The 72,089-nt window shown below is 39.9% G+C and overlaps 1 protein-coding gene across 1 annotated transcript; it reads left to right on the forward strand.

Annotated features, from left to right (window-relative positions):
• The first annotated feature begins 31,773 nt into the window (after window positions 1-31,773).
• LOC145634838 (RNA polymerase II C-terminal domain phosphatase-like 2) lies at window positions 31,774-46,293 on the forward strand. The gene is made up of 13 exons (XM_081686193.1): window positions 31,774-31,900; window positions 31,985-32,055; window positions 32,182-32,287; window positions 32,369-32,458; window positions 32,690-32,825; window positions 32,927-33,180; window positions 33,324-33,378; window positions 34,098-34,240; window positions 34,543-34,596; window positions 38,373-38,469; window positions 43,512-43,666; window positions 44,881-44,957; window positions 45,763-46,293. Exons 1-13 carry the CDS (start codon window positions 31,796-31,798, stop codon window positions 45,866-45,868), a joined length of 1,449 nt encoding a protein of 482 aa, XP_081542319.1. The 5' UTR covers window positions 31,774-31,795; the 3' UTR covers window positions 45,869-46,293.
• Window positions 46,294-72,089: the final 25,796 nt, after the last annotated feature.

A 72,089-nucleotide genomic window follows, 5' to 3' on the forward strand; every position in this document is an offset into this window, starting at 1 on the left:
AGAAATCTACACTCAATGGGCGCATATCAAAATGGATAGTCAACTTAGCCCAGTTGGATGTAAGATTCATGCCTCAAAAAGCTATTAAAGGATCTGTGGTTTAAGATTTTCTAGAGGCCTTTCCAATAGAAGATCCAATGCCAATACACGACAATGAATTTCCAAACGAAGACTTGATGGTCACAGAAGATGATACTTGGACCTTATACTTTGATGGAGCCTCAAACCAAAAGAGATGTGGTGTTGGAGTATTACTAGTATCACCTAAAGAAGAGCATATTCCAATCTCCATAAAGCTAGATTTCGACGTTACCAACAACGCTGCTGAGTACGAAGCATGCCTCTAACTATAGAAAAAAGGCATAAACCGGCTTATATTCAAGCCATAGAAGATGATGAAGCGATCCAAGATGAAGAAGAAGAAGAACCGTGGTATACATATATACTTAATTATGTCACCAAAGGAGAATACCCTCCTCATGCTGACAAAATGGCAAAACGAGCATTAAGACTCTTGGCTTCCAATACGTACTCATAGACAACGAGTTGCATAAAAGGGTACCTAAGGGTCGAGCTCTCTTATGTGTAGGAAAAAAGGATGCTCAAAGAGCAATTAGAATAGTCCACGAAGGCATTTGTGGAACTCACGTAAATGGCAAAATGCTAGTCCAAAAGATAATGTGAGAAGTATACTATTGGACTACCAAGAATAGGGATTGTCATCAATATGTAACAAGATGTCCTAAGTGCCAAATTTATGCAATTTACAACATGTTCCTCCGTCTCTACTCTAAACCTACACTTCACCATTGCCATTCTCTACATGGGGAATTGACATTATTGGCAAAATCACTCCCCCAGGAACAAGAGGTCATGAATACATCCTAGTAGCAATTGATTACTTCACAAAGTGGGTCGAAGCACAATCATATGCTAAACTCACTACAAAACATGTAGCACTCTTTATCGAAAGAAATATTATTTGTCGATATGGAGTCCCACATGAAATGATAAGTGACAATGGAACTCACTTTCAAGATGAGTGTGAAGAATTGTTACAAAAATATGGCATTTAACACCATCATTCTTCTCCTTATAGACCTCAAGCAAACGGAGCAGTTGAAGCGAAAAATAAAAATCTAAAGACTATCATCGAGAAAATGACATAAAATTACAAGGATTGGCCTGACAAACTCCATTTCGCACTATAGGGTTATCGCACGTCACTTCGCACATCAACAGGAAATACGCCATTCTCCTTAGTTTATGGAATGGATGTCGTACAACCTGTAGAGTTAGAGATACCATCTCTACGCATTGCATTAGAAAGTAAACTCGATGAAGTTGAATGCACTAGGGCGAGATATGAGGAGTTAATTCGACTTGATGAAAAACGACTAGAAGCTCTACATCATACTCAATGCTATTAAACTCGTATAGCTAGGCATTTTAATAAGAAGCTCAAGATAAAAAACATCAAAGTAGGAGACCTGGTGTTAAAAGCATTAAGGAAGAATGTTTTAGATCCAAGGGGCAAATTTAGGCCTAATTGGTTTGGACCCTATATTGTTAAAACAATCCTATCAGGATGTGCAGCAAAATTAACTGATATGGATGCCAATGAGTTCTCGAACATGACAAATCTTGACCAACTTAAAAAGTACTACCCATAATTACTTAAGTAGGATACTCTAGAGAGCTACGTTTTGCCTGATTCCTTAAGAAAGGATACGTAGGCAACCCTTTACGGGTGCGGCCACTTTACTTTTTACAAACCTCGCATCCCAGATTTAAAAATAAATTTGACAGAAATTCGACGAAGCATCAGCGTCACAGAAAAAGTTCCTACGCCAAACGATTAACCTTAGCGCCAAACGACAGTGTCAGTCGTCTGACGCCAGACTGCCGCAGCTGGCGCCAGTCGTAAAGAAGCGGCGCTATTTTTGTGGGAGTACCTGGGAATATTTTGGTGATTTTTGGAAAATTTTCAACTTTCGTACTCGAAAAATTTCTGGAAAATTAAATTTTCAGTTTTCATTGCTTTAATAAATTAAATTTAAAGGAGATATTAAAAAGCTGAAATTTCATTAATAAAATAAACTAACAAATTACATTATTGATGGAATTTAAAAAAAGCTTACTAAAATAAATTAACTTTAAAACTAAGTCTAATAATTGAAAGTTAAGCAATGCTTCAATCTTCTTTTCTTTCTTTGCTCTCTTCCAATTTTTGTATGCATCCTCTTCATCATCCATGACTTTAGCTAGTAGGCATCCTTTAGAGGACCTACATTCAATTTTGGAGTAAATAGTTTCTCCCTTAGCTAGGACTCCATGTTTCTTTTCTACCTAAGCCTTCTTCTCTGAAATGTCAGCTTTTCTTTTCCCTTTATCTTTTGTAGAACTCTTCTTCTTAGGCATTGTAGGTGTTTTGAATTCAACCTTTTCACCCAAGCGTTCCTTAACAGGAATCACTTTGTCATCAAGACGATTCTTTACATCAGTTTTACTCTGATTTTTCTTCATATCCTTCGAAGGTTTCTTGAGAAGCCATCTTTTCACATCATTGGGCAAGGAAGGAGGAACCTTTTGGGTAATCACTTCCCATAAAGGTCTAGCACTCCAATAAACATCAAATTTGTCTACGTCTTGGGAAACAGGAAATTCATAGGGACGACGAAGATCCCTAGAAGGAATTGTTTGAAGTAGGCCGTAGTGTCTTTTTATCCTGCAGGGATAATAAAAAGGCATCTTGGTTAAGCTTGGAAGACGACAGAACGGTTGCTTGTTGACACCAACCATCTTCTCTATTTTCCACTTGATGGCAAAGTTGCAAGAGGCAAAAACTTTATTCCATTCATGGCGCCCCATCTTAGAGAAGCGTTTCTTTCTTCTCACAAAGCAATTTGGAGTGTATTTTTCAACATTGTCGGGAGGACTAATTAATTCTAGTCTCTCCATTAGCCAAATCTGCAAAAAAATTCAATGCAAATATATTAATATTACTATACAAAAATATGTTTTTGATTTCTGTAATTAAAAATATTATTTTTCTACCTGTAATAAAATTGGAGAGCCCCGAAAAGGTGCTTTTGGATTTCTCTTTAATTCATGAAGACTAAGCATAGTCTCTCCAACAATTAATGGCATTGGATTTCTCCCATATTCAATCTGCTCCAAAACAGTCGCTATTATTGCTTGACCCTCATTAGTTCTACCACTAGTGAGAAGAAATTGGTTAAGCATGCAAAAGAGAAAAGTCCTTCTTCTATAAACATGAAAAGACTCAGAATAAGGTCTATCAAAATAATGGCGTGCAAATTCTTTCCAATTAACTATGCTACCGTCTACTATATTTGTTAGATCTTTGTCTTTTAAATTAAAGAAGCGCTCAAAATCCTTATAATAATATTCATTTATTCTAGGGATTACTGCAAGATCTAATGCGAGTAAGCCTAAGATAGCACCGAATTTCTCCGGTAAAGGGCTAATTTCATCACACCCTAATCTAAAACAATGAGTATCCACATCCCAATATTCTAAGGCGGTATAAATAAAGTCTATATCAAGATCTACCCCCTTGACACCATAAATACCCCCCATATAAAAAAAGTCTAATTCTTTTCTCTCCTTGGCAGTTAGAGACCGACACCATTCATGAGTGAAGTTGGTAAAACTCTTAGTAATTAAAGACATGATTATTTATTTTTTTTCAAAAGCTAAGACTATATTTAATCTGCTGAAATTATGAAGAAAATTGGCTGATCAGGGGGCTATTTATACACAACATCGGCACAGTTTCAATCCGCCAAGGATTCGGAGTCAGCGCTCATCAGAGCCGGACGACAGAGTCTGGCGCCTAAGGCCAGAACCTGGCGCCAAGCGCTAAGCAGTAGCGTCTGGCGCCAACACAAAACGCGTGGCGCCAGGTGGCGCTGACGTGTCTTATCGAGCGAGCTTTTCAAAAACCGCGTTTTTCTGGCTGATACGAGTCTGGACAATGGCTTAACGATTTTATATCCTTTTTATACCCTTTTTCTTAATTAAATATATTGATTATATTAATTATATTTTTTGGATTTTATTTATACTCAATTTTAAGTTTTTATAATTCCAATATTTTTATTTTTTCATTTTCTTTTTTGGGGGAGAAAGTCGGATAACCTCCATCAATAATAAAAATGACGGAAGTTTTGCGCAAAATTATTAATTATCACAATTCTTTGCACACACAAATATGCACATAAAAATGAAAAATAAATGCTAAATAAATAAACTCATAATGGTATGTATATACAATATGTCTAATAAATGAGTCTAACAAAGGCAAAGTTCTATACAAGTCAAAATAAAAATAAACACAGGCATGAACTACGGCGCCGGAGGACGCAGATGATGAGAGACGACCATCATATCATAAAACTGCGCAGTACGAGTAGTCTCCTCGGGAGGTGGAAAGCTCAGCTCGGGACACGTCCACCTAAGATCGCCCCGAGGCTGAGGCTGAGGCTGCGGAGGCTGCTGCGATGACGAGCCGACCTCGTATATCCCACCACCACTAGGAGCCGAGGTAGCCTCTCCCTGGCCTACCGGCTCAACACGTGCACCCTCAGATGAAGAGCCTGAGTCCTCCACCGCCTCGGCCCGAGCAGCCTCAGAGCGACCACCCCGACCGCCAGAACTAGTACGGCGACGTCTCGAGCGGGACCTCCCCGGGTCTCTCCGGACCTCAGGTCTCGTCCGGGTACGAGAAGGAATGGGCTGACCCTGCAAGAAAAAAACTAAGTCAAAAACAATCAAAATAGACATAACAATGCAGAAACAAGAAAGAAGGCTACCTCCTGAACGACGTCGTCGCGACGACACGTAGCCACATTCCTCATCTGAACAAGCTGGCTCCAGAAGGCATCAATACATCGTGCCATCGCCGTGACCACCTCACGCGAGAACTGTCAAAGAAATAAAGTCAATAACAACGCCTGATGTATATGAACAAAATTGGAAATAAATAAAGCTTACCCGAGTCTTGTGACGAGGAATCGACCGCTCCACGAAGCGCTCGTCCTCGAGAGCTAGAGGAATCATCTCCTCGATCGGCCCATATGTCCCCTGATAATGGATGGACATAAGAGGAGGCACAAACTCAGTAGGTCCAGCCTGACGAAAGCAAATCAAAATCAGTAAAATATCACTTGAGGGCTACTTAACAAAAGGTAAAAGATGAAAATCATACCGCCACCTCTTCAGCCAGAACAGGGGCTGGAGTTAACAGCGGCAGCAACTCCTCCTCATATCACCGCCCTGGGATCGTATAAGACCGTCAAGGGGTCTCAACCGTCTCTCACAAGCTCACCAGCCTCGCGCCATTGAACATATGACGCGGCGGAGGAACATGAACGATTAAGGTGTCTGAGGAATTATGAATAGCAATCCTCTCTCCAAGATATGCAATCGCTCCATACGTCCCTAGGAAGTAGCGACGCTCAGCGGTGTACAGCGCAGCTAATCCAGGGACAACCAAGCCGATCCACGGCCAGTACTGCACGTCAGGCTCCTACGAAGAACGCCTATGAGATAAGAATGTACTAAAGGTAATACGAAAGTGTCCAACTATGCAAAGAACCATACTGAGATGATCTGATCTCGGACATAAGCAGTAGACATCCCAGCGCGGCAGCCTCCCCAACACGCGCTCACTGGAAACCCGCGTGGCAACGGTCTCGCCGGCGCAACTGAAGGAAAGTACTCGTAGAACCAGATCTACAAAAGGCAAAAAGTATCAGCAAGTGTTAACTAAAGCTTAGAGCGAGCTAAACTTTATGGGAGATAAAGTACACCTCTACTACTCTCCAGAAGCCGGACAGAGCGACGTTTCCCGTGAAGGACCGGTGTCGACACGAGCCTCGCAATGCTCAGACAAATTCAGCATACGCCAAGCTGGCCCAGTCATGGGTCCCGATCAAGTGAAGATCACGGGCCGCAGGTAGGTAGTAAAGCAGCACTTTACTACCCTTGTCAGGGGAAAACGTCCCTGATAGCAAGATAAGCACAAAGATGCGCATCATCCTCGAAAACCGCCGCAAGAGTCGATCGATGAATGCCCTTAGCACTAAACTGAGTCGACTCTACCTCAGCACGAGCCCGAACAGCAATCGGACCAAACAACTCCTCAACCTCAGGAGAGTAAACACTGATCTCGCTGTCGAACGGCAGCGTATTAGAACTAAACTCCAGTCCCGTAATGAGACTAAAGTCGGTCGGGGTGATCATCATCTCACCCTAGGGGAAGTGGAAAGTGTTGGTGGTGTCCCAAAAGAACTCCACCAGGGCGCGAGCCACATGGTGACCCCCTTTAGAGGCAATCATAGCCTCCGAGGTCTCGAACAATGCAGTCAACCCGCAAGACTCCCAAAGAAGTCTCACCTCTCCATCGACGCCGATGTGCAACTTGTACAAGTCGCTCAGGGTATCGCAGCCTAAGTCGTGGTAGCGCGTCCTACCAACCGTGATCCCACGTTGCACCCTCTTAGAGATGTGGTGGACGGGGGAAAAGTACAAAGTCCGTCTGACGGTGGGGTTCCCCGTGACACGGGAAACCTGCTGTGACACGGGAATTTCCGTGTCCTTTCCGCGTAAACCCTTAACGCGTTTTCTCCCCCGTTCACTAAATATTTCCCGCGTCACACAAAATGTGCACCGTGTCACGGGAATGTTTCCCGTCTGACGGTGGGATTTCTCGTGTCACAATACACTTTGCCGTGTCACGGGATACGTTTTTAGGGGTTTTATCATTTTAGGGTTCCGTGTGTTCCCTCGGCACATTTTTTCTATAAGTACCCCTCATTTCTGATGTACGGGGCATCAATGAATTCTCTAGTTTTTTCTCTCTTCTATGCTCTAGCCTAAACACTAGCCTACCCTTCTTCTTTCAAAATTCCTTCTTCAAGTACTCCAAGGAGTTCATACTTTACTCGTGGTTCTGTCCTTAAGCTAAGGCGTGAAAGGTAGAACTGTTTGAGGGTTTGGCTCCAAATCAACTCTACTTTATTTAATTTAATTTAATTATTGTTTTATTATTATTTCCTTGAAGTTACTAACTCGTTTATTATTTTGTAGTTGCAAGCAAACAGAATCAAAGTAAGAATTATGTTCCTTTTATTTCTATTATTTTTCTAACACTTTATATTGTTAGAATTATTGTTAAATTTCTTCCAATATAAATGTTTCTTCTATTATTATTTATGATCATCGTATTCCATGTTTAAAGGGAATATGTAATTGAAAATCACGCCTAATAAGATAATTTGGACAACCGGTTTAGGTTCCTTTTTAATCTTGTTATCAAATCAAGTGATCACGATATTTTAGAATTATGTGTTGCATTAATATTAAACCAATTTAGCTTAATAATAGTTTGGAGCAAATTGAATATTTTGTTTGTATGCCTTTGAGATCGCATGAATCACTTTTCACTTTAAGAATCGAGTAGAGGCCAATACGGGTGAATGTGACTCCATGACTCACTTCGTACCATCATCCCCGATCCTCCTTTCGTGGTTTCGAACCATATGGAGTTAGTAATCCCATGGATTATGAATGGAGTGTAACCTTCACGGGTTAATCGTTGTTGCCTATCGTTGTCCCTTAATCGTGGTTGCCTTTTATGATCCGTGAACAGTTTACAAGTTCCTTAAAAACTTGTTGGCGGCTCCCTACTTTCTTTGTCCCTAATCGTATATGTCAATTCCCACTTCCTAATAGTGCCAAACATATTCACCACATGCTTTAACGTAGGCGCAATTTGAACGACGCCTACAATTTGGCGACTCCAATGGGGAGGATTCTTGGTTATTTATCGATTTGAGTGATCGGTATTTAATTAAGATGAGTGGATGAGACTTGAAAGATTCTTGAAAAATAATCCTGTGATTAATTTGGCATTTTTGCATATGCATAGACGTTTTAACGTCGCATTTAGGTCTGTCCCTGTAGGAGAAATTGAATAACTTGATTGCGTACGAAGGAAAACAGGGAACCAGTCAGATTTTCTGACTGCCGTGCCACGGCAGAATCTGTCGTGTCATCGTACAGTGCATTGTCTGACGGTGTGCAGTACCGTGGCACAGGAATCTCTGTCGTGTCACGGCAGTCCTAAAATCAGTCCGGTGGCTTGTTTTATCTTCTCACATTCAACTTCCTTCGATTTTTCTTAAAAAACGTGTGTGTTCTACATGCGTCTTATCCCCGGGAGATTTAATCTCTATCAACCCAAAAACGCTCATGGCAATAAGGGTTCATCCGAGTTATTAAATCCACCCGAACCATGGAGTCGAGTTCGATATCATCACGAACTCGCGGAGCCGCCGGTTGGCATACACCCTCAAGGCAGGCTGCCTTGCTAACGCGTCCAAACTCTTAACCATGGTACCCTATTGACACCAAATAAATCTGACCATAGTCAAACATAGAACTTGACCTTAGGCTGTGAACTATTCTTTGCATCATTGTGCCTACGTGTTTTATGCTTGGTCGTTTTGATCCTAACCTTAACGATCTTTCTTTGTCTATGGTGGATTATTTTATGACTGATGATTGCCAATGGACCGTACTCATTTAGTAATTAGTGCAAAAAAAAAAAAAAAAAAGGTTGCCGCGCCACGGGAAGGTCTACCGTGTCATGGCAAATTTCCATCGTGGCACGGTGGACCTGCGAAAAAAAAAAACGTTTGCCGCGCCACGGGAAGGTCTACCGTGTCACGGCAAATTACCACCGTGGCACGGTGGACCTCTAAAAAAAAAGGAGTTTGCCGCGCCACAGGAAAATCTACCGTGTCACGGCAAATTTCCACCGTGCCACGGTGGATTTCCAGCACCAAAAAATAAATAAATAAAAAATTCCCGTGTCACGGGAATTTCCACCGTGGCATGGGAAAGTTCACCGTGTTACGGCAATTTCCACCGTGGCACAGTGGATTTCCCAAAAAAAAATAATAAAATAAAAAACCACCGCGTCAGTTTTCCGTGCCACGGTGCCCTTGAAATAAGTCCAATCAACTTTTTTTAAGTCTTCCATGTTAATTTGGTCCTCGTGTCAGTCATTTTTGTTATTGCTCACATGTCTTGCCATACGATCATACCACGAGTCTTATAACATCACTTCGTCACTCACGAGTCAAGTATAGTCCACACACTTTCTTTATGTTCCGACTCGAGTCCTGCACCAGGTCATTTATGATCGTATATTAGGTTCATGCACCCTTTTTCGTCATAATAAAAAATGAGTGGAGTTTTCTCACCTGTTTTCAAATGTCTATTTTTTCCCTCCTTTCCTATCTTGAGCAATGAGTCAAACAATTAAGTGAATTAATTTATTTCACAGTACTTGGTCAAGGAGTAGGGATAGATTAATACGGTTTGAGCCATTACCGCAACAATCTCTCAGATCTAATAGGCGTTCAAAGAGAATTTTGCCATCTCCATTACTCATCACCTTTCAATGGCCACTAAAAAAAATATTGAGAACATCAACAAATCCATCGAGGAACTGTCTTCCATGATGCAAAACCCTTACCACTAGGGTCACTACAATGGAACAAAACAAGGTCACTGTTTCCACCCTTGACAAACTGAAGGAACAAATGAGTAAGATTTATGAGGATTTCACTTATGTGGAACGACCTCCCACTACTTTGGATGTGAAGGACAGACTCCCTGAAAAGTTCTCCACTGCTGGTATTCCAAAGTTCAAGCCTACTTACAATCCAATATTCCATTTGAAGGCGTTCTCTGCAATCATGGCTCTTAAGGGATTGGACGTAACACTCTTCCCTACGGTGTTCCCTCTCTCCTTAGAACATGCTTGCCAACAATGGTTTTATTCCTTAGATGCGAAGCATACTGCGACTTGGCAAGATGTCACCGACAGTTTCATGAATCGTTACAAGTGTAACATTCAAACCAAAACTTCTGAACGTGAATTCTCCATTCTCAAACAGAAAGAGAATGAAGGCTTCACCGCTTACCTGAACAGGTGGAGGGAAACAGCTTCACTCTTGGTAGATCCTCCCAAAGAAAGAGAGATGGTTCGCCTCTTTATTCAAAATCTGACTCATAAATATAGGGAACATCTCAAATTTCTTCCACTGAACACTTTCGAAGCTGTATACGACATCGGCATCAATATCGAGGATGAGCTAATAAAGACTACTGGTAGTAACAATAATACCACTTGGAAAAACAAGAAGAACGACCATCCTTCTTCTTCGTCTTCTAAGCACGAAAATACTATCAACAATATAAGCCAAGTTGATATCAATGAAGTGTTAGCTCTTGATGCTCCATTGCCCAAGAAGAAAAGAACTTACACTCCTTTAGGAATGACTTATGATGCGGCCTTTGATCGCCTTTACGGTCAAGGCTTGATCACACCTATTAGGCCATTTCCAGAGCCAAAACCTGAAGAAAGGAGCGCCAAATGGAATCCCAATGCCCATTGCAAGTACCATCAAGGAAGGGGCCACACTACGGAGCAATGCTGGAATTTGAAGGACGTCATTCAAGACTTGATGGATGCAAACAAACTTCCTAGCGGCAAGAAGTAATGAATACAAGGCGCACAGCAGATCCTTCATGCAAGATTTCATGATTTCTTTCTTTATCATTCATCTCCATTCCCCCATTCATGTCTAGCATAGGTTTTCCACTTTGAATTTTTATATGTTTCATGTGTTTCGTTCACCTTTTCCATTAATAAAATGAGCAATTTTCCTTTACATCTCGATCATAGAATTTTTCATTCATTCATTCATTCATTCATTCTCAAAAAATAAAAAAAAAGAAATTAAAAAAAATAAATTACCGAACTAAACCCAAGGTACACCAATGACTTGAGGCACCTTTGCAACCCTGTCATTCCCTGTTAACCGTTCAATCACATTCCATTTCTTCATAAACCATTTTGAGCCTCGTCTAACGTTTGGCCTTCATTTCTTCAACCCCCATTCACTTAACCCTGGGATTGGAAGATGTGTAATTGTATAACATTCAAAAAGCAAGTAAAAAAAAAAGCAAATAAAAAAAAGCAGCAAAGCAACAATAAAACAATGTCTAAAGGCAAGTGTTCCAATGTCTTTGATACGAACACGTCTCGAATTGCGTCTCTTATCGAGTGCTTGATACCGTGCCTGAGAAACATGAATGCTAAGTGAGTGATGGACCGCATGATCTGAGATTGCCTACATTGATTCAAAAGAATGAAAAAAAATATATCAAAGCAAAAGAAAAAAAAAAATGTTGAAAATAAACTTGCAAAATTCAAAATTTTCAAATTCAAAATTACACATCTTGGGGATTCTCTCGGGTCTTGAGCCTTTTATCCCTTTCTTCTTTAAACCGTCAACTTAACCACATTACAACCCATGAAAGACCTCTTTGAGGTGTACATACACTTGTGCAAAGTTCGGTTAGAGCTACGTTTGACTTGATTCCTAACGGATACGTAGGCAACCTCACATCGAGGTGCGGCCGCATTCATATTCATATCCATGCATGATCTAGTCAAAGAATATCCAATGCTTACCCCTACCCATTTAGAGCTAGACTTGGGGGCTTGAACCCACATCATTTAGCCTGTCTAGCCTAAAGAGTAATCCTCTTTGACTCTTCTCACATATATTTCCCTCACCATAGCCATTGCAGCCTCACTTAGTATCACATTCACACACTTCACTCACACATCCATATCCATATCAATCATCCTTCCCTTTAAGAGCCCTTATCATGAAATCTTGTTTCAACATTGTGCATGCTTCATCGTTTTCAAGACAACATTCATTAGAAGAAACGTTGTATACTTGCTTAGCTTCCTGACCTGAGCAATATTCATTGTTTCACGCATCACATAATGTGCTGAGAAACATTTGTATATATATTATTTTTAATCATAAAAAGCATATCGTGCTTAGTTCCTTGACCTAAGCAACGTTCATTATGCAATAATCACTTCATCTGTATATGTGCTTATTAGCTTCCAGACCTAAGTGACGTTCAAGATCGTTTCTTTACACCATATATGATGCTTAGCTCCACGACCTAAGTTCATTCATTGTGTCACATGATGTAATTGTCCTTAGCCTCCTGGCCTAAGGACATGCATCATGCATACATTACTTTCAATAAAAGCAATTCAATCCATGCGATTCATTTTGTCTTGCTCAACGAGGAAGTTCAAAACTTCTTTCCTTTTTTCGCGTCTTTCCTTTTGGGGAAGTTTAAAAAAAAAAAAAACTTTTTATTATTTTCTCATCGAGGAAAGTTCAAAAATAAAATTTCATTTTTCACGTCTTTCTTTTTCGGGAGAATGTCGGTACCCTCCACTCGTCTCATGACAAAAATGATGGAAAATTTTTGCTTTTGCATTTTCGGTTGCTTGTGTCTGCACACACACTCAAACTACACACACACAATCACAAGTCATACTCATGTCATGTCATGTCGTGTCAAGTCAAACTTGGTCAAGTCAGTTGGTCAAGTCAATCATAGTCTATACGAGTCCCCTGGCAAATTTTATTTTGCAGGTCTCGTTTATAGCCCACGTCCGAGGACAAACGGACCATCTACAACCCACGTCTGGGGACAAGCGGACCATTTACAACCAGCCCACGTCCGGGGACAAATGGACCACCTACAGCCCACGTCCGGGGACAAGCGGACCATCTACAGCCCACGTCCGGGGACAAGCGGACCATTTACAGCCCACGTCCGGGGACAAGCGGACCATTTACAACCAGCCCACGTCCGGGGACAAGCGGACCATTTACATCCCACGTCCGGGGACAAGCGGACCATCTACAGCCCACGTCCGGGGACAAGCGGACCATCTACAGCCCACGTCCGGGGGACAAGCGTACCATTTACAGCCCACGTCCGGGGACAAGCGGACCATCTACATCCCACGTTCAGGGACAAGCAAACCAACTACAACCCACGTTCGGGGACAATCGAACCACCATCATTTCACGGCGTAAGGTTCTCGATACACAGAGACTTGCAATCTCATCATCTATCGACTTTTCTCAAGCATGGAAAGTATTATCCGGTGGATTTCTTCAAGCATAGAAAACCGCCAAATTCATATGTCGGCTTTCATCAAGCATGGAAAGTATCATCTGGTAGATTTATTCAGGCTTAGAAAGTTACCAAATTCATCAGTCGGCTTTCCTCAGGCATGGAAAGCATTTCAACAAACGTCATCCGGTGGATTCCTTCAAGCATAGGAAGCTGCCAAACTCATTTGTCACCGATACACTGGTGTCAGATACATATTCTATCCTTTTACTCTTTTGTCTGTGGAATTAACATTTTTCTGCAGGTATCGGCGTATATAGAGTGGTTTAGGATCGCAGAACGTCTTAAATCATTCTCCGTCCCTGTCGGCTACTTTGAGTATCGTTTTCGAAACAGACGTTTCTACAAACTCAGTCAAAGTGGGGGCTTCTTTAGACACCTAAAAATGTCTCCCCAAAACCAAACCCGATGATGAACAACCTTTCACCGCCACTATTGGTTGGGTTCAGTATTTAATCCCGAGAGTGCTTAAAAAATCGTATTTGATTAAATTCAATTTTTGAATAGTCCATGGATTAGTCTTGATGTTTGGTCAAAGCATAGTTTTAATTTCAGCCCAAACTTATTATTTAATTTTAGCCCAATCCTTTTTTTTATTTTACTGTTTTATTATTTATTTTGGCCCAAACTTTTTATTTATTTTAGCCCAAATAATAATAAAATCAGAAAATGGCACGAATTTATCATTCGGCACTTAAAATGCTGAATGAAATTAGGGTTAAAAATGAATTTAGACGGAAAAGCGGACTGAAAATTCCCGCGTCACGACAACAGTCCACCGTGTCACGGGAAAATTTCCCGTCTGACGGTGGGGTTCCCCGTGACACGGGAAACCTGCTGTGACACGGGAATTTTCGTGTCCTTTCCGCGTAAACCCTTAACGCGTTTTCTCCCCCATTCACTAAATATTTCCCACGTCACACAAAATGTGCACCGTGTCACGGGAATGTTTCCCGTCTGACGGTGGGATTTCTCGTGTCATGGTACACTTTGCCGTGTCGCGGGATACTTTTTAGGGTATTTATCATTTTAGGGTTCCGTGTGTTCCCTCAGCACATTTTTTCTATAAATACCCCCTCATTTCTGATGTACAGGGCATCAATGAATTCTCTAGTTTTTATTCGCTTCTATGCTCTAGCCTAAACACTAGCCTACCCTTCTTCTTTCAAAATTCCTTCTTCAAGTACAACAAGGAGTCCATACTTTACTCGTGGTTCTGTCCTTAAGCCAAGGCGTGAAAGGTAGAACTGTTTGAGGGTTTGGCTCCAAATCAACTCTACTTTATTTAATTTAATTTAATTATTGTTTTATTATTATTATTACCTTGAAGTTACTAACTCGTTTGTTATTTTGTAGTTGCAAGCAAATAAAATCAAAGTAAGAATTATGTTCCTTTTATTTCTAGGAAAAATTGCTCCCGTTAATTTGAACTTTGCCTCGTCCGCCGAAAATAATCCCAACTTTCGTTTATTATCTATTGCACCGAGCTTTGGGGGGTATTAATTTTTGTTGCACCCAACTTACCTGCAACCGGTTAATCCGGTCAACATTTGTAATTTTAAGAGGTGTGGTCGAACACACCCATGGTTCAACCGAACCAACCCCGTAGTTCGGCCGCACCAACCCATGGTTCGACCGAACCATTTCACGAGCTTCGCGCGTGACTTTTAATGAAAATCGGAAGGCTGCGATGTGATGATGCTTGATGATGATGTTGATTTACGGTGGTGATTATGATGATTTTTTGCTGATTGATGATGGAGAATGAGAGCAGACATATTCGAAAGGGAAGGAGAAAGTGGTCTGGTGGGATTTCGTGGGTTTGGACAGGTTTAGGGGGTTTTGGGATTTTTTTTTTCCCATTTCATTTTCTTTTATTTTATTTTATTGTAGTTTTGTTTTTTTTTTTGGTTTTTAGTTTAGTTATTTTAATTGTTTTATTCAGTTTTATTTCTATTTATTTTCTATTATTTTATTTTTATTTAACTTGTATTATAAATACCCCTTTGGGGTTATTTTCTCATAACTTTCAATCAACAATTTTATTTTTGATAGATTAGATTAGTTTAGCCTATATTTTCTCTCTCTTAGGGTTAGTTTTAGGAGTAGTGTAGAGAGAGAAAGCTTGGATTTCCATCGAGTTTTTGAGAGGTTGAAGAAACAACTTTGTGGAACTTCTTCTCATCTATTCAATGAGCATTTTCTAACATTCTCTCATCTTTATTTCTTTGCTTATTACTTAGTTTTTTTTGCTTTTTGTTTGTTGATTTGAGTAGATTAATTAGTTTGTTTGTGTAATCTTGTTTTTATTCTTATTTTACCTTGTTTTCCATGTCTTTCTTCATTATGTTAGCTTAGGTTTTGTTCTAGGGAATTGGATGGAGGTTATATTAATGAATTGAATGATTAATTGTGATTAGTATGAAATTATTTCTTGATTATTGTGTATGGGTGATGCTTCTATGGATTATAATCTTTCTAGCTAATCGATTTTATGCTCTTAATTGTGCTTTCAATCAATTGTGCGAGAGTGAGTTGGTTAAGAGCCCTAAATTCTTCCATACCTTTGTTGGGCTAGTTGCACGAGAGTGAATTAGTTTAGTAGCATAATTAACATGCTTAATTGTGCGAGAGTGAGTTAAATGTGTTGATGTTCCTAATCAAGGTCATTTTCATCTATTTGTATGATGTTGTTTAATACATTGATGTGATTGGATTCCACTTTCCCTAGTTTTAGTTAATTGCTCTTAGTCGTGTTTGGTTTAATCTCTCTCTATCTCACAACCTTTCCTACTAGTCTAATTTGCACAAATTAGTACACTTAGTCCTTTTGGGTTCGACCCTTTACTTTCCACTAACTAGTTTAGTGTAAGTTTAGGTATTATAAATGATTAATTTGGTTAGGGTAGTAGCTTAACGACCTATTTAACCCGCGATCAATAATTTTCAATTCTTTTCTTTCCCTCTGTTTTTGAAAACCTATTTTTTAAGAAAACAGCCAATATAGTTTGGTTTGGTCCATGGCAAGGGTCCAATAATGGTATAGTTGGATGGGGCTTAAAAAGAGCTTTCTAACGATATATTATAAGCCCAATTCCGATGAATAATGAGGAAGTTATGGCCAAAATAATAAACTGGGCTCGGTTTGATCTTTATATGCGACCCAATTATTTAGAGGAGGGCCTAATATTGATTTATCATTCCTAATTCAATTAGCATTGTAAATTGACTTAGGTTGACTTTTTAGAGTTTTAATCAGAATAAAAGAGTGTTTTTGAGGAAAATATGATTTTGTCCTTCTGTACGGCTAAATTTTATCAGAACTAAGAAAACGTGTGAAAATAATTACTAGCGCCCGACGACAGGGATTAGCGCCTGGCGCTAATGCTTGGCGCCTGGCGCTAATGTCCAGCATCTGGCGCTGACCTGTTTTATTCTCGTCGAAACTTTGATTTGGTTTTCTATCCGTCCGGCTGATTTTCTCTATAAATAGCCTCCTAAAATCTCCGTTTTGGATCATCAACTCTCTAGTTTTCTAATTCTCTTCTCTTTCTAAGCTAAAGCTTATTCTCTCTCTCTTTTCTAAACCAACCCTTTTGCATATAAAATTCCGCATTCACAAGACCAAGAAGCACCTAGCCAAGTTCGAAGTTCTCTTCGCCCTAGACGTGAAAGGTTTTAATTTCTGAGGGTTTGGTCCCAAATCTCTCTTTCAATTATTTAATTTAATTGTTTGTTTATTATTTTCCCTGAAGATAAAACTCGGGGCTACAGATCCATATGCTATACGACTGGTAACTCTTTCTAGAACTCTTGCTATGACCAAAACAAGTTGACGCTTGTGCAGTATACGGGAATAAAAATCCGGGTTGACTTAAAAGAACTATGACTCGATTTAAGGTATATTTTTTAGGTCAAATTAATTAATCAATTTATTAAGCAAAGTCCTTTAGTCTTTGGTTAGTTTATTTAACATAATTACAAGTCAAACCAAATGGTTAGTTTAATCACATGTAAGTATGCACAAGCAAATAATGGACAAGTAGTCAAGTAGTCACACCATGATGCAATGAGTATGCAACCTAACCATGACTCTAGTTCTCTAAAGTTCGGATATGGGTTAGTCAAAGAGGGTCCATGGTTATGAGTCCAGATGCACCGCGCGGAAGCCTTATCTTTGGAAGGGTTGGCACGTGTGGATGGGACCCTGCGAGTTAAACTCGCTTCCATGGATTGGTGAATTAACATTCTCGGATGTACCCTTTGTTGCTCAGAGCGTTCAATCGGGTAGATGGAGCATAAATTCCCAGAGGGTAACTCAATCAGGAAGTAGAATCGAGCCAACAGTGCTAGAACTAGTCAAAACAAAAATGTAACACCCCCATTTTACTAATTAATAATAAACAATCAATAAAGGAAAAATAGACAACCTTTAAATAAAATTGCGGAAGCATAACCTAAATCGGAGGTATTACCGCCACACTCAACAACCTGTCAAGTGTTAAGGCTTACAAAATCCCAATAATTACAACCCAATAATCTAAGTGAGCTATTTATACAACTTTACAAACTTGTTATAACAAACTAATCAAAACACTTGAGCTCCTTTAGCTACGATCACTTGATCAACCTGCTTAAACAACTTGACTGCTCACCATTAAGGACAAATTCCAAAATAGATCGCCGCAGGGCCACCATAAGAAAAAGACATGGCCGCAAACACAAATAGCACAACAAAACAATACACACGTCAGCAAAAAGCTGAGTAATCACCACTTATCATAAAACAAAGAATAATAGAATAATTAACACTACTAGCTCAATTAAACAATGTAGTTCAAAACTACATTACACATTGTACTTTGAAAATTACCTTTATCAACTCAACCTCGAAAAATAATACGAACCTTTACTCAATCAACTCATAAAACCCATAGGTGTGACATGCTCGTTGTTCTATACCTATCCTTGGACATGGGTAATTCAAATAACAAACCAACAAGTATAAAAAACTTGAATACTCCCAATAACCAGAAAATACCTTGAACCATACCACATACGGGTCAATTCCCACTGTAGGGGACCATTGAAAAAAAATATAAATAAAGATTGTACCTCATTCTTAACTCGTGATTATTATCTCATTACCAACATACCAAGGACTAGGTCTATAACGCTGAGCCTCAAACCAAGAACAAAATAAATAACTCTCAACCTTTTGATCTCATACTTGATCAAATAATCCTTCACAAATTAATTTATAATATCTCAATAATGGCACAGGTTCCCAAATAACATAACAATTCGATTCAAAAACTTCTCAACTCTTAGGAAAATAAAACTAGTTCCCAAAATTAATCAAATCTTAACCCAAAAATAATACTCTGCATTAAAAAACCCTAAAACCTCGATAAAACAATACTCCTTATAACAACATTAAAAACCCTAGAAATAACACAATCAATCAATGCGACAATTAAATCATATAATACCACACACTAATCATATACATATAAATCATGATCATATATAATTCACAAATTATAAAATTTACACATAACAATACGGAGTACAATTAATACTAACAATTTATAATCAAACAAATAAAAAAATTAATTAAGATAGGGGGATTACCTTCCGACTAGTTACAATTGGACCACAACATTCAAGACAAAATATGTGCACTGACGTTGCAATTTGTGGGCTTTGATTTTGCAAATCCAATGGAGTTCCGAGAATTAAATATTGAATGGAGATTGGAGAATAATAAGAAAAGAAAGACTTTAATGAAAAATCAAGTTTTGGGGTTGGATCATGGAAGTCATCACGCACAAAAGAGATTCGTACGGATTTTTTTTTTTTTTTTTTTTAATAAAATATCTTTTGAGAGTTAAGAATATTTTTAGGGTTTAAAATAGTTTATATACGTTTTGAATTGTAAAGTGCTATTTAAACAAGGTAGGGTTTTAAAACTTTACGAACTCTAAAAAAATATGAGACTAGAAAAGTTATATAATAAATAAAAATAAACTATATTTTTATAAAATATATTATATAAAATCATAAAATATTCGTGTATTACAATTCTGGCTCAGTATTGGAAGAACTTGGCGCTAGACAACAGAGTCTGTCGCCAGAAAATAGCTCTGTTGCCAGACGACCAAATTTTCGCCAGACGACAAAGCCATTTTTTAGGCGACGCACTCTGTTTTCCAGACGCTAGTTCCTACATGCCTCAGCAGCTTTCTGTATTCTTAGAATTTTTCAGTTTTCGCAGTATTATTTCGATTCTAGTTGTGAAAGATATTTCTCAAATTTCCTACGTGTAAAAATCCTATGTTTTTTTACTCATTACGGATGGTCTTTCCAATGAGAACCTTTTTTATGCATATGACAATAATGTTAATCAAAATTACGCATATGAAATACTTAAAACTTTTCGAGTCTCATCCACTCATTCTAAATCATTGCCAAAATAAATTTCAGGAATTCAAATAGAAATCCTCCCTAGTGGAGTCGCCAAAAATTGTAGGGAATATTTCAAGCATAACCCCAAACTTGAACCCCACTGTAATCATACACTAAAGTACGGTGGCGTCCAAAGGGATGGAAGCTAGAGCAAAAGAGTCGCCAACAAATTTTAGGAATTTGTAAACCGTTCACATGGTGAAGGTTACAGCCCTTAACGATCTAGGAGATCGTTAACTCCAATAGTTTTGGAACCAAGATTGGAAGTTCGGGAATGAAGGTACAAATCCAACCTAAAAGAGACTGAACCTGCCCTAAAAATAGGCCTCTACTTCATTCTTCTCGTATTCATGTGCACTTTCTGACTAACATGCAATCAATAGATTAACCCTAAACCTGTTTAATCTATGTTGGTTGAATATTAATGCACAAATAAATCTATTATTGGCGATCACTTGAATTATAATCAAATTAACTCAAAAAAGATTAATAATTATCTTATTAAGCGTGATTACAAGTACGAATTCCTTTTAAACATGCATAAAAGGTATGATCAAGCAATGACAATAATATAATCAAGCAACATAATAATAATCAAATTATATATAAGTTATCCGTCCATTAACTAATAACATGAATTGATTCATAGATTAACAAATTACGTAAATAATTCGTAAATTAATTAATTACGTGAAACAATTCGTAAATTAACAAATTACGTGAAACAATTCGCTAATTAACTAATTACGTTAAATTATATAATTCGACACAATAATAATCATCATTATAATCATAATCATAACAATTATAAAAATAATCATGTTAAAACATAATAATTATAGCAAGATCCTAAGCATGATACTAACAAGATTAATAACAAACCCTAGCATGTTACTAAACATTAAAAATCAAAGCTTTAGCCCTAACATGATACTAACATGATATTAAGAAATAAAATAGGAAGCATTCTAACAATCATACCTGATATCAGAAATTTTTAGTTATTACCCTAAACATGATACTAGGAAACAATAAAACATCCTAACATGATACTAGGAATTAAAATAACAATCTAAGCATGATTTCTACATCATAATATCAATTAAAAAATTAAAATACTTATTTGGATGTCTCGTATCTCTTTCTAATAACAAAATACACACGTTAGTAACTTCAAGGAAAACTAATAAAACAAACAATTAAATTAAATAATTGAAATAGAGATTTGGGACCAAACCCTTAGAAATATCAAACTTTTCACGTCTAGGGCGAAGGCAACTTCGAACTTGGATAGGTGTGTCTAGTGCTAATGTATGAGGAATTGTGTTTGTAAAAGGCTAGACTAGAAAGATGGAGAGAAAGAATAAGCTTTAGCTTAGAGAGAGAGAGAGAGAAGAATTCTGGTTAAGAGTTGGTCCTTGAAAACGGAGGTCTAAGGACCCAATTTATAAAAAAAATAGTCCGGAATTAATATAACAAAATAGAGTTCAAAAAGGAATAAAACACGTCTCTGTAGCCAACGACAGAATCTGTCGCCAGGCGACAGGGTCTGTCGCTAGGCAACAAACCTGTCGTCAGGCGCTACAAGACAATATTTGAGGATTTTTTTTTATCATATCTTTTGTTCCAAAAGTTGAAATAAGTCATATAATATGTCGTTGGAAATCTCTTTAAGTCTACTTTCTAACCCAATTAGAATCAAATTAAAATCTTTTGTAGATAAAAAGATATGGCCAAAATAGTGGAAGGGTGTCAGTTTTGGATAGAGTTTCATATTCCATTCATATCCTTTTCATTATAGCTTGGATTTAATACAATAATATATCATTGGAAAGATAATTTTAAGATCTATCCAACCATATAAGATTTGGATTAATATTATGAGGCACAAAAATAATATCAGAATATATTCCATTTCGTACAAAACAAGGATTCTCAAAATAAGTAGTTTTATTCAATTTCAAACTCTTTTAAACATAATTATCAATCCTAATCCCATTAGAATTCAAAAGAACCTTCTAGAGTATTCTAGAAGACTATAATAATCCTTATAGTTTTAGGAATGATGATTAATAATAGGCCCTCCTCTAGATCATTGGGCCGCATATAAGAACCAAATCGGGCCCCAGTTTAGTATTTTGGCCATAACTTCCTCATTATTCATCGGAATTGGGCTTATAATATATCGTTGGAAAGGTCTTTTCAAGCCCTATCTAACTACACTATTATTGGACCTTTTTCATGGACCAAAAAAACTGGATTGGCTATTTTCATAAAATAGAGTAGGTTTTCGAAACAGAAAGAGAGATTTTTAATAAAAACTAACCGCAACACTAGACTTTCACACTTTCACTTCATTCGATTATGATTCAATGCGAAAGGTATTTATCACTGGGTTTGGTTTTGGGGAGACACAAATGGGTATCTACAAAGCCCAATAATGACGGATTTAGGAGCACTTAGGTTAAAATAAACGCCGCCGCAGAAAATAACGCGCGCATCTCAAGGAGTTGCGCTGGGCTGGCGCGCGCAACTAATTCAGTTACGCGTGACACTCAGCGCAACTGCCAGAGTTGCGCTCGTGAAAGATTAAGAATTTCAAAAAATTAAAAAATTGAATCTTGCCATAAAGCCGCGCGCAAGACAATTAATTGCGCTGCCAACAGTAGCATAGCTTAATCACTTGTGCTGGGTGGCCGCACGCAACTCATCCAGTTGCGCGTGATACCTGATGCGGAAGAATGTTCAAAACCCTAAACCTACTCATTGCCTATAAATAGAGGCTTCAGGGCTTAAACACACAGAAATTATCCCTAAACTCTGGCAGAAAACTTGTGAACTTGTGCTACCTAACCCCTCTTGTCCTAAACACTCACCCCTTTGATATTTTGTTACTACGGTGGAGGTTCCCAAACAAGAAGGATTCCATAAGTGTTCTAAACGGGGATCTAGAAAAGAGAAGTGGTATATTCCCAAGCACTTAGATAAATCACTTTTACTTTCTTGTTTAAAAGAACTTTAATTAATTAACTAGTGTTACTTGATCACTTTGAAAGGATTAATGAATCAATTCAACATAGTATCTTGTGTTAAATAAGATTAGAATTGAATAATTAATTGTTGGTTGATCACTTAAGCCAAAGCAAATATTGTTTATTTCTTGTCCTATTCACAAATTTGATTAAATAAAGAATAACGACTTTATAATATAATTCGTACGTGAATTGATTTGTGTAAATAAAATCAACTAACTTAGTTTTAACTATCACGTTGCATATATTATTTGGTGATGAAATTGTAAAAAAGGAAGAGCTAGTAGAGGCCGCACTAGGGCTAGGATAGCGATTTCCCCATAAAGGGAACGTTATTTTAGCACCCTTGCTCCCAAACTCATTTCTGGTTTATGTAGACCAATTTGGGCATGGGTAAACTTACGATTTGTGCTAATTATTCTATGAACTCTACATGAAAGAAAGGCATGAACGAGGTTTGTGAGTTTTCATAAAACTCATTGGCGAAGCTCCTACTACCCGGAATCTCCGCTGTTTTGCAGGTACAGGCACAGTCGGATCAGTCTCTGAGTTGTAACTTTCCCAAGGGACAAAACACCCAAAACAACTGTAACGGTATTGATGTGTTGCTCGCGGACTAGGTCGCGGTTGTAGGGGTAGAATTTTATTAAAGCTTATTAATCTAAGAATTATAATTTAGGATTTAAAATTAATTTATATTTGTGTTTTAAATTAAATAAATACATAATGCTCTGAATTATTTATGACTTTAAACCAAAACCATACGTAAACTACACCAAAGCTTGTTCATGGCTTATATATTTGTTGACAAAAAAGCCCACTTGTCATAACCTCTGGCCCACTATTGTCCCACAATTATATAATAGGATAACTAAACCCATTACTTCAATCTTTACACGTGACTTACTGACTTTTTCTTTACAGTTGTCCCACAATACACCTTCTCTCTCTTCAAGCTTTTAGTCTAGATGACCAAAGCTAAGAACTCGATCATCAGTTATAATGGAGTTTTTCTCCAGTCTATCTTTTCCCTTGGTTTAGTATAAAAAGTGAGTCTTTCCTCTTAAAATTCGCCAAAATTTATATTGTTTGGTTGTTCGCTTCATTCATGCGTTTTCCTTTTTTTTAAATTAAACATTTTTTCCTCACTGCTGAGTCACGTGACTCACCATGCACCCATGTGGATCCACCACGTACTGGAGCAGCTTAAGGTGTAATATAGTATGATCACAATGATCACCTAATGGTTCTTAATATTACATAAGAGAACCAAATTAAAAGCTAAAGTACTCCACAAGATAATTTTCTTTGTAGTTATGAAAGTAGAGATATGAGAAATATTTTGTTAACATGCCGCGAAGTCGCAAAGTCATATTAGACACACATCCTATTCAACTATTATTTGGGTCCGGGCAATGCCCCGGGTCATAATATGAGGCTGATAATTAATATACGTTGTAATTATGACTCCGATCCATATCCTTGTAATTAGATTTATTATTCATTTTGTTATTCGTTACAACAAGATATGCGATGTTTGGCGGTGTCATTTAAAAGAAGACATTACATCGCTTGGCGGTGTCATTCAAAAGATAACATAAAACATTACATAGTTTGGCGGTAAGACACTCAATTTAATTAGAGGTTGGATGTAAAATCTTGTGGAGAGCTTTATTTTAATATTTTTTATTATAAGTGTATGACATGCATGCAATGAAAAACAAATGGAATGAACAACCACATAGCGTAATGTGAATTGGAGTGGATGAGGTGGTGTAATAAGGGGATTTACATGGTAGATCAACATTCTTATGAATGTTTTTAAATATATTAGTACAAGATTAAATCCCGTGCAATGCACGGTTGTTAAATAATTATAATGATAACACATTTTATTACAAACAAAAAAAAATGGTATAAAATATTATGATTGGACTTAGTATTAAAAAGTATGAAATACATGTGAAAGAAATTAATTTTAAAATGTAATAGTTATAATAGGCAATTTGATATTTAAAGAAGTTTATTTTAGATTTTTTATAAAGTAAAAGTTATAATAAAATACAAACCTTATTTTTTAGTAAAAATAAAAGCTTTTTTTAAGTAAGTAATTTTTGGAGGAAAAACTCTTTATATTGTATTGCCAAGTGATAGGGTAAAGTCAAAGTCGTATCACCTAATCAAAAGTATAACCTAAATCCTCTAACTAAAGTAGATAGGGAAGTAGGGTCGAATCCATAGGGAAACAATTCTTTCTATTCCTAATTAATTTAAATAATTTAAACTATTAAGTAACCAAATTATTGTTTAAGGGAATTAATCTAAGGAGAAAAATTAGGGAGAAATCAATAATAAAAAGTCTAGGGTCACAGGTTCACCAATAATTAATACTCCGGGATAAAACATAACAATCAACAATTAATATGCACATATAACATGATTAACAGGATCTCTAAATTTATTAATCAACATAGATCTAACAAGCTCTCGCAATTTATTAGATCTAAGTTCCTATTGAAAATAGCCTCTAATATCAAATTAGATAGAGAAGAATTAATACCGAAAGAAGGAAGTATGAAATTGCACTACAGGGGAAAACTTGAGTTTAATAATAATCACCAACTAAGAATCTCTCTAAAATTTAAGTATGAAAGGAGTAATAATGAAAACGTAGCTAAAGAGGATTACAAAAATAGTTTTAATACTAAGCTTGAAAATTAGCCAAAACAACAATTCCTAAACCGCCTAAGCCTTTTTCTTCGTCTTTGAAATCTTGGCAACCGCCTTATCGAGCCAGGCTGATCTTTTCTTCTTGTTTTCTCTGGGCTCCAATATCAAAGACCCAAACCTCTTCTTTCGGACCAATTTTACAAACCAAGCCCCTAATCACTGATATGATCGGTCTTGGGCTACAATCAACGGTCATGAATGTGATACAAGTTTGGATATCTCGTAATGGCCGAAAAATCATAGAAATTACCGATATATCCGAAAAATTCCTACAAAATAAATGCTAACTCTACAAAACACTCGAAACCACATATTAGTACTAAAAGTAGCTCCGAAGAGCTCAAATATGACTTTAAATGACCGTGGCACGGCGGATAAAATAGCATATAAAACACATATATCACCAAGTGTCTCTCTAAGTTTCGCCTTTAGCACAATGTAATTGATAGATAAGAAACTACAAAATAGATTAAGATATGCGAATGCATATTTAGCTCCTAGTATTGTTTAAGAGTATACATATTTTAGCAAATTATTATGGGACAAGAAAAGAGAAATATAATTATAATTACATAAACTATTGGGTGCGTCCACCCGCACCCAACAGTTCGTGCGCGAAACTTTTTCCCTTCAAACACATTACCCATTCATTTCAATTCTCAAAGGAAATTGGGATTTTAGGGCTCACAATTTACATAACAAAGATCATCATGCTTGAATCAGACAACCAAATCGAATAGCATTTTCTGATTAAATCGAAAGCCCCTCAAAACAAAGATGATGAAGTGTGATTTGCGACGGACAGAGGACGAGGATAATGATGTATGATTTGCGATTTCAGTTCACTTCGGCTGCGATTTGAGATGGTTCGATTTTCAAGTAGGGCGATTGGAGGTGGTGTTGGGATGCAGTTTTAGTTGGAGGTGGTATGAGTTTTTTTGGAGGTGGTGCAAGATTGGTTGAAAGGGTGAGTGGTTCGATGGTGGGTAAGTTCAATGGTGGGTTAGTGGGTTCGGTGGTGGGTGGGTTCTGTGGCTGGTGATGCGGTGGGGATCGGTGCCATGGGTGGCGTGAGGAACAGGAGGTGTGTGAGGGGTGGCGTGGGTGTTGCTGATGTTGGAGTTCGGTGATGGTGCGTGGCGTGAGGAGCTAATAAGAGAGAGAAAGGAAGAGGAAGAAGGGAAAAGAGGAGAGGGAAAAAATACTTTGTAATTTTTACCGTATTACTTTGTATACTCCCTTCGTTTCTTATTTCTTGCAACATTTGCCATTTTGGGGCGGTTCACATTTCTTGCAACAAACTTATTTTTTTCCTTATTTGGAAACTTTTTTCCTGTCAAAATGACAAAATATACCCTTACTTAAAATTTTTGAACACAAAATGCTACACATAATTACAACCCATTATAACCTTAATCTTAATTAATTATCTATGAAATCATACCCAAATAATCAAACCCATTATCTCTATCTCTCCTCCATCTATCATTTCATCATCTTCATCTCTTAGAATCAAATTCCAAACCACCCTTTTAGTGGGTTTCAGATCTGGTTGTTGGTGAGTTTGGTGGTTCGTTAGTAATTTTGGTGGTGTCATGGGTGGTTCTAGTGGGTCGTCGATAGGTTTTTGTGGTTTCGGTGGTAAAGGTAGGTTTTGTGGATTGTGGTTTCGCAGGAGTGGAGGAAATTCATAAGGTTGGTGGCGTGGGTCTGGTGGTTTCGTGGGTCTTGAACTGGTCGTTTTCGGTGGTGTTGGTGGGTCTAGATATGGTAGTGTTGGTGGTTTCACGGGGGTGGAGGAGGGGTTTTGGTGGGTTTGTGGGTTTGGTGTGGTGGGCCTGGGTGGTGGTTGTGGGTGGCGTGGGTTCTAGATCTGGGTGGTTTCGGGAAGAAGTGGTTTTGCTGGGTGATTTCGGGTGGTTCAGGTTAGTTTTGGGTGGTTTCTAGGTGGTTCTAGGTGGTAGCTTTTTGTTGCTGGTGGTTTTGGGTGGCGTACCTGTTCATCGGTGGTGGTGCTGAACTTTTAGTTGTTTAATTAATTATTCACCCTCCCTCCTTAATTACATTATTTACTTGCCCTTACTTTTTAATAATTATGCTTAAAAACTTTTGACTTGGGAACCGTTCAACCCCTCTTTGTTGCAAGAAATAAGAAACGAGGGGAGTATAAGCCAATAAAAGCAACATATTAGCCAAGTAGCCAACTAATATCTAATATCAGTTAACATTAGGAGTATATCAACCAAAAGAGGAGTATATAAGCCAACAAAAAATACATATAAACCAACAAGAGGAGTACATTAGCCAACAAAAGATACATATAACCCAACAAGAGTCGTATATCAACCAAAAAAGTCAACTAGAAGGAACACATCAGCCAACAAAATGAAGCGTATTAGCTTACAAAAGAAATATATCGGCTAACAATAAAGCGTATCAGCCAACAAAAGCTACATGTAAGCCAACAACATAAATATATCAGCTAACAAAATGAAACATATAACCCAACAATTAAAATATACATATAAGCCAACAAAATAAATATTATCAGCAACCTAAAGAAACATATAAGCCAAAGCCAAATGATGTCTGATATCAGCCAACAAAACGAAAAAACATATCAGCTAACAAAAAAGAATACATTAGCCAAGACAAAAACATATTAGCCAACAAATGAAACACATCAGCCAACACATAAAATATATCAGCCAACGAGTAAAATATACCAGCCAAGCCTCGTGCAACAAAAATTCGTACATCCGTCCGCACGCAATACCTTCTCTTATAATTATGTACATCGTACATTGTAGGCGTCGTTCAAAGTGCGCCTACGTTAAAGCATGTGTGAATATGCTTGGCACTCATAGGAAGTGGGAATTGACATATACGATTAGGGACAAATAAAGTAGGGAGCCGCCAACAAGTTTTTTTAGGAACTTGTAAACCGTTCACGGATCATAAAAGGCAACCACGATTAAAGGGACAACGATAGGCAACAACGATTGACCCGTGAAGGTTACACCCCATTCATAATCCATGAGATTACTAACTCCATATGGTTCGGAACCACGAAAGGAGGATCGGGGATGATGGTACGAAGTGAGTCATGGAGTCACATTCGCCCGTATTGGCCTCTACTCGATTCTAATAGTGAAAAGTGATTCCTGCGATTTCAAAGGCATACAAACAAAATATTCAGTTTGCTCCAAACTATTATTAAGCTAAATTGGTTGAATATTAATGCAACACATAATTCTAAAATATTTGTGATCACTTGATTAAATAACAAGATTAAAAATGAACCTAAACCGGTTGTCCAAATTATCTTATTAGTCGTGATTTTCAATTACATATTTCCTTTAACATGCAATATGGTGATCATAATAACAATAGAATAAACATTAATATTGGAAGCAATTTAACAATAATAGCGTTAGTCAAATCAAATAATAAAATAACCTAATCATGATACTAGCAACAAGAATAAAAATAAGAGTAATTAAGTGATTAATTACTCACTTTCCGCGTTTCCTTGAATTGCTACATCATGAATAATCTGTTAGTAACTTCAATAAAAAATATAAAGCTGATAAGTCTATTTTATATATATTTTTATTCCCTGTCCCATGGTCATATTTGTGCTTATTTGAGCTCTACGGAGCTATTTTTACTACTAATATACGTTTTCTAGTGTTTTTGTAGAGTTGGTATTATTTTGTAGGAATTTGCATATTTATGTCAATCCCCGAGATTATTGAGCCACTATGAAGATATTAGAGTCAGATCGTATTTTATGACCGTATTATAAGCCCAAGGCCGAGCTACATAAATTTAGTTTGGTGATTAAGGGCTCGATTAAATAAGCAAGCTACAAAGTTCATGTTACTAGTACGAACCAAACAAGTATCACGATATTTTACTAGATAAGCCAAGTAGTGAATAGAGAGGTTTGGGCCTAAAGCAAACAGAAGCCCAACCCCAAGAAAAGTCAGCTGCTGGGCGTGATTTCTGACGGGCCCGATCGGGCGGCCCAATGCCCGATCGAGCGAGCATGTTGCTGCGAGATTGAGCTGATTTGATTCATCAGTGAGCTTCGCTGTTAAAAGCCCAATTAGTGGCAGCCTATGAAGATTTCCGCAACTTATATATTTATGGTTTGTTAGGTTTTGTGCAGGAATTTGAGTGGGGTTAGGATTTGTTTTTGTCTTCTTTATAAAAGGGGATAGGATTAGTACGTAGGAGTTAAGTAGTTTTAGTTGTAGTTTTAGCTTCTAGATTTTATTCTTAACTTGTTTAGCTTTTTCTCTTTATCTAATTATATTTCTTATGGCTTTTAATTATGCTTTATTTAATTACTTTGATTAGTTTAGTTTTTAATATGTGTGAGTAGTTTTATTTCTAGGGTTTATGGGGATCCATAAATAATATGAAGTGGTAAATTGTTGTTGTTAATTATCAATGCTAGATTAATTTCCAATTGATTGATTTAATGCTCTGTGACTAGATTAGGCCTATATTTTATGCATGAGTTCGACAATATTGATTCAAGATTCGAGAGATGAGAATTAATGTTTAGGTCTAGTTTCAATAGGCAGATTAATTTATAAATGGTTAAGTCGGGAATCGAGAGATGAGATTTAATACCGGTAAATTAATTGTGTGATTGTAATACGTAGCGAAAGCCCTTTACAATCTGGTTAATTGATGCATTGATGATTGACTATTATTGATTATTGGTATTGCATGATAATTTCTTATTGGATTGTTTTAATGTTTTACAATTGCGGCTTGTAAAAGTATAGCAATATTAAATTGATGAATCGAGCAGATGTTAATTTGATATTAAAGGCTATTTTCAATAAGAACTTAGATCTAGTAAATTGCGAGAGCCTGTTAGATCTATGTTGATTAATAAATTGCGAGAGCCTGTTAATTATGTTATTTATGCAATGTCAATGATTAATTACTATGTTTTACCCTGGAGTATTATTTATTGGTGAACCTATGCCCTAGATCCTTTTATATATTGTTTTCTCCCTATTCCTATTCTTTGTAGTTTAGTTTCATACTCAATTATAAATATTAGTTACTTAGATAATTTAGATTATAATAATTAATTAGGAGTAAAAAGACTTGTTTCCCTGTGGAGATCGACCCTACTTCCCTATCTACTTTAGTTAGAGGACTTAGGAATTATTTTTTATTAGGGGATACGACTTTACCCTGTCAAAAGCAAATGAAAATTAAATTAAATTAATGTAGATTTGATTTGGTCCAAACCCTCAGTTAATTATACCTTTCACACCTTGGTTTAAGTATAGAACTTTGGGTGTTGTATGGACTCCTTGGAGTACTAAGGGGAAGAATGGTGTAATCAGGAATATAGATTTAAGGCTTAGAATATGAGAGAGAGAGAGAGAAGAATGATTTTTGGTGTCAAAGAGAGAAAGAGAGAAGGATTTGATCATCAAGCTTGTTGATGACTGGAAAAGGGGTGATATGACCTCTATTTATAGAGAAAAAAGAAGGGTCGAAAAAACAAGATAAGATCCGAATTAAATCGGAATAAAACTCGATAGACTGCAGTTTTTGCGGTTTTTGTTTATATCATATCTTTTGATCCAGAAATCAAAATAAGATGAATAAGATATCGTTGGAAAGCTCTTGAAGTCTACTTTCTAACCCAATAAGAATCAGATTAAAATATTTTATAGAATAAAAGATTTGAATGAAATAGTGAGACGGTGTCTGTTTTGGATAGAGTTTGACATTTTATTCATATCTTTTCCGTTATAGCTCGAAATTGATATTATAACATATCATTGGAAAGATAATTTCAAGGGATATCCAACCATATGAAATTTGGATAAAAACTATGAGGCACGAGAATAATATCTGTCTATCTTTGAACGTCTTTCAATTCAGATAGAAATAGAATTTTCAAAAAGAAAAATTTTATTCAATTTCAAACTCTTTAATCTTATCTTTTCAAAAATGATAATTAAGATCTTTTAGAAACTTATAGAAGCTTCCAATTAATCCTAATCGGTTTAGGAATGGGATTAAATAACTTGGACCCTCCACATGATCATTGGGTCGTAGGTAAGGTGGGCTTAGGTTCGGTTTGGGCTAGTTTAATATTTTGGCCATAACTTATTCGTTATAACTCGGATTTGGGCTTATAATATATCGTTGGAAAGCTCTTTTAAAGCTCCATCCAAATATTCAATCATTGACTTAAATCCATATTTCCATTTCATAAACCAACCCAACCTCTAGCCCATTTCCCCAAACCATAACTTATTTTCCTCTTTTTGTGTCTTTAAACCCGAAATAATTCATTTCGTGTCCTTTAAAATCATTCATTTCGTGTACTTTTTATAAAAACATTTAATCCAGTTTATTTTGGTCTTTTTCAGGATGGTGTTTGTCATCCTAATATGGCAATGGTGATTGATGATCGGTTGAAGGTATGGGAGGATAAGGATCAGCCACGTGTACATGTGGTTCCTGCATTCACCCCATACTATGCTCCCCAAGCTGAGGTACAAAATTAATTTTGTGGCACAGTGTTGAATCCTACCATTACGTGAGACTAATTATAAATAATTATTTTCTTTGTTCAATAGACAGCAAATGCTGTTCCAGTCCTATGTGTAGCCAGAAATGTTGCATGCAATGTAAGGGGAGGCTTTTTCAAGTAAGAGTTAAATCAGAATAAATATATAGTTATGCTTTCAAGGAGTGCCCCACTTATATGAACTCCTACACAGTTCCATCATATATCTATTTATTCCCTCTTGATGTGTGCTCTGAATTTTGCTAGAGAATTTGATGAGAACTTTTTGAGAAAAATCTTCGAGCTATTTTATGAAGATGAGATGTCAAATATACCTTCTCCTCCAGATGTGAGCAATTATTTAATATCAGAGGTATGAATTAGTTGCTTGTACCAGCATGTTGGTGAGAATTGCATACGCTTTTGGCCAAAGTTGAGCAATGTGTACTTTCAGGAGACAGGATTTATTGCAAATGGAAATACAAGCGCCCCCATGAGTGAAGGCATTTCTGGTGCAGAAGTTGAACAGAGACTACCGCAATTGGTAAGTCTGTCCTGCTCTACAAGCAGAAGAGTTTATTTATTTAATTCTTTAGTTGATATATGTTACAATGCAGCCATTCAGCTCATCTTCTAAGATGAATTTTGTATTTGTCATTTTTTCTATTCTTCATAGAATATTGTGATGTTGTTTCAAAAAAAAAAAAAAAAAAAATGAAAAGAAAAAAGAATATTGTGATGTTTTTTCATGAGAGTTTCTTCATTTTTTTCTTAGGACGAGAAACTTGCTGTGGATTCAGATACTAATTTAGCAAATAATATTCCTGACTTGAGATCTGAAGCACCACAGCAGCCAATCCCTTCTGTTTCGAGTGTTGCTAATCCTTTGAGAATGACTATGCCTTCACAAAGTATAAAAGCTTTTTCCTTCAATTTGGTTTTCTTCTATTGAAATTAGAAATTAGTGTTGATCTTTTATTATATTCTCATCCCTCTGCTGCTTACATTCTAGAGGGTTTGCTTGGGGTACCGGCTAGAAAAGATATAAGAAGTTCGTCCGGTGATCCCCCAATTCTTAAATTACCTGCTCAATCATCACAAGGTGGTTGGTTGGTTGAAGAGGATGGGAATAGGGGTCTATTGAGCAACCGAGGAATTGTGCCTGCTCAAGATTTTGATACATCTAAAGTTGATAAACAAAGAGCTTATGCAGGTCATCCTGGTCATAGCACATCATTTCCTGTTTCTTTGGCCCAGCTTTCCAGGGTGAGGACTGATGTGGTTTTATCTTAAGTTATCCATTATTTATGATTGCTCTTTTGATCATTTGTTAATCTGCATTCGGATTACTACTAAGGTTTCTACATACGCTTCTCTTGTAGTGATATATTAGTTCTTACTGACTGCAGGTGAATGCTGGACAGGAATTTTCAAAACAAAATCTACCTGCTAGTGAGACAGCTGGTATGTCTGTATAGTCTTTCCAATTATTTATTTGGTTTCACTTGATGGAAGGTATTCTTCTCTAATTGAAGTAAGTTTGTGTTAGAAATTGTTCTTTTCACCTTCAAAAATAATTAAAGAAATTAAATTCTGGGATAAAAGGTACCCAACTTCAATTCACAATAAAAACAAGCTAATCTGATCTAGAATAAGAAGGGGGCTTACAGTGTGAGCAACAACTGTTACTGCGTATAAGCGATTGTGTGTGCACACATGAGTAGCAAATGTTACTGTGTATGTGCGTGCGCACGTGTGTTGCTGTTTATTTATTGTGCTTTCATGATGACATTGGAAACATGGTAGAGGTTTAGATGCTAAATTAGGATGATGAAAACTTGAGGGGATCTACTTATTTTTGTTCCATAATCATTGTAGCATGTAGAGTTTCAAAAACTTAAAATTATCAACACAACTTTTAACATAGATATCTGTAGTTATTTTCTAAGTAAACATAGTAAAATTAAATATTTTGAAAGCATGTGTCAAGATGAATCTAACAAGATCCTACATCTCACATAACCATGTTATTTCTTATGTATAAATCATTATAGATGGTCAAAGGGGAGTGTGTGAATTTAAGTAAAAGCCCAAATGTTGTAATGCTTTGAACAGCAAAATTATTTGATGGCTTTGGACAATGTATAGTATCTGACCATAAGTGCTCTTTTTAACCTGAACAGGTGTTCCTGAATTTGCTAATATTCATAGTCCAGCTTCTACCACTAACAAAGAAACACTAGCTGATGCTGTTAAAGTAAATACATTGCCTTCCAGCTTATCAATCAGTGTGCTGCAAGAAATTGGTCGAAGATGTTGTTCAAAGGTATGTGAAATGAAATCATTTTTTAGTAACTTTGTCAGTGTTGGTATTTCAGTGAAACATGTCCAAAGTTACAGATGCTTTTGCTGTCCAATCTTATATACTTTCTTATGATCACTTATGATCAAATAGTATCTGATCAAAAATATTTCGCTGTATCTGATACTATTTGAACATATGCTATCAAGTATGTTCAAATAGTTGGGAGCTCTTTATAGCCTTTATGTTCAAATAGTATCAGATCAAAAGTATTTCGTTGTAACATGTCCAAAGCCATCAAATCTTATATACTTTCTTCAATGCAGGTTGAGTTCAAGCCGATTCTCAGCACAAGTAAGGATTTGCAGTTTTCTGTTGAGGTTAGTATATTGCTTTGGTAATGATGTCATTATAGCTATAAGTAACATTGTAATTGATGTTATTTTATTATATGAACTGCTCAACATGGAATTTGGTCAGAGTTCACCAGTATTGTTAAAATATGGCAATTTATCTTGAAAATTTTCTAAGGCCTTGTACACTTTGTATACTTGAAAATCACTTCCTGACTTTTGGTAAAATTACTTTCAAATAGCGAAAGTCCATAATAAAATTTAGTTAGCAAAATAAGTAGATAATTTTTTTAGCTATGTCATTTGATCAATAGATATTAGTTTAGCAAAGCCGCTATTCCAAAACATTTTCATTTTTTATTTAAATTGAAGTGTTTATTGTTTAATAATTTTTATAAAATTAATAACATTATGGCGATAGTGATAAATTGTACTATTTGTTAGAATAAGTGGAAGCGAAAAGGCTGAAACATGTGTTAAAGACACCATTAGCTAATGAAGGGTGTGATGTATTAAACATAATTGCAATCAAATTTCTACTTGGAAAATCCCCCCCCCCCCCCCCCCCCCCCCCTTACAAACAAGTTGGTCCAATAACCCACCAATGTCACTTATCAATTTACAATTATTAGCAATCCTCACAAGAGTCACAACACTTGAATTATTACCCAAATATTTGAAGAACTCCAATATAGGAATTGAAGGGTGTTTGTAATCTCTCACAATATGTCTGAATAGGAAAATTTGGAGAAATAGGGCGGGAAGGGGATATGGGGTAGTATAATGTCCCTTATTTGGATAAGACATAGGGAAAGGAAAAGGAAATAAGGGGATCCATTTTCCATCTCCATTAGTAAACCAAACCCCTCCATTAAGAGCTTTGGAAGGAAAATGGAAGGTAACTCTCTCCTTCCTTTCACCTCCCATTCTCTTTTCTCCTTTTCCTTCCCTTCCCTTTCTCTTCGCTATTGTTATCCAAATATAGTGTCGTCGTTTTTGAACATTGTGATAAATTGAAACTAATGATCCCTTTATAAGGAATATGAACTACCCTTCTCCAAGTTGCAAATATGTTAAACACTAAACTAGATCTTGAAAACTACCTTCATTTTCTTTAGTAGCAGCACAACCAAGGTTAACTATAAGAATCTTCATGAAACACCACTACCTTATTACTCTCACTATGTCTTTTTGATGTACCTTAGAGGAATATTAAAGAAATCAAGGTACATGGGACTTTTCAAATAACTGGCGAGTAAGGATAATTGGATAAAAAAGATGGTTAAAAAAATTTAAAATTAGAAGAGTTATGGTGGGTTATAATAATCGTACTTATTAAAATTTTATGATAATGAATACTCTTTTTTTTTTTAAAAAAAATAATTATAATTTATGTTTTTTTACTATTAATTTTGCAATTAAAATATCGCAAGTTATGAATTACCTATATTTCTAAAAATAACATACTACCTCCGTTTCGGATTACTCGCAACAAAGTACAAGTTTGCGGAGGCCGAGGCAAAAGATTGAAAACATGATTGTGGAAAAATAAGGGTATATGTTTAACTATTAATCCAACCAAAAAAAAAAGGAAAAATAAATTCAACCTTAATTAAATTAAATACCCCACCACCACCCACACCACCCACTAGCAACCGAAACCACCCACCACCACCACCCATCATCACCAAAACCACCCACCACCAAACCCAGCACCACCGACGCACTCAACAACACCCACGAACCCTCCATAGCACTGACCACCGAGCACCACCACCCAACACAATCACCCAGCACTACCACCCAACACCGACGCATCCAACACCACCCACAAACCCTCTAATCAAAACCCCAAAACCACTGTACCCCGCAACAACCGAAATCAAAACCCCAATCCAACCCACAATGCCCACAAACCAACCCCCTAAACCCACAAACCAAAACCCATGGCGTCGACGACGCACCCACGAACCTTAACCACGAACAAACCTTCGACGAACCCATAAACCTTTCTCTATCATCAATTAAAGCTTATCTAGAGTTTTGATGGTTAAATTTGACAAAAAAACCTTCGAATTTGGGTAATGAGGAAACAAAAAGTAAAGGAAGAAAGAGAAAACGAGGCGGCGATGTAGGTGGTGGTTTCCATTAAAGATGGTGATGGTGGTGGTCGGTGGTAGTGGCGGTGGTGATGGTGGTGGTTGCCATTAAAGGTGTTGTTGCCATTGAAGGTGGTGGATTATGAAGGAAGAGAGAGAAAACTTATGGAGGAAGATGTTGAATGTAGATGGAGGAGGGGAATGAATTAGGATGGATTTGGTGGTAAGGTAAAATTAATTAACCTTAGGGATTAATGTAATAAGAATAAATTTATAATTTAATTAGGATATTTAAAACAAAAAAAAGTAAGGGTAAAATTGTCCTTTCGTACCCAAAAACTTACCAAAAAAAGAAAGAAAATAATTTGTTGCGAGTAATGTGAAGCAACCATTTATGGAAACTGTTGCGAGTAATCCGAAGCGGAGGGAGTATTTGGAAGGAAAAGGCTAGACTTATCTAACAAAAATCCTATTTGACTATGTTTTGAATCATAGAAAAGCCGTTTAAGTACAAGACTCCAATTGCATTAAAATTTCTCTAAGACAAATGAAAATGGGGGGGGGGGGGGGGGAAGTAATGAGTTAATAAATATTTTTATCTCTTTTAATTAATTAATGAAAAAAGGGTAACAATAATAAGTGTTGTAATATTGTGTTTTTTATTTTTTATTTTTTTACTTTGTTGATGCTAAGCAAGTTCTTAATTTCTCAAAAGTCTAAATCATAACTATAAAAGTCATAGTAAACACCAAAAAAAAAAAAAAAAAGACTGAAAAGGAAAATCGGAACAATTAAAAGGATTTGAGAGTGTATTAATCCTTACCCACCATTCACCACTAATTGTTGAATTAACCATAAAGGGACCCAATCATGATACAATTTTCTTGAAAATGTACTATAGAAGATATTAGGAAAAGCAAGTACTAGTCAGAAAAATTCATTTCTACGGAAATCATTCTAGTAACAAACTAACTATCAGCTATCATAAAAGATTATACTCCCTCCGTCTCCTTTTGATAGTCTCTTATGGGCAATTTTCACGAGAATTAATAAACACAAATAAGAATAGTTAAAGTGCATTGAAAAAGTAAATTGACATTGGGTATGTAAAAATGTAGAGAGAGAAAATAATAAAAGTACATGGAAAAACAAAATTTACATGGAAAATTTAAATTTGCACAAATATTGTTGCAAATTGGAGGGAATTTTGGTAAAAAATTAATATTAATAGTTGTTGGAAAAAGCAAATGGGATGAACATTTTGGGACTAAAATTTTCCCATAAGGGACTATCAAAAGGGGACGGAGGGAGTATATAGTAACTCCATTTTTAAAAGTTGCATCACTTTGCAAATTGCGGATTTGTAGGTAATTTTTGTAGGTAAGAGAGAATAAAATAAATGAATCCATGTGATAGGAGAGAGATAGAGAGAGTTTAATGACCAAAAAGGAAAGTGATGTAACTAGTTTGAAGCTTCCGTTTTAGGAAAGTGATGAAACAGAGGAAGTATATATATATAAGACCTCTTTCCTACGGAATATGGCTGTTGGCTGCTAAAATTCTTGCTGGATATCATCATTTCACAATTTTAGGCTTTTAAGAATTGGTTTCTTCATTTTGTCCTGTTTGTGTATCTTCAAAATGATTCCACATTATTTTCTTATCATAAGAAACATAATATGTTTACTCTACTCTTTGGTTCAGGTATTATTCACCGGGGAGAAGATAGGAGTTGGAATGGGAAAGACTAGAAAGGATGCTCAACAGCAAGCTGCTGAAAATGCTCTTCGTTGTTTAGCTGGTATGTAATGTAAATGGCAAAACAAATATATTTATCTCTTGAATCAATAGAATTATGTCCAATCTTTAAGTATGATAAATATTTCCATAATTGCTTACAATTCAACCGGAAATTTACTCTTATTGCCAAAAAAAAAAAAAAAACCCCGCAATACAACCTCCTTAGGAATGGCACATGTTCTTTTGGATTTGGGTTAAGATATTTAGGTTTTGTGTCTTTTAGTAAATACGTTTAAGAACATAAAAGATGAGTCACAAATAACTAAGAGGAAATTTGAAGGTGAATATGAGAGGAGATAAGTATTATGTTTGTAAAAAGTTATATTGCTATATATAGTTTATTCTATAAGCTTTACATTTATCTTCACTTCTCGATTTTAAATTGTAGGAAAAGTTAGTCACAAACCACATTTTAAAAGATAAATTTTGTCACAAAGACAAACAATGTTATAATTTTTTTTAACAAACCTAATTTCGATTTTTATTTATGTAAGAGCCACATTTATGCGGGATATGGTCATTGACCCACTATTTCGGCTTTGACACCCTACATCACCTCCCACTACTGCAACCCAAACCAGCTTTGCTGCCCTACAACTTGCCCTTACCACCCTCCCAAGAGTCCCAACCTGAAACCACCCTCACCCGCCAAAAACCCCACCCTAACCACCCACTCAACCTGAAATCATCCCTCATTGGCCTAAAACCCTCCCTAACCATTAGGAAACCACCCTTCACCCCATGAAGACAATCATACAACCTACCCTTCCCCTTCCCCTCCCCTAAAACCCTCTATCCTTAATCTCTCCTTCTCCCATCTTTTTTGGTTGAGGGTGGGGGGGGGGGGGGGGTTGTGGAAAAGGGGTGGCTAAGGGTATCAGGGGTGCGGGGAGGGGCATTTGTGGGTTTAGCATGGAGGGGGAGGGGTTTCGGGGAGAAGGGGGAGGGTTTGGAGGGAAGATGGAGGGGTTTTTAAGGGTTTCATTGGGTGGTTCGGAGGGAAGAGGAGGGATAGTAATGGTAGGGGAGAGGCCGTTGGGAGAGGGGTGGGATTTTGGGTTGTAAGGGTGGATGGTAGGGTGGCAATGCGATTGATGGTGTGAGGTGGTGGTGCAGGGATCAACACCATAATAGTGGATCAACAACCATATTCTAGGTAAAGAAAATTTTTAAAACAGGATTGTTTTATAAAATTGTAGCTATAAGGTGATTTATGACCAAATTTGAGTTTTTTAAGGTGGTTTGATATAAATTTTCCCAAATTCTAATACTTTGCTTGTAAGTTAACCTAAGTGTTAGAGTGAATTTGGTTAACTGTTTGCTTCGTATATGCTATACTATGTTCCTTTTTTTTTTTATTTTTTTTTTTAATCAATGGCTTTTTAAGACTAGTAAGATTACCTTAGATGACCCATGCGCGGAGTTTTAGGAGGAATAGTAGAAAGCTATGTTTACATTGACACGGGTACGGGTATCCGATATTGGTACGGATCCGAGAGTCCGATACGTCATTTTCAAAAATTTAGGACACGGGTACACCGTCTTAACTTGGGACACGGGTACCTATGTTACATGGACTCGGGTACGTGTGTCGGACACGGATACGTGTCCGAGTGTCCGATTCGTCAATTTCCAAAATTTTTGGACACGGGGACTCTGTCCTATATTTGGACACGGGTGTGGGGACACGGCACTTTCATATTTTACAAAAAAAATATTCAGTACATTACAAATTATTTAAATATTTCATTAATTTTCTTTGTTTAATACCTTGGAAATTAAAATATAATATTATTTTAAAATAATTTCAAATGGAGTAATTTAAATAATACAGTAGCATGACAAATAATATAGATTAAAAAATACTTGTAGTAAAAGTAAGTATGTAGTAATAAGTCAAAGGACAAATAAAGTAACTAAATTCAAAATCTACCACACAGCTGTCCCACTTTTCTACCCTTATTAATTAACAGCTGTCCCACTTTTCCATCTTTTCCTCACTGATATCAGAGTAAATACCAAATTTCATTTTCTCTTGCTAATATCGATCAACTCATGCTGGAAACAATGGAGTCTGCGAAAAATTTATAATAAGTCACGATTTCAAGTTGGCAAAAATGGAGTTTCAGCCTCTCTCTGAAGTGTCCGAGTGTTCATTGCCGAATCTGACACGAATTCCGTGTCCGTGTCCGTGTCCGCGTCGTGTCGTGTCGACACGGACACTTCGGGATTTTGGCCGAGTCCGGTGAACATAGACGGGTACGGATACGGGCATATGGAAATAATTTTTTTTTTTTAAGAAAATGGATAATTACTGGTGTGGGAATGGGGGAAGCCAGATTATCTTTTACCGTGTGAAGTGTAGTGGTAAACTTGTACTGTACGTGAGCAGTAATTAAATACTTGTAAGTGGGAAAAGGCTGTTAAAAAAAATAAAATAAAAAATAAGTGGGAAAAGGGGTGGGTCACGTGGGATAGATTGTGTAGAGGGGTCAAAGAAGTGGTGGGGTCAGGTCAAAATTCAAGGTTAAAAGTATCCAGATGTATCCAATATTCCAATCTATCCCTTTTATATAAAATAAATAAAAAAATTTATTTGAGAAGTCAGATAGCGCACAACCCTCGCCGGAAAAGTATACAAGGAGCTTAAAATATGTGTTTTTTCTTCGATCTTTGCCTTGAAAATCCTTTTCAAGACGACATTGTCGTACTTGAGAGCCAAGTGGAGTATCCGGAACGGATTTCATACCCGGATCCGTGTCGGGTTATATCGACTTGGGTATGATAGCAATTTTGTCGTGTCGCGAGTAATACAGGTAGAAAGTAATAAAACACGGTCGCATAAGGAAAGTGGAGCAAGTAACAAAATACGGTGAGAGTAACTGTTAATCATGTTGATTCTTTTACATTTTTTTGATGCACGTAGCGGGACTTGGCTAGTGTGAATTTGACATCTATGTTACATGGACTCCTCATTTCACCTCAAGTTTCCATGTCGGACAAAACACTTCACACTTTTGGTTCAAAACCATGGATTTTATTTTTTCACAAAGTTGACGCTTGGACACATGATGTGGATTCTAACCCCTTGTTTAATCAGGTTTTTAGAAAACCCACAATCTTGAAAGAAATATCCAACCTTGAAAGAAATCTTTAAGATTAAATATAAACGAACCGCTATTTCTCCTCACAAGATCACTCCTGAAACTTATGATTCGAATCCCCAAATTAATTAACCCACTCTTAGACGTTAATGATTTTGAGATTAAACTCTTAGCCTACTCCTAGACACTAAGTGTTTAACGTTCTAATCTTCAACCGACTTCTTGAATTGAAAACTAGCAAAAACTGTTTAAGCAAGAGCTAAACAATGAACTTTTATTGAACTGAATTTAGTATTTGTTGCGTGTCCTACAAAGCCATGAAAATCCCCTATATATAGACTAAAAACTAACTAATTCTAAGTCTAATAGAACTAGGACAAGCCCCTAGCCTTTAGCTCCAAGTAACCTAAATAGAATAGGAAAACTAGTTCTACTTAGATTAGGAAACTAGTAGTAAGACTAGTTTGACTTTGTCTATAATTCCTAAAACAAATCCTAATCAACTAAGGAAACTTATAAAGCTAAAATAATAGAAATTAAAAGGTATCCTAGTGCTTAAACCAAGAAAAACCTTTTCAAGTGAAGGGTAAAAACTTGCAAGCAAAACTCTAGAAAAAAACTTTAGTATGGAAAATATTCCATTTCAAGTCGGAGCCAAAATTCGTTGTACGTGCCACCAAGGAGGGGCACGCGCCTGACCACCGTCAAGAAGAGTCCAAGCCGGAGCTAGGAAGCCGCCGTGTGGGATCTAGAAAGGCGCGTGGCAGCCGGTGTTGTCGCCGGAAGTCAGATGTGTCATTTCATCTTCCTTGTGAACCATGCTTCCTTCTTTCCCATTTAAACTATTGAACCTTTCCTTATTTATTTCCTTGTTTGGGCAGCCTATAGTGGAGTTGTTTAGACCTTCTAAAAGTGCATTAGACCCTTCAAAAGATTAGCCTCTTGATTCACATCAATACATACCCATGTCGGACATCAGTTCCAAGTCCATGTAACATAGTGTGACATTACTATGTATATGAATATCATAGTATCATTCTATTCTTTTTGAGTCATTTGATGATGGAAACTTTACAAGCGATAGTTTTTATTCTTATGTGCTTCACTATTTATTTATCCAAGTCCTGTCTATGATTCAATATGGTACCTGTCTTATATATATAGAGCCATTCAGTCATAGATAGCTGGTGATTTCTTGCTTTTACATCAAGGACATGTTTGTTATGTAGTAATTTAGTAATAACGATGAATTTGTAACTCTGTAAATGGTACTCATCTTCGATGTATAGATAGCTGATGATGCTTAATACTTTTACAGCTTAGGACCGGTTTTGTAGGAGGTTTTGGGAATGATTGTAATTACACTTGCAAGTCATGTGTGATGGAGTAATGCTAGTTCACCCCTAAAGTTTGTGTTTTCATTTTCATAATCATTGTTACACTTGAGGGGGGTGGTATTTACAGGTGATGTGAGCTTATGAAGAAAGTTTCACATGCTTGGGTTGGTGTTGTCGACTGATTTATGTATCATAGTTTAATGTTCATTAATCAGGTTATTAGATTGCTGCATGCTTGTCTTGTAATTTGATTGAAAATTGGTAAGTGGAAGTATTAGCAATGGAAGGAAATTATCACCAAGGAGAATTACAACCCTAGGCTTTGTGTGGCTGAACACTCTTAACTACAAACTAATGCCAAATACTATGATCAAGACAGTTATCTGATTATTTTCCCCTCTAATCTCCTTTATGTTTAAAATTTATGCTCTTCTCTTTTTTAGTACCTACTATACTAACAATTCTATATGTAATAGATGTCATTCACCAAAGTGCCCTTACCGCTTGGCTAGTCTTTTACAATATTTTTAAGACATGCCTTTGAGATATGATTTGTAATGAAGCATGACTCTGACAACTAAAAAATCACTCTGATTCCACAGAAAAATATCTGACTTATGTGACTCGTTCTGGGTTAATTGACCGGGATGAAAAACCTCAAGTCCAGAATGAAAATGGATTTATATGGGATGACATTAACCTTCAACCTGATGAACTATCTTCAGATGAGAAGCCGCAGAGAGAGAATGCTTTGGAGGTGAGTATACATTGGCACTGTTTTAATGTTACATAGTAATTCATTTATCATAGATTGGAAAGATAATTACAAATATGGATTATAAAAGCATTCAGATATATAATTTAAAAGGAAAATGTAACTTCGGAAGCTCTGTCGATCATGCTTTCAAATTTAAGAAATTTTGTATATCAACTCTGTTATCTTAGATGTGATGGTGGTGGGCACTGATGACATGGTAAATGGAACATTGAAGTTTATACCCCTATAGATGGGAGTTTTTTTTTTAAGAAATGTTGGCTCAAGTTGCAAGGGGCATGGAGTGTATCTATCAATAAAAATAACATTCTCAAATTGTTCTTATGAGAAAATCATCTTATTTGAGTGCTTGTTCTAAATGAATATGACGTCCAGGAATATTTCCCTTTTTTTTTTTTTTTTTTTTTTTTTAATTTTTTTTTTTATTATTATTATTTTTTTTTGTTATTTTACGCTATGAAATTTAGCTAATTTAGCCACTTTTCCATTTTTTGGTTCGTCTGTGTATATATGTTTTGTTGAGGGGGGTATTCATGCATCTGCATAAGGATTATCATTAAGTTGTTCAGGTGACATCTTGGTTCATGTAACCGAACCTAACTTTGGGCTTATTGCTATTAATGTTAATGGTTCTTCACCAGTACAAGGGACATAGATATGGGAATAATGATGTTAAATTCATAGCATTTTGGGCCTTAATGATGTTGCTATGTTAGAATAATTTCCCAGCTTCTTACCCATGACAATCCTGCTACTAGGTGTAAAGGTCAAAGTTGGCACTGTTATATATACTTCCTGTCTCTGTTTTTATGGTTATGTTGCTTTTTTTTTTTTTTTTTTTTTTTTTAAAAAAAATTATTTATTTTTAATCCACTGTGCACTTATGACGACACTTGCACACCATAGCAATAAAATACTTGTATATGGTAGTCAAGTTTTCATGCTCTCCATCTTGCCTTACTCCTGTATCCCCATGCACTTTCTTTTTGCTGTATCTGAGTAGATAACATAGATGATGGTTTGGCTGTGCTGTTCATACATTAATTTTGTCACTTTATTGACACAGTAACAACAGAGCATCTTTGAGATTGTCGCTTCTCAATTTCTTATCTTAGGCTTCAGGTACTTTGCAACATCTGTAAAAAGTGATGCATTTGATTTTTACAGCACTTTATACAGTGAATAATGTTTTGCAGGCTGTAGAAGCAGCTTCTGTAAGTACTTCCTCGATGATCATTAATCAGCAGCCCGCAAAACCTGCGAACTCACCCAGGTAGGGGATGTGTATAAATTTATAATTGTTTCTCATTTGCTGATAAACTGTCATCGGTTCTTTAGTAGGAGCTGCAAACCTGTTGAATTTTTGAGCATTGTATGTTTGTATGGCTTTGTGAATCTTTGATTGATTTACTTGAATTTAAATACTTCCTCTACTTTTTATTAGATGCATCACTTTTAAAATTGCGGACTTCTAGGCAATTTTTGGAGTAGAGAGAATAAGAGAGAGAGATGGGATAAATAAAGAGGCCCATGTGATATGAGGGAGATAGAGAGAATTTATTGACTAATAAGGAAAGTAATACATCTAAATTGAAACTTCCATATGTAGAAAGTGATGCATCTAAAAAAAACGGAGGAAGTATAATTTGCAGTCAATATGGCTTTACTTAGTGGGCCATTCTTGTTCAAATTCTATTGTTGGTTATCCAGACTTTTGCATCAACAAGACATGCATCACACTATCCATGTATTTCACTCTGGTATGAACTAATCAACAGGATTTGTTGATATGTTTTTGCTTGAGACAGTGCTTGATCTGGGTGGGCTTGTGGTTACTAATTATCATGTTCTTATTGTGTGCGTAAAATGCTAACCTAGAAAACATGTCATTGACGGTACAATGTGGTGGAGTGGTATATTGCTATGCATGTGTTTTAAGCCGTAACTGTATTATTAATATCACTATCACACTCTTGTTCTAAACTTGCTTCTTACTAACATTTTTCTGAGGCCCTGCTGTGTGAATATATCAAAAGAAGGTATTGACCTTGTGTTTCTATCGTCCCTGCAATTTCTAGGTTACACCATTCTTCATCTAGCAAACGGTCAAAAGATGAAACGACACGTGGTCTGCAAAGTTCATTATCTCTCCGGCAACACAGGAATGGTCATCCTACATTATAAAGCTGTCAAGAATTATTAGTAGGATTGATAATAGTACATACTTTACCCACAGCATTGCAGATGGTTTGCAGAATTAGTTTCCAAAATGTGATTATTTGCTGCTTACCTGCCAAGGTGAGAATCCTCGTCAACCAACGGGCATACATGATTCATTAGATACCCTATTTGCCAATTAACGGGAGCAACTTTTGAGATGTTTTAATTTGAGCAGGTTTAGAGTATCAGGCTTGGCATGTAAATTATGTTTCAACAGCCTAACAAAGGGTAGAGGGGACTTGTGTAAATTTACTGGCTTTTTGTTTGGCTCCCATTTTCAGAAAGAGCTATCTTTAAAAGATGGCCCTCAATCAGACTGTTTTGCTGAGAATATGTGATCTCTAATATATAGTATCAGTTTTATTCTACTTCGATTTTGGAAGCTAAAATTGTTTGCTAAAATAGTATACTCCCTCCGTCCTTAGTTATCTGCACCAAATGTCTTTTTTGTTGATTTTTAGGCAAAACTTCTTAGACAACATTATTAAAAATTAAGATAAAGAAGAGTTATTTAATCCAAATTAAAAAAAAAAACACACAAGGAAAACCACCGCCACTTGCGACAGCCACGAATCGAACCACCAGCACCCTCGCAACCCCACGAACCACCAGCACCTACGCAACCCCACGAACCACTAGCACCTCGCGAACCACCAGCACCCACGCAACCCCACGAAGCACTAGTACGCACGCAACCCCACGAACCACCAGCACCCCACGAACCACCAACACCCACGCAACCCGACGAACCATCAGTACCCACGCCACCCACCGAAAGAGACCACCGAAACCCAGACCATCAAAACCCTCCACGCAACCCACCGAAACCCAGATAATTGAAACCCGCCACGCAACCCACAGAAACCCAGACCACCGAAACCCCCCACGCAACCCATCGAAACCCCCCACGCAACCCACTGAAACCCAAACCATCGAAAACCCACCAAGAAACCCACGACCCTAGATTTGAAATGGAAACCCACCCGATGGCCACCATGAAACCTACGAACTCAAAACCCAAATCCACAAAACCCACCAAACTCAAACCACCAAAATCCTTGATGGCCACCATGAAACCCATTGAACTCAAACCCACATCGGAGAATGGCTGGTGCTCTGGGCTCGTCTGGGCGATCTGGGGTCGAATGGTTGGTTGGTGGGGCTGGTGCTCTGGCCTTGTCTGGGCTGGTGGTAGTGGCGGCGAAGTTGCTGGGGTACGGTGGTAATTAGTTGGTAAGTAAGTGAAATTATAAGATGTTAAACAAAGTTAAAAATATAAAGTAAGGGTAAGGTGGTCATTTTACTCTTTAAAATTTACTAAATATGGAAAGAAAAAGTTTTGTTGCAGATAAAATAGGGAGCACCCATTTATGGTAAATGTTGCAAATAATCATGGGCAGAGATGTTCCAATTCAAGTGGGACACATCTACGTGCCTTGTGACTTTGTAGTGATGGATATGGAGGAAGATGTTAACACTCCTTTGATTTTGGGACGTGAAGCTCTTAAAACTTTGGGGGCGGTCATTAATTGCAAGAACAACACCATCACATGTGAGGTGGCCGATGAAAAGATTGTCTTTGAGTTTTCTAAGTTGCTCAAGACCCCCATGGTTTAAAAATGCTATAGAGTTGATGTTGTGAATGAGGAGCTAGATCGCTTGGGGAGGGTCGTGACGAGGCCTCAAGATCCAATGATAGAAGCTCTAAGTTCCACTCTTAAGAGGCTAAAGAGTTTGTCATGGCAAATAGAGGAATCCTCAAAGGAGGAAGTTGAACAACAAGTTGAGATCGAGCTTGAGTCCAAGGAGGAGAAATTGGAGGAGAGTTCTAAGCCTCTTCCCAAGGTAGAACTCAAGCCCCTTCCCCCTTCTTTGAAATATGCTTTTCTTGATAAGGAGGGAAAATACCCTATTATTGTCAATGCTACCCTAGGTGGTCTTAAATTGGAAAAACTTCTTGATGTTTTAAGAAAATATAGGGATGTGATAGGGTATAGCATTGATGATATCAAAGGTATTAGCCCTTCTTTATGCATGCATCGTATTCATCTTGAAGATGATCATTCCACCTCCATTGAACCTCAAAGAAGGTTGAACCCCAACCTTCAAGAGGTTGTGAAGAAAGAAATTTTGAAAGTACGTGAGGCAGGCATCATCTATGCTATCTCCGATAGCAAATGGGTTAGCCCGGTTCATGTAGTTCCAAAGAAGGGTGGAATGACCACAATCAAGGATGAAATGGGAGAGGAAATCTCCACCCGGACGATGACCGGGTGGAGAATGTGCATTGACTATAGGAGATTGAACAAAAACACCAAGAAAGATCATTTTCCTCTCCCTTTCATGGACCAAATGCTTGAAAGGCTTTCTAACCATGCTTTCTTTTGTTTCTTGGATGGGTATTCCGGATTTTTCCAAATCCCTATCCATCCAAGTGATCAAGAGAAAACTATTTTCACATGTCCATATGGGACATTTGCATACCGAAGAATGCCATTCGGATTATGCAATGCTCCCTCTACTTTTCAAAGATGCATGACTTCCATTTTCTTTGAGATGCTTGAAAAAGAAATTGAAGTTTTCATGGATGATTTTAGTGTTGGTGGCTCGTCTTTTGACACTTGTCTTTTTAACATTGAAAAAGTTTTGAAAAGGTGTCAAGAGACGAGTTTGGTTTTAAATTGGGAAAAGTGCCATTTTATGGTCGAGGAGGGCATTGTCCTCGGCCATAAGGTTTCAAAAAATGGCATTGCGGTTGATCCGGCCAAGGTTTCGGTGATTCAAAAGTTGCCCCCTCCTACTTCCATCACGGGGGTACGGGCTTTTCTTGGGCATGCCGGTTTTTACCGGAGGTTTATCAAAGATTTTTCTTCAATTGCCAAACCTTTGATCGAATTACTCAAAAAAGAGGTTTTTTTTAGCTTCAATGAGGCTTGCCTTGAGGCGTTTCGTAAGCTCAAGGAAGCTCTCATTTCTTCTGCCGTTGTGCAAGCTCCGGATTGGAGCTTGCCTTTTGAGCTAATGTGCGATGCTAGTGACTTTGCAGTAGGTGCCGTTCTTGGTCAAAAGAAATAAGGGAAGTCGTGTGTCATCTACTATGCAAGTAGGACTCTAGATGAGGCTCAAAAGAATTACACAACAACGGAGAAAGAGATGTTAGCGGTAGTGTTTGCATTTGATAAGTTTTGGTCCTATCTTATATGCTCAAAAGTTATTGTGTACAAAGATCACATCGCGGTGCGGTATCTCATGACCAAGAAAGAAGCAAAGCCTCGCTTGATCCGTTGGGTTCTCTCTCTCCAAGACTTTCACATGGAAATGAGGGACAAAAAGGGAGCGGAAAACTACGTAGCGGATCATTTGTCTAGGCTACCTTTTGAGAACAAGGAGGATGTACCGATTAATGATGAGATAGGATTTGAGGCTCTCATGGCTTTGGTGTCAACTTCTACCACTTGGTACACGGATATAGCCAACTATCTTGCATGTGGAGTCGTTCCCTCGAAGTATTCTTCTCAACAAAAGAAGAAGTTTTTCAAGGAAGTGAGAAGGTACTTTTGGAATGACCCATACCTATTGAAGCAATGTGGAGATGACCTTTATCGGAAGTGTATTCCAGATCATGAAATTCAAGGAGTTATTGAGCATTGCCACTCACTACCATCTGGAGGACATGGTGGTGTTGACAAAACAGTGGCAAAAATCTCTCAATCTTTATTGTGGTGGCCGGCAATGCATAGAGACGCCCACTAATTCGTTGCGCAATGTGATAGATGTCAAAGGAGCGGAGGCATTACCAAGAGGGACGAAATGCCCCAACAAAGTGTTTTAGAAGTTGAACCCTTCGATGTTTGGGGGGTAGATTTTATGGGGCCTTTCGTTTCTTCTTGTGGGAAAATATATATCTTGGTAGCGGTCGATTATATGACGAAATGGATTGAATCCATACCCTCACCTACCAATGATCAAAAGGTTGTGCTTAAGCTTCTAAAGAAGATCATTTTTCCTAGGTTTGGAGTTCCGAGGGTGCTAATTAGTGATGGAGGCTCCCATTTCGCCAAAAAGCAATTTGAAGCTCTTCTCAAGAGGTATGGTGTTCATCACAAGGTTGGATTACCTTATCACCCTCAAACTCAAGGACAAGTGGAGGTCTCGAATCGTGAAATCAAAAGTCTTCTTGAAAGGATGGTGAACAAATCTAGGAAAGATTGGTCTGTCAAACTTGATGACACACTATGGGCTCTTAGGACGGCGTACAAGACTCTAATTGGCACGACCCCCTATAGATTGGTCTATGGAAAGGCTTGTCACTTGCCGGTTGAGTTAGAATACAAGTCTTGGTGGGCCATCAAAGAGCTTAATATGGATTTATCGTTGGCCGGTGAGAAGAGATTGCTTAAGCTCAATGAAATTGAAGAGCTTAGAGATGATGCTTATGAGCAAGGTTATATAAGGAGAAGACCAAAAAGTGGCATGACCAACATATTCAAAACAAGAACTTTAAGGTTGGAGACAAGGTTTTGCTTTTCAACTCAAGGATTCGTTTGTTTCCGGGTAAACTCAAATCAAAGTGGTCGGGTCCTTCTGTGATATCAAAGACTACTCCTTATGGCTCCTTTGAGTTAGATGCAGATGGTAACAAGTTTATGGTTAATGGTCATCGTTTAAAGCATTACTTTTGCAAGGAAGAAGTTGGTATCATCGAATGTATAATGCTTGATCCTTTGGATCCCAAGCCTCCCACTTGAAGAATTTTTCTCATGGTCAAGCTAGTGACCTCATAAAGAAGCGCTTCTCGGGAGGCAACCCGAGTTTCTAACTCCTTTCTATATTTTTTCAAAAATATTCCGATTTCACTTTTTTTTTTGAATTTGAATTTGAATTTGAATTTTCCCCCTTTTGGTTGATAGGTGTTTGGATGATGAAGGAGCAAGGATTTTCTATATCGAATATGTGAGGAGAAAGAAATTGAATTTTACTCTGCGCGACCCTGTGCGCGACATCTGTGCGGGTACGCAGTGTAAAGTGTGCGGGCGCGCAGGCACTGTCAGAACCCGCACACCTTTATTCGCAAATTGGAGTTCGAGACAGAAGGTTTGCACGACCTAGTGCGCGACTTCTGTGCGGGCGCGCAGGAGAAGGTGTGCGGGCGCGCAAGCACTGTCAGAACCCGCACAACTTAATTCAAAATTGGAGATTTGAGACAGAGAGTCTGCGCGACCTAGTGCGCGATCCCTGTGCGGGCGCGCAGAGCTGGGAAAATCGGGTTTTAACCCTTTCTTCCCCATTTCGTCCTCATAATTTCACAACCCTTATTTCATGCTCTCTTCTCTCTCCTCACAAACTCAAACCCTAACCTTCCAATTTCACCCATTTCTCACAAATTCCATTGATTTTCCTTCAAATCCATCAAAAATTTTCACTCTACTTAAAAATTTACCCACGTTCTCTCTCCAAAATACCCAGAAATGCTCCATTTTCATGGTTTGCAAGCTTAATTGAAGGTGGTGTTCTTGGGGGTTCTTAGTGGTATTCAAGCTTATCCTAAGTGGTATAACTCTTAATTTTGCTATTTTATTACTTAGTTTCACTTGTTTATGCAAAATTTTTAGTTATTAAGCATGAATTAGCTTGAGTGAATTTCATGTGATTTTGATTTTCTTTGTTAAGGATTTGTTGGTTATTAGTGTGATATTTAGTGATTTTGGGACATTGTTGTTAACATTATTGATTTGGAAGCCATTTTCATGAAATTAAGTTGAGCAATTTTGTGTTAGTATTGATGATAATGCAACTACTTTCATGAGAATTGCTTATTATCATAATGTATTGTGATTGAGTGCTTTGTTGTTGATTCTAGTTGTCTTGGGAGCTATATTTGTGTGGTTAGTTGTTGGTACTAACCTTTTTGCAGATTGTTAAGACTTGGGTTGTTGTTGTTGTGTTTCAATTATTGGTTGGGTTCGAAGGGAGTTCTCTTTTGGTTGGGTTGTTTGTATTGCTTGAGAACACAATGAGCAAAAGGAAGAGCATATTGGAGCCCAGGTTAAGGGTTAAGGAACCGAGTACTCAACAAACTCAAGCTCAAGGACCAAATGTTCCCCCTCGATTGAGATTCTTGAACAAGGTCCATGCAACTTTCGTTAATGACCTTCAAGGACGAAAGTTAAATCCCTCCAGACACTATGATCAACGCTCCATGAGAGCTTTGGGGATTGACGATGACATAAGGTCGCTCCTTGACAACTTAGGGATGAGTGAGTTCATCAAGCATCAATTTCGAACATATAAGGAGCCCACCTTCGAATTCTTGGCCTCATTTGAAAAGGAGCCTTATGGGAACAACGTCTTCCAAATTTCCTTCCAACTTTTCAACAACTAGCACACTATGACTCTTAGTGTTCTTAATGCATTGTTGGATTTGAACCCCGAGGCAGACCTCCTTGCCCCTTCATGGAGCCTATTCCCAGAGTACAATGCATTTCGATGGTGGCAAACGATTACCGATTTTGAAGAGTTCAACACTAGGTATTCGGTGGCCAACCATATTATCCACCCCGTGCTCCGTATTCTACACCGCATTCTAGGGTTTGCGGTGTTTAGCAAGCAAGACTTGAGTAAGCTCTCGCATGAAGAGCTATTTACTTTGTGGGTTGCCACTAGGGAGGAATTGAAAGGGCGGCTCAATATGGGGTACTGGTTCGTCATGTGCTGCGAGGCAATCAAGTCGGGTCACAAGACGGGAGAAATTGCCCTTGGTGGGATGATTACAAGGATTGCCAAGAAGCTTAACTATGAACGCTTCTTCCCCTCATGCACTCAACTTGGGTCCGACAAAGATCTATTCATTGACATACAACAAATGAAAAGGTCGAGGTTCCTCCAAGGAACTTCAGATGACAACAATTTTCATGCTTGGATGGTTGACCGCGAGCACCATTGTATCATGCCTTACCCCAGCCGTACATCCTTGGAGCGGAACGCTAGGAATGTATGTAAAATTTCGCGAGACAATGGTGTGCTAACCACTGCTCTAGGTGGCGCAAGGAATATGGTAGTCGAGCAACAACAACAGCAACAACAACAATAACAACAGCAACAACAACAACAACAACAACAACAACATCATCATCATCATCATCATCAACAACAGCAACAACATCAAGGCATGAGTAGCATTGAACAACAAATGATGAGCATGCAACTTGGCATGCAGAGCCTAATGGAGAACCAACAGGGTATGTTTATGCAAACCCAAGCTCTCTATGGTGCGGCCGTGGATAGGAGTGAGGTCACCCCCCCGGTAAATTACCCCTATTGGCCACCACAACAAGGCCCGGTTGGCAAGGGCCCTCCTCCCACGGTGTTTCCCGGGTAGACTACCCGACAGAAACCGGGTACGATTATCGTGCCCCTGAGGGGGGAGTTGTTTTGGGGTTTTTTGTACGTACCCGAATGGAGGGTATGTATGTCCCTCGGGAGACAGATCCGCAATGCAACACTCGAACGGCCCGATCACCTGCAAAACAACGGACCCCGGGGGGTCGGAGGTCCGCCTCCGACGATCAAGTTAGTGATCGATGTAATGTATTTTTTGAGAATAAAATAGAGAGAAGGGAGAGTGATTGTGGGGGGCATGGCCCTTGGAGAATGAATTAACTCCCCTTGAACTGATGTGAAGATCAGTATTTATAGAGCGTTGGGATATGTGCCTTTTAGGTCATTTAACCTAAAAGGCTCTAGGTTTATGGGCTTAGAGCCCATTATCACTCTTCTATCATTGAGTGACACGTGTCATGCTCTAATTGGCTCATAGAGAGCTGAGCTTGCGGACACGTGTCGCGGTGGCATTGGTCCACATATAGAGGGTAATTTTACCCCAAACATTAGCCCCTCGGAAGGGGTAATTTCTCTTTCAAGAGGAATTGCTCCTTTCGAAATCAAGGCTTTGCCGCTTGTTCAAAAGCTCTTTGGTCGGCATGTGTCTAGGTCAATAAAAGAGAGATTTGATTAACTTGGAAAATTTGATACCTTATATGGTATGACATTTTCTAAGTTAATCAATCATAATAATGATTGCCGCTTGAACTAGACAGATGACGACTTTCATTTCTTTATGCCCCACTATGGTAGGATATTTTCGAGACGTTTGATATCTCATTAGGCAGGAGGCGAATGGCCGCCTGACAAGACAGGAGGCAAATGGCCGCCTGGAAAGTTTTGTAATTATACTTTCAATGTCCTTTTACCCCATTGTGAGGACTTGTATAGTTTCTGAAGGTAATCTAGGTAAGAACTTCGGCCGGTCACCTACTGATGTCTTTTAGACATTCGGTTCCCGAAAACTTAGTCGTTCTTTAGATTACCCAGGTCAGGCGACTATGAGTTGACCAATTAGGTCGTTCAATCTTTGCCGTCTGCATGTGTTCGTAGAGCAATGTGCCACCCAATTGGGAGATGCTTCTCCTCGACGAATTCGCCCCAATGGACGTCGCCGGTTATCTGACTCATGTTGGAGCAGACGGCCTTACTCATGTTGGAGCAGACAAATTTATAGAAAACAGATAACCATCCGGCCATTAGCCTCATGTCTTTTTAAGACGGTTTGTATAGCCACTAAGTTTTTAGCTTAGTTTATTATCCGGCCATTGGCCTTGATAGCCTCTAATCATGAAACAATAGCCGTTTTCCATTTGTACTAGAACAGTTGGAAAACTCTATGCTTTTTAGATTTCTCTTTAGATTAAAGCAAACAACTGCGAGTGCTGCCTTAGCATTCGGTAGGGCTGCTTGATGTTTTAGTAGAGCAATGTGCCACCCAAATGGGAGATGCTTCTCCTCGACGAATTCGCCCGAATGGACGTCGCCGGTTATCTGACTCATGTTGGAGCAGACGGTCATACTCATGTTGGAGCAGACTGTGGCCGTCGGCCTCTAATAATAATAATATCCGGCCATTGGCCTCACGTCACTTGGACGTTAGTTTAGCTACTAAGTTTTAAACTTAGTTTATCATTCGGCCATTGGCCTCACGTCACTTGGACGTTTGTTTAGCTTCTAAGTTTTAAACTTAGATAATCATCCGGCCATTGGCCTCACGTCACTTGGACGTTAGTTTAGCTACTAAGTTTTAAACTTAGTTTATCATCCGGCCATTGGCCTCACGTCACTTGGACGTTAGTTTAGCTACTAAGTTTTTAACTTAGTTTATCATCCGGCCATTGGCCTCACGTCACTTGGACGTTAGTTTAGCTACTAAGTTTTTAACTTAGTTTATTTAATTAATGAATCAATATTCAATAATAATAATAATAATAATAATATTCAAATAAGCTTTAACCGTCTTACTTGAAGGACCATGAAAGGCCGGTTGCCGAGCTTAACCGAATACGAAGGTTGCTTGACATTTATGCCGCTTGACCATAATACTCCCAAAGAGTCGATCCCACAAATATACATGCGGCTTCTTACATATACATGCGGCTTCTCATGCTCTCATCGGTGAGAGTAAGATACATACTCTTGAGGTGATGTTGCTCCACTTATATGAGAGAGCAACTTCACATATAAACATACGGCTCCACACTACTTAAGTTAACTTGCAGCTCATAATAATGCTGCTAGCCCACTGGACTCCTTAAGGTGAGTCGACGTATTTTCTGCCTGGAGCATATGCAATCACAGCCGGATTTGGAGTTGCTTTAAATGCTTAAAAATCGGAGTCGAAGATATTTCAACTCCTTGCTAGAGTGCCATGCGGCATCTGCCGCTTGCTTTCAATTTAGTTTGCCTCCTATGCTAACTCATACAAGATAGGACGCAAGTTCTCTAAATCCGGCTGCTCTTTCCCATTTGCGGCTGCTTGGGTAAGCTTGCAAAGTGCCGAGTGTAACAAAATACCACAATGGCTTCATGTTTTAGTGTTACAAACGGGCTAGAGCTGCTGTCAGACGGTAGTAGCCAGATGCTCTGCTTCTTTGACATGTATTCCTTGATAGCACTAATTTATATAAAAGGAAGCCCCTGCTATAGGTAATGGGAGCTAAACAGCCCTGCTCACACAGACGAACACATCCAACTTGGCATTAGAGCCGCTTGTGTATAGCCGAGATTCAATACCGTCTGACCCTTGTATAATATATACTCAAGTAATATGCTACCCATGTATAATATATACTTAAGTAGTGCCGCATGCTTTTTTTTTTATAATCATAATAATGATAATTATTGATTCGCATAATACTCATGCGGTCTTTCAACCAAGTAGCTGTCCAGCCATGTCACACATGTTTGAGCAAACTCTTTGCATCACACTCGGCTCCATGGTCGGGTGCCTTGCACAACGTATCGACCTCTCGGCTTTTAAGCTAAGAGATGACTATGTGTGTATGTTGCTGCTCGGATACAAGAGATTGAGGTTTCCCTCACATTAAGGGGAGCTTGCTCATTTCACTCGGCTCTTATGCCGCTTGTATTTGAGTTTAGCATGGCACTTAGTTGCCGCTTGACAATCATGTCACTGAGTTTGCAACTTATTTGGCTTAGTAGCCGTTAGACTAAGCTCACAATGATGATAATGATGATCAGAGCATCCGGATGTGTAGGGGAACAAAGCAGCCCCAGTCATCGAGCTCAATGAGCCAATGAAACATCCGGTCTTTATGAAGAACAAAGCAGCCCCTACGGCTGTACTTATTTGATGAGCGAAGCATCCATGCAGCCGGCTTGAGCATGCGCGAAGCAACCCTTGCAGCCGGCTTTGAAGGTGATTAAAGCAACCACTTATATGAAAAACATAGCAGCCACGCGGCCGGCTTTGATAAAATAACAGAGCAGCCCTTACGGCTGGGCTTGGTTAGGCGCAAAGTAACCCTACAGCCGGACTTAGCTGAAGTAGGATGCAGCCCCACATTCGGCGTAATCGGGAACAAAGCAGCCCTGCAGCCGCCTTGATTGTGATCACCAACCGTCACCTTTTATAGTGATAACCGGTTGCTTTAATTCGAGTCGGCATTTTTACCACTTGGATTGGAGCAACTTGGGTTGGCTGTGTGCTTCAATTGAGAATAGTACAAGGGGTAGCAATATATATACGGCATTTTTGCCACACACCCCTTGCCGCTTATACCGCACTTCTTACATGAGTACATGTTTGAAAGATAATTGCATTATTAGTGTTTATGATAGTATTGATCATAATGCCACCATTCTCATTATGCTATCAGGTTGAATTTGAGTCGGCATATTGCCGCTTGTATAAGAGTAAGCTTGGGCTCCTGACTAATGGAGAAGCTACTTGGCTGTATAATGCCGCTTGGCTACTATCACAAGGTGATTTAACTTGCTCATCCTTCATGGTCATCCGGGTACCAAGTGCCGGCTGCCTCAATGATCAAGTGCCGACTGCTGCATTGATAATACATCTTAAAATATGATAATACCAATCATCATGCTTGAGAATTCAAGCAAGCTTTTTGCTGCTTGTATATTATTGTCATCCACGTGAATAACAAAAGACAAATTCAATCATTGGTAATGATTGAATAATGATAGTGATGAACTCAATGGTGCCGCTTGATGATTAACAAGGGCGGCTGTAATCAGTAATTCACTAATTCATGCTATTACATGCGGTTTATATATACTTAGATACATGAAGATTAATGTCGTATGTATAGCCTTGTAAATATGATATTACTCTTCAAAAGCTTTGTCATAAATAAATATGAAAAATAACAAATGGGAAGAGTAGGTTGTTTGAGAACGAACAACCAGGCACTTGGCTTATTTCATTCGTCTACCGCCTCTATTAATCAAGCAACCAAACGTCCGGCTTTGAGGTTGAACGAGGCAACCATGGCAGCCAGCTTTGAACAGATCAGCCGCATAATTGATGACGGTGACCGGCTGCCACCATTGATGAAGTTGATACATTTGATAAAGTTGTCGGCTGCCGCTTGATTGATCGGTGCAAAGGCCGGTAATGAATACCACCTGATCACCATCTTTGCTATATGGAGATGAAGCTCGACTTTGCATGAATGAGCGGCTCTCGCTCTTTCCCACAAATGCCATATGCATTCGGCTCTTCATATATCAATATGAATTCCGTTGCAAATGGAAGAGGAATAAAATAATACTTGTACATGCGGCATTCCCATCATTCATGGAGAATTGATGCTTAAGTTAGGCCGCATGTCCCCCACTAATTCCAAGAGTTTATTCTTGAAAAAACAATTTGTATAATACAATTATTAACATATATATATATATGTTAATATATGTGAATATATGTGATATTGATAGTATCAAATTATCAATCAAAATGATTGGCCGCATGCCGCCTGCTTTATTGCATCGGATGCCGCTTGTTCTATCTTCAAGCAAACAGCTTGGATAGGCTTGAATTAATTTTGCTAGATGTCATGGTCTCATGGTGGAGTACGAATGTTGCATCTAGCTGGCTCAGTAAATGAGCAATGATTAAAATAGCATGCGGCTACCGCTTGTATGCATCCGGCTGGTTGAGGTGGCCTGAGCATGCGGCCGACTCATAAAATGAGTCAGATTAAAATAGTGGAGTTAGCCAATTTAGCCGTCTCACCCCTAATGTACCATCCTCCAACTTAGATCAAATGGCATTGCCTTTTAATCTTACATTGAGAGAATAAAATATGCATGACTTAGTCTGACAGGCCTTCTTGACCGTCCGACTCTTGGCATTCGGCCTCATGACACCTGATGTACTCAGCATCCAGCCTTAGGACGCCTGGCGCCTCCTAAAGGAGGTTCCCCCTATTAAGTCGGTGATCCACCGTTGTGCCATTACAGATGTGCCTCCCCACAGACGGCGCCAAATGTTTTGGGGTTTTTTGTACGTACCCGAATGGAGGGTATGTATGTCCCTCGGGAGACAGATCCGCAATGCAACACTCGAACGGCCCGATCACCTACAAAACAACGGACCCCGGGGGGCCGGAGGTCCGCCTCCGACGATCAAGTTAGTGATCGATGTAATGTATTTTTTGAGAATAAAATAGAGAGAAGGGAGAGTGATTGTGGGGGGCATGACCCTTGGAGAATGAATTAACTCCCCTTGAACTGATGTGAAGATCAGTATTTATAGAGCGTTGGGATATGTGCCTTTTAGGTCATTTAACCTAAAAGGCTCTAGGTTTATGGGCTTAGAGCCCATTATCACTCTTCTATCATTGAGTGACACGTGTCATGCTCTAATTGGCTCATAAAGAGCTGAGCTTGCGGACACGTGTCGCGGTGGCATTGGTCCACATATAGAGGGTAATTTTACCCCAAACAGGAGTGATTATAGGGGTGACCCCAACTATCCATATGTCGACCCTACCCACCCTTCCCCTCTTCAACTTCCCGCCCCTTTCGACCCGTTGCCTCAATGGCAGCAAGACCTCTTCCGAGGTCACTATGGTTGGCCTCCGGGTTTCACCGGTGGTTGGGACCCACACGGCATCCCTCCGGACGGTTTCTCTTACGACACCGAGGATGATGGAGATGATGACGAAGTCGGCCCTAGTGGCCACTAGCCCCCCTTGTTCTTTATTTCTCCCCTTTGCCCCCTCCCAATGTTTTAATTTGGCGCACCGCGGACGGTGCATTGTTTTAGTGTGGGGGGTGTTAAGAGGCAAAGGGATGTTTTTTTTTATAGTGTGGGGGAAGGCTTGTCATCATGCTAGTGTGGGGGGGATTTCATTGTAGGTGGTAGAGCTCTCATGGTTCGGTTGGCTTTATCATGTTTTGATGTGGATTTATCTTCTTGATTGTGATGATGATGTCTCTGGGTGATTTTGATAAGCTTTTGCTAATGAATTTTCAAGTGTTTGTGTAGGTGATGGCGCTCCCATGATGAAAAATCCAAATTCCCGATAGTCCAAATTTCCCTTAATCCAATTTTTTTTTTAGTTTGTTTTATTTTATTTCTATTTCTTCTTTTTGTTTAAATTCTTAGTTTCTTTCTTTGATTTTTTACTTTTTTATTTATTTTTGTTTTATCTCAGTCATTTCTTTCATTTTGGCTCACTTTTCAAGCTTGGAAATGGAGATAAAGGAAGTTAAGGGGCAAATCGAGCCCCCTCGGTGAGATTGCATAATTTATCTTGTCTTCATTTCAAGCGGCATTTGGTGAGACATTTCCTCTCTTTTATTTTCTTTTTCTTTGGGTGTTTAGCTTAGGTTTAGCTTAGGAAGAAGTTGAATGGTTCGAGGATGTTTGCTTTTGGTTCTATGGAACCTGGGATCGTTGATGTTGTTATCGAACGATCACTTGTATGACGATTGGGATTTAGTTGGATTATATGCCTCGTATGTGAACCTTTTGATTTCTTCCTCTTTCTTTTGTTTTGTTTTCCCCTTTTTGTGTTACAAGCATAATTATGACAATTTGAAATGATTTTTGATTTGTAATTTGCTCACTCTTTTGGATTGGTTTGCCTCTCTTGACGATGTGTCTTTGAATGCTTATCTTCCTAGTTGATGAGGGTTTACACGGTTTGAGAATGCTTTGGGTTGAATTAGACACATTGTAAGCTAAGGTAGCCCGGTTTAGAACTTTTGAGGACGTTTGAACCCCTAGTTCATGGGAAAGTGGTAAGATGGTGTTGCTCTCTATGGTGGATAGGATTCCCTTGGTTGGTATTTGCTATATTTCTTATCCCGTGTGAGCTTCATTTGTTCTAGCCTTCATCATTCTTGTGAGCGGCATTTAGGATCCTTAACTATGCATGTCTTAATTTTTGTGTTGGCGTCTAGCTCCCAAGATCGTGACCATATAACTCTAGAGGAGGAAGAGGGCATTTCTTCTAATTTTTCTTTGTTTTCTTTGTGTTTTGTTACAAATTTGGTTTTCATTTTTACATTCACCCACTTGCTAACCAATTTGAGCCTTATTTCCCCTTTCTTGACTTAGCCATATTACAAACCTATCGGCCTATGTTCTACCAACCCTTGTAGTTAGTGAAGCATTGGCTTGTGAGGTTCGAGTTTGATAATGTTGAAATTTTTCAAGAAAGTTGTGTAATTTGGTTCAAATAAGGTTTTGAAAGATTATTCATGAAAAGAGTACGCAAAAAGGTTTGGCAAGAAAGTTGAAACTCATGAAAACCAAGCAAAAAAAAAAAAAAATAAATAAATAAAATGAAAAAGATTGAAGTAATGTGGTGTGGTTTGTTTTGAAAGGTTGTAAGTTTGAGAATAGGTTCAATTCTTAGGATGTTCTTGAGAGATGGCCACTCTTACGCTTCACTTAGGAATTGCCACCAAAATTTTCAAATTGTTTCCCAACCATAAACCCTAGCCATGACATTACAACCCTACTTAAGACCCTTGGATTCTAGAGGGGCATGGTGAAAGAACAGTGGAGGGAGATAGATTTCAACCCTATGGAGAGAGTATGTGATTTGGGTATTTTATGCCCGGCCAAGTGGCCCAATCAGAAAGTGCCACGTGTCCTCCATATAGGTGCCATTTGGACCTACGGAATGATGACACGTGGAGGGAGGACTCTTCTCCGTCCTACGTGGACTGAAGGTCCAGCAGGGACCATTCAGTCGGCGACACGTGTCACCCAAAAGGTGCTTCAGAATCCTTTTGGGCACAGTGACACGTGTCACTCAGGTATTGGCCCTGGGATGGCGGCCTTCTAAGGCCCAAATCCCGAGGCGCCGCAAAACGGCGTGACCTAACTCCTAGGTCACGAGATCCTAGGAGGGCACACTTTTCCCTATAAATAGGGACATTACGTCATTTATGACGAGACACAAAAAAAGAGAATTTTTGACACACAATACGAGACAATACGTCACTTACCACAGAGCTGTCGTTTTCAAGGAACACACAGCACTTTACCTGAGCTTGGAATCCAAGCAGATAACTTTACTTCCGCACGTTTTATCTCCGAATATTTACTGACTTAATCTTCGGAGGCGGACCACCGACCATCCGGCGGTCCGTTTGCTTTGCAGGTACAGGCATCCTCAGTTGAATCCAGTTTCAGTGTTGTAACTCTCCCGAGGGACAAAAACCCCCGAAACATTTGGCGCCGTCTGTGGGGAGAGTACCTCTGAAATGGCTTCACAAGAGCTTGTACCAAATTCGGAGACCATTCGGCCTCCAAATGATATACTGGTCCAAACGGACCATGACTCAGGTGACGACGCTGATGTCGAAACCTATGTGGATCCAAATGGATCCCTCATCTCTAAACGCATCCGCAGTAAGGAACGGCGAGAGCGTCCCCATGTTCAGGCAGGGCCAAGCAAAACTGCTGGCCAGCCAAAGAAGCCCTCGGGGCGGCCGGTTGATCCTTCCCAGGCGGCAGGATCAACTCCCGTCACTCGGGATGAGCTAATGTCACTCCTGAGCAGCCTCAGGGGTGAAATCAAGCAGCTCGCCTCAAAGAAGTCGCCTACTCCTAGAAAGGAGCAGTCGGCCAAGAAGCCAGCCCAAGCTGGCAAACAGAAGTCGGTCAGGGACCGTCAGCCGACTCCTCATCCTGCTCCTAAGGAGAAGGCCAGGCCCTAATTTGACCTTAATCGGCTCCGTTTCCCAGAAATGGGCGCAAGAAAACCCATCCGGCACATACAGCCGGATGGTAGCAAGAAAACGTTCTCTGACGCTCGGCAATACATTGAGGAGAGGAGAACCCAGCAATCAGAGTCGGCTTCAACGTCGACTTATCATGATAGCTTTCGGAATACCTCTGTGAGGTGTTCCCAGTTTGTACATGAGACCCCAGCAAGCAGCCAAAGGGTTCAGTCTGGGCCACATGTGATTCAGTCCGCCCAGTACATGGCACAGCCATTGTACCAGGCGCCAGTTGTACCTTACATGCAGCCTACCCTCTATGGAGGACAGGCGGCATACGGCTATCAGCCGATGGACTGGCAGCTTAGGCTGCAACACCTTGGAGATCAACCCTCTGCTTTCTCCAGGGAAATAACTGAAGCCGTACAGCCGGCCAAAGTTAAAAACGTTTTGGTTGGAGCCTATGACGGGACCTCCAACCCAGAAGACCATCTGCTAGCATACACCCACCTCATGTATTTACAGGGGTTGGATGATGCCGCATGGTGTCGTTGCTTTCCAGCCACCCTGAAGGGCATAGCCCAGCAGTGGTTTGGCAACCTGCCGGCTGGCTGCATAAATAGCTTCAAGACGCTTGCGTTCTTGTTTGCATCAAACTTCTCTATGAACATCCCTGCCAAAATGACAAGTCTTGACTTGGGCAATGTACAGCAGGGAGATAGAGAAGGTTTGCGATCCTACGTCAGGCGGTTCAATCTGGTCCGAATCCAGATTCATGGGCTGTCTGATGAGGTCGCCTTCACAGACTTCTTTAAGGGTCTGAAGGACGGGTCTACCTTTAAGTACGAACTCGTCCGCAAACAAATCTTTACTCTGCAAGGAGCCTTGCGAGAGGCGGAAGCCTACATACAGGCGACCGAACTCTGCTCCTCCAATAAGCAATCGGACCATAAGAAGTCCGACCGGCAGAAAGAGACTCGGTCTGCTCAGCCGGCTCCTAAGCCAGAAGAGAGCAAAAAGAAAAAGCAAGTCTAGGCCATTGATAACTCTGATCAACCGGCCCAGAAGAAGAAAAAAGAGTGGAAACCGTACGTCCCAAGGTACGAATTCCACAAGGACTGCTGCTCCATCCTTTTGGAAATTAAGGATCGGCTAACTCTTGAAAAGCCGACTGCTATGAAAGGTTCCGCTGAAAATAGGAACAAAAACAAGCATTGCCATTTCCATGAGGATGTTGGCCATGACACGAACGACTGCTTTAGTCTCAAGCGGGAGCTCGATCGTCTGGCCGACAAAGGACAGCTTAAGTCCTATGTGAAGTCCAAAGTGACTTCAAAAGCAAATCTGGGGCAGTCCAAGAAAAAGACTCCCCAGCCTGCTGTGAGTGCCGAAACTGATGAAGAACCGGTGTACACCATAGCAGGCGGATTTGCCGGTGGTGGCCCGACCATTCGGGGTACCAAGGACCATCTAAGAAAGATGGTCAATTCTGTTGAGGGGGATACATCTAGCACATCCACCTTCCCTAAAGTTGTCATCACCGAACAGGACAGAGGCAAAGTCCGTCGGCCGCATGATGACCCTGTTGTCATTGAGTGTAAAGTCGCCAACCAGCTGGTTGACCGAATTCTGATTGACACAGGAAGTTCCTCTGACCTCATCAGCCTCAAATGCTTGTCCAATCTCAAGTACAAACCGGATAGCATGATGGAGGTCACCCACACCTTAGTTGGGTTTGGAGGAGGACTTGTGCACCTAGTCGGACGAATCGACCTACCTGTCCGCCTGGGAAGCAGGGGAGACGGTCGACACATGACCATCCGTCTCCTAGTGGTTGAAGAGCTCACGGCTTACAACCTCATCTTTGGCCGACCCACTCTTAATGAGTGTAAGGCCGTCATCATCCCTGCTCTCATGCTACTCAAGTATGAGAAGGATGATGGAACAGTTGGTTCCCTTAATGGGGACCAAAAGACGGCTCGAGAGTGTTATCTCTCGGACGTCAAGCCTGCGGCCGCAGCATCCGGCCGGGGCAAGCAAATGATTGACCTCGACGATGTCGAGGAAGAACAGTCGGCCCCACCAGCCGGAAAGAAAAGAAAGACTGATCAGCTGGTGGTGGTCAAAAAAGAAAAGCAATAGCAATCACTGACCGGGGAAAGGTCGGATGATCTTCGTCCCCAGCCTACTGGAGAGCACATTGATATCCCTCTGGATGATAGCCGTCCAGAGCGGACTGTTAAGGTGGGGACGATTGTCTTTGCAAAGTTGGGTGAAAACCTTCACCAGCTGCTCAAGGAATTCAAAGATATCTTTGCCTTTGAAGTGGAAGAGATGCCAGGCATCAGCCCGGATCTCGCCGTCCACAAACTCGCCGTGGATCCTAAAAAGAAGCCCATCCGACAAAAGAAAAGAAACCACGGCGAAGAAAGAAGTCAGGCGGCAGCTGCCGAAGTAAAAAAGCTGTTAGATGCCAAGTTCATTCGGCCGTGCAACTTCCCTGAGTGGGTGGCTAACGTTGTGTTAGTAAAAAAGCCGAATGGAACTTGGCGGATGTGTGTTGATTACACAGACCTCAACAAGGCATGTCCAAAGGATAGCTATCCACTGCCTAAGATCGACAGTCTGGTCGACTCAACAGCCGGACATGCCCTGATGAGTTTCATGGACGCCTATTCAGGTTTCCATCAGATCCCCCTGTGGAAAAAAGATCAAGAAAAGACGGCATTCGTCACTGATCAGGGGTTGTTCTGTTATACTGTGATGCCGTTTGGTTTGAAGAATGCGCCTGCTACCTTCCAACGAATGATTAATACGATCTTCATTAATCAAATCGGAAGGAATGTAGAGGCGTACATTGACGATATGATAGTCAAATCCAAACAGCAGGCGGATCACCTTGCTGATCTCCGAGAAACATTCGCCACACTCAGGCGGCACAAGGTCATGCTTAACCCAAAAAAGTGTGTCTTTGGTGTTGAGTCTGGGAAGTTTCTCGGATTTTTGATTGACCAAAGAGGAATAGAGGCCAACCCTGAGAAAATACAGGCGGTAATCGACATGCAGTCGCCCCGTACTGTGAAGGAAGTGCAAAAACTAACAGGTTGTCTGGCGGCCCTGGGGAGATTTCTCAGCCGTTCAGGCGACAAGTGTCTCTACTTTTTCCAGGCAATCAAAAAGAAGACAAACTTTGAATGGGGGGATGATGCAGAGGCGGCCTTTCAAAGGCTAAAAACTCATCTGCACTCTTTGCCGAGGCTTGTCAGCCCTTTGCCTAAAGAGAAGCTCTTCATGTACTTAGCCGTCTCTGATCATGCCCTCAGTGCTGTCCTCTTAGCTGAAAGAGACGGCATCCAGCTCCCGGTGTATTTCATAAGCCATGTTTTGAGAAATGCGGAGCTTCGGTACCCCATGGTTGAGAAATTCGGCCTTGCCCTTTACATGGCCATCAAGAAGCTTAAACCTTACTTCTTGGCGCATGCGGTAGAGGTCTATACCGACCAACCGATCAAACGGCCACTCACAACCTTGGAGTCTTCTGGACGAATGCTCAAATGGGCAATCGAAATACAAGGATTAGAAATCACTTATGAATCAAGGAAGGCAATAAAGGGACAAGCATTCGCTGACTTTATTGTCGAAATGACAAGGCCGGTTGTTCCGGACAATACGGACCAGGTCTGGAAAGTGTATGTGGATGGGAGCTCCACTGTGAACGGCTGTGGTGCGGGGATTATCTGTCAATCTCCTGAAGGAGATAAGTACGAATACGCACTACGGTTCAAGTTTCAGGTCTCTAATAATGAGGCCGAGTATGAGGCCTTGCTGGCCGGCATCCGGTATTGCAAGGCGGCAGGGGCTAAGAAGGTATCCGCCTACTCTGATTCTCAACTGGTCGTACTCCAGGTTAATGGAACGTACGAGGCCACTCATCCGGCCACGATAAAGTATTTGCAGGCGGTCAAGAGTGAAGTTGGGTCACTTGAAGAATTTCATCTAACTCAGGTGCCCAGGTCTTCAAACAATCAGGCGGATGCTCTGTCCAAGTTGGCATCATCCGCCTCCTGTGAAACGCCTCGGTCAGTCTTCTGGGAGGTCATGGAAAAAAGAAGTATATTAGAGGAAGACCCCATTGGAATTCTTGACCGAAGCTCAACCTGGATGGACAGCATCCGGACCTATCTTACAGACGGCACGCTCCCTGACTCACCACGGGAGGCGGCTGTTCTGAAAAAACGAGCAGCTAACTTCGAGTTACGGCAAGGAGAGCTCTTCAGGGCTGGCTTTTTGAAACCCCTGTTGAAATGTGTTACCCCTGAAAAGGGGAAGGAAGTTCTCGAAGAGTTGCATTCGGGATTCTGCGCCTCCCATATAGGCGGCAGATCCCTCGCGGCCAAGGCCAGGCGGCTTTACTTTTGGCCGACTCTGGAGTCGGATGCCATGGAAATGGTGAAAAAATGTGACAAGTGCCAAAAGTTTGGCAAGCTCATCCATCGTCCGGCTACAGACCTGACGGCCATCCACAGCCCAATACCCTTTGCCAAATGGGGCATGGACATTCTGGGGCCATATACAACTGCACCAGGCGGCAAGAGCAATATATTGGTGGCTGTGGATTACTTTACTAAGTGGGTAGAGGCTGAGGCAGTCAAAAACATCAAGACTAAAGACGTCATTTCCTTTATCTGGAGGAACATAATCACTCGTTTCGGGGTGCCCATGTCTATGGTTTTTGACAATGGTCCTCAATTTGAGACGCCTCAACTCAAGACTTGGCTGGGAGACCAGGGGGTCTCAAGCTTCTTCGCATCAGTCGGCCGGCCACAAGCAAACGGCCAGGTCGAAGCCTTCAACAAGTTAATCTTAGACGGAATTAAAAAGAAGATTGAGCGGGCTGGTGGCCTTTGGGCGGATGAATTACCACACGTCCTTTGGTCCATCAGAACGACTGCTAAAGGGGCAACGGGAGAAACCCCATTCCTAATGGTGTATGGTGCAGAAGCTGTTCTGCCCATTGAGCACTATGAGCTTACCCTTCGAATCATGTTGTATGATGAAGAGGCAAATTGGGAGGCCATGCGCCTAGCATTGGACTCACTTCCAGAACGCAGGGGCAATGCTGCCTTGCGTCATGAGATATACCGTCTGAGAATGACTCGGGCTTATAACAAAAGAGTACACAAGCGTCCTCTCAAAGTGGGGGACTTTGTGCTACGGAAAATGGAGGCAGTCGGTAGGGCGAATGAACAGGGAAAGCTAACCCCAAATTGGGAAGGCCCCTACCGAATTTATGAGGAGATAAGAGACGGCACCTACCGCCTGGAAGAACCAGACGGCAGGCAGCTGCCCAGAACTTGGAATGTAGACAACTTGAAAAAGTACTACTTCTAAGTACGAATGTAAAGACCTCAATTTTGTAAATCTCACGTATAGTTAATGAGAATATGCCTTCATTTCCCAATTTATCTTTTTATTTAAGTTTTTTAAGTGCCGCCTGTACCAAATACAGACGGCCAATATGTCTGGAAAGCGTCTGTCCCAACATCAGACGCCCCAATCCCTCTGAAGGAGCCGATTGTTTTAGAACAGTCGTCCCTACGAAATTCATCAAGTTTACACCAACACTTGATGAATATTTACTTGATCATTTAAGAGGCCTAAGGCCAGATAAAAACATGATGAGGCCTATGGCCGGATGTTAATAAACAAAAAGAGACCGAATGGTCACAGTCTGCTCCAACATGAGCATGACCGTCTGCTCCAACATGAGTCAGATAACCGGCGACGTCCATTTGGGCGAATTCGTCGAGGAGAAGCATCTCCCATTTGGGTGGCACATTGCTCTACGAATATATCAAGCGGCCCTACCGAATGCTAAGGCAGCATTCGCAGTCGTTTGTTTTAATCGAAAGTGAAATCTAAAAGACCTGAATTTTCTATTTAACGCAGTCGTCACTGTTTCATGAGTAGAGGCTAATTGAGGCATAAAGCCGGATGCGCCTGTTATTGCTCAGGGGCAAAACAGGCGGAATATTTTATACAAGTTAAGTTAACTACTTAGCAATTATTGAGGCTATTGGCCGGATGACGTCTGATCCTTGCCTATGGGGCAAGACAGGCGGACAATTATTTTTAAAGAAAATTGGTTAAGTTACAAACTTAGCATTTTATCTCAAAGAGGCCTATGGCCGGAGGCGCTTGTTTTTGCTTATGGGGCAGAACAAGCGGAGGTTTACCCTTAGCAAATTAGCTAAGTTGAAAATTTGAGTTAGTTCGAGCCAATGGCCGAATGAACACTTATGTTTGCCAATTCTGGATGGACGTCTGCCGCGTGGTTTGGGGCAATCACCATAGTGATTGATTGACTTCGAAACCATGCATACTCTTCTAAGTATCAAAAATTTCTAAGTCAATCAATCCAATAAACCGAAACCACCCGACATCCGTCCAGGGGCAAGAACATTCGCATGGTATACAGGTTATAATACTTAGCCAAAAACATGCAATGAAAAATTCAAAATGCAAAGGACAACAACAATATGGATAACTTTAGCCAAATAGCCGAAGGATTTAAATTAAAAAAGACCAATCGTCACCAGACGATTGGTTAAGATTGTTACCTGGCAAAGCCAGAAAGATTGTCAAATTACCCGACCCCTCGGTCGGTAAAAATACAAATACTCGGCACGCCGGCCGGAAAAACAAAGTACTTGGCCATTCGGCCACAGAAACAGAAAAAATAAAAAGCTTAAGCGATTAGGGGAGAGCCTCTTCAGTGGCAGCCGGCTTGTCGTCCTTCGGCTGCTCTTCCTCCTTTTTCTCTGGCTCCTCCGCCTGATCCTCCTCCTCGCCACCAGAGGACGACTCCCCAGAAGAGTCGGACCCAGAACTTTCCTCGGCCTCAGCATTCTCAGCCTCTTCAATAAGGCGAGCGTCGAATGCTTTGCTGGCTTCGTCAAATTTGGATTTCCAAATCTGATAGTCCGAGTCCGGCTGAACAGCCGCCCAAGTGTCCCGCATGATGGCTTCATAATCGCTCATCATTTGCTTAACAAGAGCCTCTCTCTCTTGATCAGCCACGGACTCAAACTTGGACTTCAGCTGATGCTCCTGGTTGCTGAGGCGCTGCTCCAGGCGGCCCACCTTCTGCTTGGCTCTCTCGGCCTCTTCTTTGGCATCTTGAAGAGGCTCGAGCTTCTCCTTAAGAGTTGTAATCTCTTTCTTAAGGGAAGTGATGCGCAGGCGGGCCAAGTCCAGGTCCTTCTTCACCTGCATATTGGCTTCCGCCTGCGAATACATCATATCAAGCGTCAGATACTCATTCTGAGCAATATCAAATTGAGCTCGATCCAAGGCGGACTCGGCCTGAGCTTTAGCGACTGTTACCTCTTTGGATTTCTCCTTGAGGGGTTGCCTGAGCCCTTGGACGCGCAGCATGGCCTGCAAAAGAGCCGAATGGTTAAAACCAGGCGGAAAAAGGAATAATGCTTAAAAAAAAAAAAAAAAAGAGTTGCTTGAGCTAACTCATACCTCGCAGAGGTTCCCCAAGATGCCATCCAAGTCAAGGGTGCCGACTCCTCTGACAGACGCCTTGTCGTCAGGATCGACCGCCCTCAGCATGGACTTGGCCATCTGGACTACAGTCGGCCTCTGCACCGGAACTGAGAAGGAGAGAAAGTTAGAGAAAATAACTAAAGTACATCTATATGGGAGAACAAGGGGGGCGAATGAATTTTACCGTCGTCCTTCTGTTCCTCCTCTCTCCCCAGGCTTCTCTTCTCTCCTGCTGAGCCGACAGCAGTGGTGGGTTGCTTAAAGCCACCCTTCGATGCCCTCTGGGCATCCGGTTTGCTGATCTCCTTTTCAGCTTCGAGAGGAGAGGCGTCTGGGCCCTTCTTGGGCTTATGAGCAACGTGCTTCCGGCCGCCCTTGCCGGATGCGCTCACATCACCCGCCCTAGTCTTTTGGATTTTAGGGTCGGATGGTTTTGAAGGAGATTTGGAAGGCGCACCCTACATCAACACAAGATAAACGCAAGTTAGAAATCATTCGGGCAAATTTAATATTGGTCAGAAATGAAAGAGCAATTTTCTACCTTGGAGGTGCCGCCAGTTTTCTGTTCATCCACTTTGGTGTGAGTGGTTACTTCTGCCCTGTTTAAAACGTTCGACCTATATCGAGCAGCAGATACAGCCGGCTTCCTTGTGGCCGAGAGCTTTTCCATTGCTTTATCTGCAAAAATGAACAAGTGATTAGCATCATTAAACAAGTACTGAAAAGCAGAAGTAAATTGCATATAAAACAGACGGCCGACTACCTCTCGGCATCTCAGAACTTAGCCCACAGGCGGCTAAGAATGTCCCTTCTTCAAACCACTTGTACAAAGGGAGATAGCATTGAGGGGTGACCTCCTTGTCCCCCTCATCATTCGTCCACACGGACACGGTAAACAACCCCGCGTCCATGATCTCCTCCTTTGCCCGCCTGGGAATAGGCGGCAATGCGCTCCTGCCTGCTAGGAGAGGAGGATCCTTATTCCACCTGTTATACTTTTGGTTCAGGCGGCTGTCGGCAGACTTGACTATATAAAACTTAGTCCTCCAGTCTTTCCACTTGTTCTCTTTGCCAACAGCCATCATGTACCCCTTGCAAGTGGTCAAGGTGTACCAGCCTTCACCGCCCCTAGCAGGCGCCCTACTCAGATAGTGCATATGGGCGAACGCTTCAAAGCTCGCCTCCACCTGCAGCATCTCACAGGCGGCAACGTACCCTAGAATATTGATCCAGGAGTTGGGTACAAGTTGCCAGATACCCAGTTGGTATCCGTCCAAGATCCTCTCCGCGGCCGGATGGAGAGGGAAGCGGAGACCAGCCTGGAAGGCCGCTTCATAGCAGTCGAATGCTTTGTCTTGATAGCTGGCCAGGCTCGGCCAGGTTATGGTGTCGCCCTCGTTAGGGACCGACAAAGTGTAGCCATAGCCTAGGACGACCTTGCGCCTAAAATTGGCAAGGCCGGATGCCATGGCGCTCCGCCTGCCTGGCGGAACATGCTGATAGTAGGGGGCTCTCTCCAAGCGCCTGGCAGCACTCGGCTCGGCCCAGCTTTCCCCTCTATCCACTGCCAGGGACTCTCTGGCAGAATCTATGTTTGATCTAGCCTCCTCTGAAGCTACGGAGGCATTCTCTAAAGAAGATGACGAGGCCGACTCGTCATCAGAGCTCTCATCAGAGCTAGGGGACCGCCGACTGGTGCCAGCGGGGTCCTCCCCTAGACTCTCTTCCGGCGCCTGTCTAGAAGGCCCGGGTTGATATTCTTCATCCGCCTCCCTCAGGATTCCATCACTGGGAGTTCCACTAGATGTGGGCGAATGGTAATAAGTGGGGGTTGGAGGAAGATAGGAAGGGCTGTCAGGGTGTTCCGACAGCTCACTTTGAGGCACTCTTATTGAGCCGTCTGAATAAACAGTCGACCCGTCCGAATGGTAGAAAACTCCATCGGAGCTACACTGCCTTGCTGTTCTTTTGGTCCTGGCCATAGTGTCCTGCACAGACACGGAAACGGTCGGATTCGGAGAAGTTCGCAAAGCAGGATCTTTGGCCAAGCATTCGGCACTGCTAGTTCTAGATTCAG

This window comes from Chenopodium album, chromosome 6 (genome assembly GCF_948465745.1).
Source record: "Chenopodium album chromosome 6, dcCheAlbu1.1, whole genome shotgun sequence".
In the NCBI taxonomy this organism is placed as follows: domain Eukaryota; kingdom Viridiplantae; phylum Streptophyta; class Magnoliopsida; order Caryophyllales; family Amaranthaceae; genus Chenopodium; species Chenopodium album.

Excerpts from the sequence above, each read along its gene's own strand:
- LOC145634838 (XM_081686193.1), top strand. The coding sequence starts at position 31,796 with ATGGCAATGGTGATTGATGATCGGTTGAAGGTATGGGAGGATAAGGAT. Across the intron at positions 31,901-31,984 it reads ACTATGCTCCCCAAGCTGAG|ACAGCAAATGCTGTTCCAGT; the intron begins GTACAAAATTAA and ends TTTGTTCAATAG. Across the intron at positions 32,056-32,181 it reads GTAAGGGGAGGCTTTTTCAA|AGAATTTGATGAGAACTTTT; the intron begins GTAAGAGTTAAA and ends GAATTTTGCTAG.